This window comes from Hylaeus volcanicus, chromosome 1 (genome assembly GCF_026283585.1).
Source record: "Hylaeus volcanicus isolate JK05 chromosome 1, UHH_iyHylVolc1.0_haploid, whole genome shotgun sequence".
Taxonomy (NCBI): Eukaryota; Metazoa; Arthropoda; class Insecta; order Hymenoptera; family Colletidae; genus Hylaeus; species Hylaeus volcanicus.
The window spans coordinates 32,554,723-32,616,990 of NC_071976.1; the positions used below are offsets into that span (position 1 = coordinate 32,554,723).

Genomic DNA, 62,268 nt, shown 5'->3' on the forward strand with positions numbered 1-62,268 from the left:
GAAATCTTTTTTTCGCCGATCGACCCAAAATTCATCGAACGCGACGGTCGCCCGAAGGGAAAATAGAGCAAGCCGATTTAAGTCGCGGTCGGCGCTTGAAAAATATGACAGTATCGTTCGTTAATGGGTCGAGAAAAGACACCTCGAAATGAGTATGTAAATTAATTCGCGAGAGAAGAATGTTATGGAACCTGCGATTAAGTGATTCCTCCGTACCTGGAACTATTTCGTTGGCGACAGTTCCTGCGTTTTTTACCATTCGAGGGTGAAGAGGCGCAGGCACGAGCTGGCACCGTTTCAAGGCTCGCTCACGAAATTACGAATCCCCTTTTCCTGGCCATCATTCTTGGGAATCACTTAATACGGTAATGGACAGGATGCGACAAGCGGTTCCTTAGCGGCCCTCTATTAGAATTCCGCTGTTTCCTGCTACCATTAATCTCGCATCGTTTGTATTTACCCTGCATAGAAAACTAATGATTTTCTACGTACGCTGGAAGGTGGAATCGAACGAAAGATAAGCCGGCAGTTTCGGCAATTCCCCTCGATAAAGTTTTGTTTACTCGGTATTCGAAGCTCGTATAAATTGATTCGAAAAACAACGAGCGAGCCCTGGAAAGGTACGAAGGGTCATCTCGATGTAATCGGAGCGAGAGCAAACGGCACTTGCTCCTCGCGAACACTCTCGATGTAGGACGCGTAGGATGTTTGACGAGCGTCAGAGGAGGGACGCATTAGCCGGACGAGATGGCATAGAGTTGACGTCGAAAGTGATCAAATATAGATCTCTCTAAATGCTTTGCGTCCCTCCATCAGCCACTGCCGATAAACATTGAAGCGGTACGGGAGACCGAAGCACGTACGAAATAATTATGATGTCATGAGACCTTTGGAATCGTGTTTTTTTTTTTTCTTCGTTGATGATCGGATGATCCGTTGAACGAGAAGCTTGACATCGTTGAGTTTAATACAACTCGAAAAAGATCGATCGAAGGGGTAACCGTTTCGCCGAGCCGAGGGGTCCAAAGCAACGTATTTCTATATACGTAGTAATACTATCAGCCCTTATAGCGGAAAGTCCTAGCAGCGGTCGTGTTATCGGGTGTTAATCGGTTGGACGAAAGCACAGCGGAATAACTCCGGAATACAGGTCGCGATGTAAGGTAGCGTAAAACGCATCGTGGATCAAAGCGAGAGTATCGTCGATGAGAAATCCGTCACCGTTTACAAAGTAATAATACAACACCGCGTGATACGAAAGCGATTCTTCGCCAGAACACCCCGGGACAAGCCTCGGAAAACAAAGTCGATGGCATGCAGAGGCAAGTAGAATTTTAGAACGGATGGAAACACGATTGCACTCCGGTGCGACCGGTTAAACTTAGAGAGAGGGGAATTACCGTGGAACACGAGCGTAAACATGTCGGAGTAGCGAGTGCACGTGTTAATGTTTGAACGAGACATCAAACGCGGGCGGATCTCACTCGGAGCGTTCGCCGCTTCTATGGCTGTCCGAGGATGGTTACCCGCTCGTTGGTCTACCTCTCGTCTACTCCTCTACGTCCTCCGTCCATCCTCTCCGACCTACCAGTCTTGACCGAAACGTTTGATTTATGATCACGGTAGATCATCGGTTACCAATTTACGCGTTTCGTTTGCGCCAGGATTTGGAGAACCGCTCGCGTTACGCCTCTCTGCCAGGGGTAGATTTACCGCGAACCTAACGAAGCTCCGGAAGCCGTTACAAACGGTTCCTTCGTTGTAGATTTACTATCGCTACCATCTCAACGATTTTAACGTTTACCTTTCGTTAAATCAGGCCTCGACGAGTCCGGATCATGCTCGATTAATCGATGGAATTTGCAGAGGACGCGGAGGAAGACATGTTCGAGGGACAGAATCACGGACAAAGTCATCAGAGCAGGAAGAAGCGCAGCAGGGCAGCGTTCTCTCACGCGCAGGTCTACGAGCTGGAGAGACGATTCGCGGCCCAGAAGTACTTGTCGGGCCCGGAAAGGGCGGACCTCGCGCGCGGATTGAAGTTGACGGAGACCCAAGTGAAGATCTGGTTCCAAAACAGACGGTACAATTTTCTTGTTCTACGCGTTCTTCGAACGATCGAGCTTGTCGTTAAGCAATCTCCCAAACAATAAACAAACTCGGTTCGTTCCAGATACAAGACCAAGAGGCGGCAGCAGCAGGAACTGGGCGCCCTGGTTAATTCCGGAAACGCGAGGCGCGTGGCCGTGCGCGTTCTCGTGCATCCGGACGAGCATTTGAGGGGACTGCCACTTCGTGGTTCCGGCCAACTTCCCGGACAAATCTCGGCCCCGCAAATTCATCCCGCGAACAAAGCGCTCAGCGGTTTCCCATACTACTGTCTCCCCTATCATCCCCTGCTCTGCCCACCCCTTCACTCCGCTCATATTCAGGTGCAAAACACGATCGCGCCGGACCTCGATCCGAGCCAGCTCTCCAAAATCAACGACGAAAAATAAACCACCGAATCGCGCAACTCCGATTCAGGGCTGGGCAAAATTCTATATCCAACGGTAGACGACAAAAATACCGACGTATAGTAATTTATTTGCGACGATTATTCGCTCGAACGGTTATACTTTTATAAAAAAAAAAAAAAAAAAATTTCTATTTTCCCTTACTCTAGACGACGATGTTGCCCATGTCTGCTCCTGTCTGTAGAATGGTTCTGTGGTTTTCGGTTCGTCGTTGCCCTCTGTTCTTTTTAAAACCGACGTTATGGAAAAGTCTGCCGTTTACAATCGCGATCTCCCCTACTCTCTCACTCTCATACACTCGTACACGCATACACGCGTGCATACATACGTACGCGTACACAGCCATTTCGAAGTAACGATTAAAGAGCACGGTATCGATTATTCTGTCAACGCGACGCTCGAACAATTTTCGAGCGTCAGCGTCTACGTTAATTATAAAGTTACTTATAAATATTATAGCAATCTAGGAAGAGGATCGTGTAAATTAGCGTGTAAATAACTGTATAAAATGCAATCCGTGTCGATCGGTGTCGGTGGGCGGAGTATTTTATTTATTCCGAGTCCTGAAATCGTAACGATAGTTCGATCTTCGGACGGGAAACGTTTAAAATACTACCGTGAACACTGCTGGTGGTTCGTGTGCAATAAAATCGAAAGACACCGATACCGACTAAGCGTTATCACACTTTATTATAAGCAAACGCCGGGTTAACTTCGTTGTTTCCGCGCACCTATGTGATGATACAGATCTATTCGAATATATCAAGTGGTTCATTAAAAAAAAAAGAATTAAAATAAAAGCGAACACTGTCTTGTCCTTTTTACCCCTCTCGACGAGTCCTAAAACGTTTGCGTCACGGCTACGCGGGATCGTAAAAATCTCGACGTATTCGACCCAACGAAGTAGCACTTTTTTCAAACATGCTCGCGAGCGATTTTATGCGCGTTCCAGAGTGCAGCGTTAAAAGGTCGTCATTTTTTCACGTATACAAACTCGTAGTACACCGTGGAATCGATTAAGAACGAAGAAACACTCGTTGGACGAATCTTTTACCGTCGGTCCCTGTATTTTGATTTAACTATCGCCGGATTGAAATTACGGATATACGATTTCGGACGCGATTTGCCAGGAATAAGTCGATTCGAGGTACATACTTCCGATCGTTCGACGGCAGGTCCGAGTGCGAAAAAAAAGTCGATCGAGCCGTTCGAGCGACAAATCGACGTCGTATCGGTCGCGATGGAACCGACTTTCCCATAAGAGTTTTAATAGCTCCGTCTGGGTGGGCCCGACAGACATCAGATATGTTTATTCAGACGCGAAGACGAGCAGACTTAACCGACGGACGAGGAAAAAAGGCTAGATCTGACACTCATCTGTTATAAACAAAGGAGTTACATTATCCTCCTCCAAAGGGCCTTTACGCCTCGTTCTACCGATCTGCATAAAAAGGAGGCTGCGTTCAAAGAACCGCCGCGGCAACCCCGGTCATGCTCGTTTCGGACGGAATATTCCTTCGACGTCCTTGCCGAAACGGTACCTCTCTCGGTTACCTCAACTGGTTACTCGAGATCATACGCGGTATAAACGATCAGATTGCGCGGCTTTTTCAATTAAAAATTAACGAAGGAATAAATACGTCTACGCGATAAAATCGTGTATCGTTCGTTCTCCCCGAGATCATCAATGACAAAATTGACTCACAGGAACGAGCGTAGATCCGTCGGAAGATGGATTTTATAGTCGTTTCTGCAGTCCATTACTGCTACGTTTATATCATGTTCTAAACATTCGAAAGCCATAATGCTCTTGCGTTGAACGAGGCCTTGTGCTGACACGCTGCCGTTACTAGTTTCGGAACTAGCAGGGATTACTTGCGGTTTCCATTAAGAAATTAACACAGCCCATTGTACGGGGGGATAATCAGCCTTCGAAACGATCCGAATCGAGTGACCTATTTTTGCACTCTCGACATTCCGAAATTCGAGAGAACCCCGTCGCTTTCCGCTATTCTCTGACCAAGAAAAACAAATTCTTACCAACGGAAGTGCGAAAAATCGACGTTCCACTGTATCGTCGGCGAGAGAACGAATTCGATTCGTTCTCCCGTTGTTCGTCTACTTTTCGATCGTTCGCGTTCGCTTTTTTCTAAATCCGTCAAGTAATACTCAAACGCGTTGCATCGGAAAGTATCGTGACGCGCACGTCTTTGTTATTTTCCTGTGGAATACCGAGGAAGCGTAACAAAGTTATTCTCGGTAAGAAGAACAAATCCAAGACTTTCCGAGAAACAGAGAGAGATTCGTGGAAATTCTGAACAATTTCGACGGTAGACCCGACCGGAGTACTTAGAATTTCCTATCGGTGAAACAGCGAAAAAGAAAAAAGAAGAGGACAGTGCAATTCGAAACGAGAGTACGTCGGTCTAACGACACCAATGCCAGTGGCGGACTTCTCTCCCGAAACAAGAAAGGGACGATTTGACGCTCAATCAACCGACGAAAGCTAATTTTCATTAGCTGTTAATAGCGCTGAACGGTCTTCCTCCTGTCCAACCCTCTCGTTCGCCCATTTTCACCCCTTTCGTCGCTCTCGTTCCGCCGGCGATACCGTCGAGCAGTCCGCGAATCGTGTAGACGAATCCTCTCGAGCTGGCAAGTTAATTTGCAAAGACGCAAAACCGTGTGAAAAATATTGTCGAACCGGTTCGTTAGCCCAGCGACTCGGAGCAATTAGCAATTTCCGCGAGGCTTGCGACTTGATCGGAAGCAAGAACAATATATATATATGGGAACAACTTCCTTCTGTCGTGATTTTCTTTCCAGAGAAACGTCGCGTCGGAAGAACGAAAAACGAAACGAAATATTCGGATTCAACGGGTGGAGAATTTTTCGAAAGGCAGCGGGGAAGGGAATTTATTTGCCTAGTGGCTACGCGGCGGCTATTATCAATTTCGCACGAACCATTTCAGGCTCGAATAAAAAAATATTCTCTTTTTTCGCGACGAACACCGCCGCCTCTTACAATGGGCGCGAAAAGGGAATTTAAAAGTATAATCGACCCGAGCAATCCCTGCGAAATACTTTTCACCGTCGAGCGAATCCTTTCTCGCGAACCTTTCGGTAAAATGTCTAGCATACGAAATAACGAAACAAAATGCGTAATCGCCCGCTCACCCGACGAATCTCCAGAATCCCCGGGATCCTCCGTACTAATTTCTCGCGATGGTAAAACGATTACGGCTCGGAGGAAATCAGGATAGAGCGACAATGTCGCGTATAGTATAGTTCTGTCGGTTTGCTCGAAGGTCGGGAAACTCTGTCGTTCGAAACGTTTTCGGGCAAAAGGAATCGCAGTCCCCTTTAACCTCTTCAATAGTCCGTGTGACACTCCGGTTCCTAGGTTTCCTTGGCAACCATCCCAATTGAAACGCGTGTCAGAAGTCAGGAGGACGACGTATAAGAGAGATAAAAAAAAAAGAAAGGTGAAAGGCCGCGGCTGGAGAGACGAAAAGTGGCGGCAGAAAATCTCAAACTTCAAACCGGCAATTCGAGTCCGCCTTACGGTTACGGGTTACGAACACGCGCTGTGCCTGAATAAAACTCGGAGTTCGGTCTGTTTTCTTCCATCGGTAGACGGAGGCGCGACGCGATATACATACGTGCATATGTACTATGCAAGGAAAAGTTGATAATTGATACATTTAGAAGTTTGTTTAAATCGTGTTGCGGTTTCCCGATGATTTCTTCAACTTTCAACGATATAGAAAACTACAAAAATCGTCGTTTCGTTGTAAACGGAGCAAAGTTTACGAAAGGTCATCGCGAGGTCTAAATTTGTGGTCGAACGAGAGAGAATCGGTCGGAGGACGCACGGATCATCGGGCAAGCAATGATGCTTATCGACTACGCGAACAACTCGTCGAACCAACTACGGAGGGAACCATTTCCTCCGCTTTTCCGGCATTTCAAAGAAGCAATTTACCGATTTTTCGTGGCGAGGCGACGTCGAGGAAAATTGGCGCACGAGCGGCCAATCAGCGGCGTTTCATGCAGGTCCGCGAGTACGAGTTCAGAAAATTCTTTCGCTCGAATTTCCTTTCCTCGACGCAGCGTTACTTCCAGAAACTCTCCACTTCGTCCTTAATTCTGGCGAATTAAGTGTCGCCGATTCGTTGCTGAAAACCTTCCATGTTCGTTCGATAAAATTGTCTATCGAGACATATTATATATATATATATATGTCTCGATATATTATTATATATATATATATATATATACATATATATATATATATATATATATATATATATATATATATATATGAAAAATCAATACGGGAATATCTATCCGAGTCGTGAGTACCTTTGCAATTATTTTGTATGTATGAGTAGTAGAGGATGGTCGATGAATAATAGCAACCTCGGACCTGACACTTCGAGGGGTCTCATTTAGCGGGAAGACGAATCGAAGGTGTCGATCGGTTGACTCGTTCCAGTAGCGAAGCGGCCAAGATTGCTGCTACTTTGTAAAAACGTTCGTCGATAGGTGCCGGTTAGGTGGCCGCCTATAAATAGGTTTCAAATTACTCTCGCGAGGGCTCGCGTTAGTTAGACCGGTGGCGGTGTTTTAGCGGCCATTTTGGAAAAATAAACGACACGGCCGCGTAGGAAACAGATGACTCGGGCTGCGGATGCCAACTCGTCCCCGGAGTGACAGCCGCCGCTCACTCGATTGTTTTTCAGTTTACGTTAACGTTTCGTTTTCCTTTCGATACGGTCGTTGAACGAGCCACCGTGTTCGCCCTTTTATTGCCGAGCGCGGTTATATCGGGCACCGAAGACGCTTCGGACCGAATTATTTGATTTTATGAGAGATCTCGTTCGCCCGCTCGCTCGACCGACACACCAGAGTCCCAGGCAAAGAGCAAAAGGACCTCGCGACTCGTTTTTGCTCTTCCTTTCCTCGCGGCCACCGCGACAAACGGAGTCGCACGACGGATGCGACACGTCGCTGACGGACGACTTAATTTGCTCTCGACGAGCCATCGTTTATTGACGCAACGTTTTTTTTCACAGTTAAACAAGAGACGAAAGTACCCTAGGTCTTTCCCTGCGGGCTCCTTACGCCTTCGCGAAATGGAGCGATACCTCTTTCGATATACATATGATCGAGCAGACTTTATACTTCAACGTCTAATCACAGGAAATCAAAGTCAACGAATCGTCCAACATCACGTAGATCTTGCATCGTGAAACGCAAAGTCACGATCTCTAGACAAATCCGGTTATGTCGCGCAAACTATGTTCGACGACGATAAAATAGAAAATAGGTAAAAGAAGCTACGAAACATATTTCTCGAAGTCCTAAACTGTAAGCTAAACATAATTTCTGAACGTAAATAACCGATATTTAATATGTAATTCTTACAGCTAGCGAAGTTGTAATCTTATTCCGTTTCGAATCGATAACGTAGGACAGAACAAGGGAATGGAAAGGGTCCCTCGTATGGTAAAAGGTTTCTGAAGGGTGCTGCGAAACCAACGATAGGTAACGTAGGCATCTGTAAATTCGTAAAGTAAAACGTGAGAGGTACGGACGATAAGATAGATCCCGCTACACACTCGGCTGCTCTCGTATCTCCTTACCAGTGTTTTATCGCGACCAACGTTATCGATTCGGACTAGAACGAATTTGATAAGCGGTCATAGAGAAAGCTATACCTACTAACGGTAAGAGAAGGTTTCTTCCAGTTGTAAGGTTTATCATCTACGGATACGAGTCTATACTTACAGATCGCACTACAGGTGGCGAAATAATTCGTATCCGACGATCCGGCGGCAATTTCCACCCTTTCGACCCTTCTACTAGAACGAATCGTAATGGCCCATAAATCCCTGCTTTTTTCCTAGGCACCCGACCTTTTTTTATGCCCGAACAAGAGAGTGTGAAGAATCGAATAATTATCTCTCCAACTCGCAATTAGGCCACCACGGAAGTACTTTTTCTTGAAGACTCCGTTTCGGCACTGAAAGTTTCTCTTCGCATCGGTTTTGCTAGCCACGTAAAGAACTATACCTCCGATCGGGAGTCAGAATGACGATAAGGATTACCATCGTTTACGTTTCTTTTACTTTTTAAAATTTCGAAAAACCGTAGTCGTAGTCGTAGGCCAGCGATCTCGAGAAGGTTCTAGGAAGGGAGGTACGCGATTAAATAATGACCGGTTAGGCGAATTAGCTGGCGAAGGATTAACGAAAACGGTTCACGCCAGACGATCGATCTTGTCACCGAAAATGAGAAGGAGCTGTCCAGGGTCTACCGATAATTACGTCCTTTCGTTAAGGCCCCTGGATGTCTCGTATCCGTGTGGAATCTGCGGGCCGAACCGAGCCTTGGGAAGTTCATCGATAGCTCGAGAGGAGCCTCGCACCTATGGCCGGGCCACTTCGCGCAACCCGCTAATTTTCCTAATAGATTAAGCATCGGAAGAGGTTGTCATTTCGCTGGCACGCTAAGTGAGCCCGGGCACCGTGCGCCATTGTTTCACAAACAAAAGACGGCCGCTTTGCGAGTCATGGCGGCGCGCTTTGAACGGCCCTCGACCAATCGACGGCCGCCTTTAGCGAGCGCCAAACTACAAAAGAAACCGGCCCCTGAGATGATTGAGATTTTCTGTCTGGACTGCTCGCGACCTACGAGCGCTATACGCGTCCGTACGAACAGGAAAATACCGCGACAGATCGAGATAATAACGGAACAACTGGAACAATTGAAAACGATTGGAAAATAATAATAAATACTTACTCGTGATGTCTTTGTTCGTTACAATAAAAACGGCGATAAAAATTGCCGGAGCGGCTTGTCGGGTGGATTCAACGAATCGTGGAAAAACGACCAATGAGTCGATCACTCGAATGATCGATCCGATCGATAAGAGATAAACTTTCCTGCCGAAATGAAACACCGGTGGCACAAGAAATGCGCCACCAAGGCGAATCGCGAAAGAAATACAAACTGAGCGTATTTCAAGCGTGAACGACCTTTTTGCCAGAGGATTAATTAAATACGAAGGAAACTGGCGCGGTTCTATTTCCAGTCGCAAAAACACCAACATCGGATGTTGCGTATTACTGGGAAGCACGAGATGGGAGAAAAGGTGGACCTTGGAGATGCGTGGCAAAATTTTTTGGAAACGGAAGAAACGGCGATGCATTAGTACGATTTCCGAGTAGACGAATAATTCGTTCTTCCGAAAAAACAATTAACCCAATCTTTTCGAAAATCGGTTGACAATCTACTTCGTGGATTCAGCCGCGTCATCGGCGGTCCCTTTGCACCGGACAGGTTTTCAGCCTGAGCCAACGTCGAGTTTTAAGGGGGTCCTGAGATCGCTAATTGATTAATCATGATCCCCTGACCAGCTCTTTTCCCCGTCTTTGCTTTTTCACCCTTTTTCCCTTGATCCTCGTACCCTGCGGAATCTATCCTTGAAAGGAAGAATCGAGGACGATCGAGTAAAAAAGTAGCCTCGTGATCGGCCGCTGCGCTTCGAACAGCGAAGTTTTCCTTTTTATCTTCCGCTCCACCTCGATCTCGGAGAACGGATGACGAATTTCGTCTGCGCGGACTAGCATCCGGTCTACGAATTTTTATCGCGGAAACTTATTATCGTCTGATTCACGCGAATGCGCGCGCGCGCTTGGATTGTTGGCAACGAATGTCCATTTCCATTTAAAGTCGCTTCACGACTGTTCGGGAACCACAGCTCTGCAATTAACTCGATAAGATTTACAACTCGATGTGGCGACCGGGCACCGCTTTGTTTTGCCGCGGATCGCATCGTCCGGCGCGGGAAAGCGCGATTTATCGGGAAGAGCGGGGCACGACGAATCGTCTAAATCGAATCCACGCAGCTTGTTCCCGCGATATTGGAACCTCCCTCTTACCCCCACCGAATTCAGAGATTCCGCTCGCTGGTAAACGTCGGTTCATGGCGCGTTCCGCGCCATGATTTAATCCGTCGCGTCGGTTATTAAATACATTGTGATCCCGAGGGAGTTGACGCGATGGAAAAAGAAGACACACTTTTCGTTACGACTCGGGGAGAAGAAGTTTGACGACCGTTCTTCGGACGAGACGGGCAGTCTAAGGGGCGTTGAATTTACGGATGCATAAATCTGTTTCCGACTTTCAAATAGGCTCGAGAAGATTTCACGTTCTACTTGGGCCTCTGGCTACCGTATTCCCACATTATCGAAACTTCGTATCGGGTTTGGGTCAACACGTTCCAAGTATTCTTCGTCATCGCAGACAAGAATCGAATGGTTCGGTAAATAATTCTCTATCGTATGGATTCAAAGTCGAAATGAAACCCTGGTTCGCGCGCTACCTGTTTTACGCACTTCCACGCGTAGCTACATCACTCAGCTAATTGTAAATAATTAAATGCATTCCAAAGTGCGATGCGGGCAGACGGTTCCGAATCCTCTTCCAGAGAAATTTCTCGTTTGATGTCTCGATCGTTTCAACGGGCAATAGTCGAGGCGGTAACGGGCAAGGTAACAGCTTCAAGAGCTAATTAAATCAAAGGTTGCCGCCGCGGACCGGTAATAAAAGTAAGAACACGACTAGGGATACGCATTATAGGAGGACGTAGCAATCAAATAAAAAGCTTTCAGAATCCAGATAAACACAACAGCCTGTGGTTCGGTGTTCTCCGACTTGTCGGTCTTCCGTCATGTCGTAAAAACTGAAGATTCGTTTAATTAACGTTAAAAGGTTACTCGGAAATCGATGTTGAAAATCGGTAAGCCTTGTAGTGGCAAAAAACAGACATGAAATAATATAAACTTAGAATTAAGCGCATCGATAGTAACGTTTGCCGGAAAGATTTTTAACGGGCGGCTGTCCTGTGCGATATAAAATGCATTGAAATCTCCAGAAGTCAATTTAACGGTCGACGCGTTTGATGCTCTTGCTTTAAATGCCGCGCTTCGTTCGAAACGCGTAAACATCTTCAATTTCGTAAAGTATGTAGCAATGGGTTACCTACGTCATACCGCTGATTATGTTTCGACGCTCGGCGACGGTTCTTAATTTTTTCCGTCGGAAATCGTGTCTCTCGTAGCTACGAAGATCTCTAGCTATCCTTTCAACGTTGTCTTGGGTTCATTTTCCTGCTGCAAAATACGTGAATACAATTGCCGGAGTTCGATTAAAGTTCTATAGTTTCGTTCGCGCGAAGAAAGATTGGAAAAACGTTGCGACGAAACGAAAGAGAGATCGCGTAGGCGATGGACGAGCCGCGACAATTTGTCGAGAAGTGTGTCAGAGGCTCGGCAAAAACGGAAGAATCTACTAACGACTTTGGAAGATGGACCCTAACGACGGAAAGCTGGCGCGTTTTAAAGTTCTGGCGAGTACAAGAAACAAAATAGGACCGTGATGGACGGAATATCTTCGAATCGAAACGTTCATTCGCTGCAACGCTGGCACCGAATCTGTTACGTTGCAATTGCACGTAAACATTGTTTCGATCTTTACCATCTTTTCGATCCTACTTTTACCGAGATTCTTTCTGCCAATAGTGCAAAGAACAAGTGAAAAAAACTTCGGTAAACAGTAATAAAAATTACAATACGCAATATTGCGAAGCAGGGTGGAAAAAGGTCAAGTATAAAAGCGACTTTTTTCGAAACGTCATAAGAATGGTGGTCATCGAATGCATAGACTACAGACTCGTGAACCGTCGAGTTCCTGCGACGTAACTGAATTTTAGGCGGCGAAAACGTCGCGTCGGAGAAAAGGAGTCGGGTCAATAGACGATAATTAACCGAGCTACCGAAAGGAAGCTGATTATACAAATGGTGTTGTTTCCGAGGAAAAGGGTTCCCGCGGGCTAAGCCGACGAACCCTTTGAACAGCGAATCGCGACGCTTCGTGACGCGTATCGATGCCGTCAGACAACGTCGCGACGCGTATCCTTCGGTCTTCCCGCGCGCTCGACATGCTCGGCGATTACGGATTTGACGCGTCCACGTAAAAATATGTATATATTCGGTTTCGCTCCAAGAATTTAATTGTAAGGCAGTGATTTCTAAGGTTTTCGAAAGACGCCGTCTACACCGGAAATAAGTGGTAGCTATGTTTGAAACGATAAAAGAAACACGATGATCGATAGCCCTCGACGAGGACCATGCGTAACCAGAGGAAACGAAAGAGTTGGAAGTCAAAGGTTAACGTAGACGCGAAAAGGGGCCCAACGAGAAAGTCAAGTCCAAGGGGGACGAGGGGGAGAAGCAACGCGAATAAAGACACGCGAGGCCAAGGATAGAGACAGGGAGGAAAAAGAGGATGCCACTTGCGGACTTACGAGCCCTCGACTGGCTGCGGCTCCGGACTAATGATCGAAGAAAGGAGCCGCCTAAACGACCCGTGTCCTCGGGTGTTAAGGCTCTCCTTTGGATGGGCCTGGGATTCACCGGAGAGTCCAGGGGGTTCCCTCGTTACCGACTGCCAAAGACGGCCGCGTTTCGTAGGGATGGGATCAAGTTCAATTTCTGCTTACGAATCCGATGTTTCGACGCCCGTAAAAACTGTTTGAAATATCCTCAGCTCGCGATAACGTTTCCCACCTCTCTAAATATCGATTATACTTACAAGTCACGCTATTAACTTTTGAAATACTCGTGCAGAAATAGCCTACGAGATTAGACGGTGCCGACCATGGTCTTGATCCCATCCCTACCGGCAGGATCGTTGGAGTAAGCCATCCGTGTTTCAGGCGGGGCGCCCACAAATTCCGCTCCCGTCGCGATTAACCGACGCATAAAATAATAGACGCATAATTTTTCATTAACTCGCCTCTGACCCTGACCGCGCTTAAAATAGCGAACCTTCTCCGCGAAGTCTACGATGGCTCTAAATTTGATCCTCGAATCCCCGACAGAGATGAAAAATCAACCCTGGTATCGAGCGAGCCTCGACGAAATAGCGCTTTTCCTCGTGCTCGTCCAGGAAGCACGAGTTAACGTTCGTTACGACATCGTGGATCGAGGGAGTACGCAAACGACGGAAGCGAGCATAAAAGTGACCGCTCTCGAACGTTACAGGTGTATTTACACGCATACGTCTGACGATTAACCAAACGAGACAAGGGTCTCCCGTATCGAACGCTATCTGCCCAATATCGAAACATCGCTGAGCGATTTCATCCGCCGTGTTCGTCTCTCACCTCTGTCCGTTTCTTTTTACCTTGCGCGATATCTCCTCTCGCCATCTTCGTTTCGGCTTCAACGAGACAGCAGCGCGTCGTCCTTGTCCCACCGACGCCCCTTTCCTAAATGCGTCTTCGTTCCATCGATAGCACCGACGCATGCGTATACTGGCAACTCGTTCCCTTTCCTTGGTACCTGGCTCCCCACCGTCGACTCGCGGTTCGTTCCGTCCTCGTCCCACCCCTGTCTCGCGCATGGCGCGTGTAATTTTCACGTAGCATCTCTTCGTCGTCTCGGGTCGTCCTTGCCGCCCTTAGGTAGAACCGCATAAGTTCGTCTTTGTCCGACAGCAGCGGCAGCCAAACGAGAGAGTGGTCGCGATCGCTCGCGCTCCGTCGCAGCCGTGTCGGCGCGGATGAAGGAGAGCGGCACCCTTTGAAGTCCAGTTGGGAGCCAATTACACGAGTCACACAGGGCCGCACGCACCGCGTCTCTACCGCACCGAAAATATTATTGCGGCGCCCGCGCCTCATAGATCGATTAAAACCGAGAATTATGATTGTGGCCGCGCGGAACGAAAGCTGGAAAAAAGGAGGGTCGCTGCAACCAAGGTACCCGAGAGGAGGGGATTAAGCGCTTAAATTAATTAACGATCGAGTCCCGAGGCCGGCACGGAAGCAGATGGAAGTCGGAATCGATTCCGTGGATTATTGTTCCATGGATTTTTTTCTACTCGCTCGCGCGGCCTGGCTCGGTTGTTTTCGAATGTTTTATCGGCCCGCTGAGATCCGTGACGAAGTAACGCGGAGAGGCGTAATGTAACGACGTTTATATACGCCCGGTCTCATTAGTTAATTATATTTGACGATATTTTTATTCCAACCGAGAACACCGAACCGCTATGACGGTGGTGATTTTCCTGATTCGATTATTCGATCGGTATTTAGTACCTTCGCTTTTCGAGACGAAAGAGACCGACGTTCCACGCGCGACGAACCAACGAAAGTCGAAATCTACCTTAAAAATGCGAGAATGCAACGGCTCGTGTTTAGATAGTCACAGTCGACGATACTTCGCCCCGGAATCGAGTACCAAATGGCAATTAACGCATTTCCTTGGGGGTGTCGATTAATCTCCGCAACGAGACTTTAAAGTTGCGCAAATTTCTCTTTCTTCGTCGCGGTATCATCAGCGTCGCGTTGAATCAATTAGCGTCGTTTTTTACAATCCGTGTTCCAAGAGACTGGACGAAAGAAGAAACTGTTTTGCATTACAAATTTAATTGCGCATCGTCACGTAATTCGAATAATTAACGATCCTCGTTAATTAGCAGCTTCGATGTAACGACAATCTCGGATAGGGCGTACTTGGGTCTAAAATCTAGAACAACATCGCGGAACCGTAGATCGATCGTAACGCTCGATAACGTTTTCTCGCGTAATTGCAGCTTGTAATCGCGAACGATAAGATACTCTGTGTGCTTGTCGGAACGGTCGATTCGACGTTTTATTCAATCACGCTATCTTAATTAAACCAAGTGCTACTCGCCACATCGCCGCAGGAAATGAATCGTATTTGCATTGTGCCCGAAGCTTCTCCGTCTTGTGGACACTGCGCCACGACCGTGTGCTTCGCGTTTCATTACGTAGAGACGTATCTACGATAAGAGCGGGAGGATAACACCAAGAAAATTTATGGGTTCCCCGGTACGTCGTAAACACGAATTAATTATGCGATATTCGCAAGCGGAAATAAAATCAGAGAGTAAGAAGGGTGCACCCTCGCGAACCAGAGAATGTTCTTTCTGATTCATTTGCTCTTGTCATGCGAGTTCGTAATTCGTCCACGAGGACATTCCTTCGCCGAACGGTGTTGCATCTACGAAAAGAGCAACGCACCCCTGATCACTTTTCTACGGTGCTTTTAAAGTCGGACTAATTATTACGGTTCTTTTGCTTCTTCGGCCATTTGCATCGACACTGAAAAGAAAATTAAGAAAATTTACCTCGAATTTGAAATATCTCATCCTCTTCCCGGAGAATATCGATTCGATGAGCGAATTCCTTGATTTTTGTCTAGAGCGACAGAGCAGCGAGTGAGAGGTTCGCGCATAAAGAGACCGCGTTTTACGATCGCTGCTCGTGGAAGGCCACGTCAACGATCACAGAGAAACGGCACGCGGATCCGATGGCATGCACGCTCTAATTTTGAATTATATACGTTCGTGGAAGAAATGTTTCACGGTAAGCCGGCATTTGGCACGGGTCAAGCCGCACGGAGATACACCGACGTGCCGACGATCGTAATGAATGGGAAATATTGCGCTCGTATATCAATTAGTTTTACCGCCCCGATAATAGCCATGGCTTTACGTCGTATCCGTCCGCGGCTACTTGCTCTTTCACCTAGAAAGTGGCCAGGCGAACAACTTGAAGCCGATCACGCTAGGACAGGTAGACCGCAACACTCGCTCTTTCGACGTTTCCTCGTGTTCGTGACTCCGTCGAGCGCGATCCACCGGAAAAGGACATTCAGCCGAACCTTTGATTAAAATCATCAGCCATCCCGAAGCAATCGGAGGGGTTACGTGGGATCGCGACAGGGAGGAAATAAATCTATGGAAGTGGTGGGTGGCGCGAAGGTGACCAGTCCGATCGTACGGGCTCCATTGTATCATGGTTCATCGAGATATACGATGTAAACTCTTCTTTCCCCCTCTTTCGCTACCTTTCGCCCTGTTATTCTTCGTCTTTCACCCATCGTCCCAGGTCAGGCCAACTCTCTTCTTTCACTCGTCGGCCTCGTGGTCGCAGGAAGGACCACCCACCCAACCTATACTTAGCGAGGTGTCGGCAAATTGAGCTATAGATGCCGAGGGTAATGCAACGGAGGGTTGTCGAGGAAGTGGGGTGTGGTGCAGAACCGAGACCAGCATCGTCGATACCATCCGGCGCGAGGTTATTAGGGACCTTGAGAGCCTCGTCCGGCCATGCACTGCCGCTACTAATTTCTTACGGCACCTGGTCCGCTCTTTTACCGCAAAAGCCCGTTCCCGTGCCCGTGCCCGAGTCTCCTTTTTTCAAAGGATTTCGATTTAAGAATGGCCCCTCTTGGTCAAAGAGAATGATCCCCGTCGTTATTACGAGAAGCTTCTGCGACCGACCGAATTTCTTTCAACGGTGATCTACGATAGAAGAGGGAATGGCGGCAGATCTAACCAAAGTTGAGCAAGTACGCATGGAAGATGGGACGACCATATTCCAGCGATAGTCGGGAATAAAATACGACCGGCGTACGACGAAATTTCACCGCGCAATCGTTCCGGTCCGCGTCGTTCGGTACGAACAGTCGAAGAAAGAGATTCGCCTGCTACGATTAGCGTGGATAATGTTGCGGTCGCGCGACCGCAGCACTTTTCCGGCATCGGACCGACTCGTCGTCAATGTTTGTATGATAATGGCGAAGGTATGGAGAAACGAAGGGTACTCGGTGTGAAACCGAGAAGCAACGAGTGTCTGCGAGTAACTTAGGACGGCACGACGCTTAGTCGGGGCCGGACAGAGAGAAACGGCGCGAAAGAAGACAGCAGCGAAAGGGTGAAGAACGAAGAGAGAACGATCAAGGGATGAAGGTGCGAGGAAGAGGAACGGAACAACGCGAGCAGGCGAAACGAACGCGAACGACGAGGAGAGAAGAAGAGCGGTCCTTTTGATGCAGCCTTTGTCGGGTCTCGCGGCGCTCTGCGATTTGCAACTAAAATCGCCCCCTTCGCTTCGCAATCCTCACCCATGATTTGCTGCGAATTTATTAATGCGACGATCGGATCGTGTGTCGCTTTGCACGTGCACCGCGATACATACTAACACTTCCTTCGTGTATAACTTGGACTGTACGAGTTTCCAACCTCCTTCTGGCCTCTTCTACGGTAGACTCGCGGGCAACCGTTGTTGGTCGAAGCTTGGACCCGGATCGATCTATTCGGCAGTTTGCGGCCAAAATCTTGAGACGCCGAGATCAACGATCGATCCGTGGAAGGATTTAGCTCCGTCATCGGATCGAACGGCGCTAATAGCGCGGTCGAGGCTACCTCGCAGTGTCATTTGTCGTCGTTAGGCTGTCACGGAGCGAATAAACCGCGGCATCGATGGCAAATTGCTCGGCCAACGGTCGAGGTCTGTAATAAGCCAAAGTTGCCGTACGGCCAACGGGCGGGAATCGCGGATTTCGTAGTTCGAGCTGCAGTTATCCCGGGGTCCAGCCTACGAGTTTCCCCGACAATGTTGGCGCATCGCGGACCCTGCGGAGATTGCATGTCCCGGCGTGTGCGGGACCCCGAAGAAGACGGGAGAGAACCGCGGATCGTCGAGCCGCATACATAGTCGAGGGGAACACGAGCATGGAAATATGAATAATATTGAGGCGAAAGAGTAACGGAGATAGCCCGAACAACGAAGAGGGTTGGCGGTGGCGGAAAAAGGACGAGGGAAAAGGTGGAGGCTGGTAGGCAGAGGCGAAGCGAAGGAAGAGCGGTAAAGGAGCGCGGGTAGAGACCACCCCGTGGCTTGTCGGCTCGTTTGATCTTCTCCCACCCCGAGCGAATCCTCTCATACCCCCTCCAATTCCTGTTCCTCACCTTCCTCTACCACTCACCACCGCAGCGGTCCTCTCTCTTTTCCTCGCGTTCCAGGTTGGTCCTGCTCGTTCGGTACGATTTCTACGGCCGTCTCTATCCAACTTCTTCTTGTTTCTCTTCGCCCTGTCGTTCTCTCTTCCATACCCTCGATCGGTCTCGTGGTCTCTCACCTGCGGAGAAGAGGTGTCCGACGCGTCAGAATCACACCTTCTACGACTACCCGCTCGCTAATAATCCGAACACCCGTGTGCCGAGATGCTGTTCTCGGGATCCGTGGAATCCTCGCCGAGCGGATGTTCGGCTTTTGTCTCCGCGATCGTTGTTCCTCGGAGTCGTCGGGGGATCTTAGAATGCTCTTCGAATGATTCCCGACACGCGATCGTAGTCGCGTCTAACGTCGATCTCGTTTCTTTATTGGAACATTCCGACGCCAACGAATCCATTTGTTCGATTCGTGGAGCGGACCGTTGAATAGAAATTCTTCTGGCGAAATTTAGCATCAGGAAGCCGCGAATACGCACATGGCGGACCGTTCGAAACGCACGACTACGGAGTATCATTTTTCAGCCCTAATTGGATCGGCCGTTCAAATACGGCGCTCCGGCGAACCAAGACATCGGGAATAAGATGGAGAAGAGGAGCTCGGCAAAATCTCTCGAAGGGAAATCCGAGGCACGAATATCGGATATCGTTCCGTACTATGGTTGGGCGTTATTCGAAGGCGCTACTTAATTATCCTGTGGCCTCTAATCTGGCAGCGCCGACACACACGCCACGCTATGCACCTACCAGAGGCAGCCGAGGCCGAGGCTGCGCCTAAAATCTAAATCTCGCTTTAACTCGAAGGATCCTAGCTCGTTTGCCGCTCAAACTATCGCGAATTATGGGATTTCGTTTCGCGTCTCGTCGATCTCTCGATCAGCCGGAACCGGAACTTTTGGTCCGTCTCTCTTACGCAACTCCTCGTTTAAAGATTACGCAGTGTTCGACGCTCGCTCTTTATGTTTCTGGCAGTAACGAAAATATGTATATCTCTACGCGGAGCGGAGAACCTGATTCGACGGCATCTTAACGTGGTTGGTCCGTACAAACACGCGGCTAGCTATAGACGTTTCAAGAACGCCAGACTCGGCGTCGTTGGCGCGAATGGGACAGCTGATGAGCCGGTGTCCCCGAAGGCGATCGGCCGAGACCAATCAGCGTCCATCCGTCCGCGCCCTAATGACACCTGCAGGCTAAAAGGCCATGATATTCAACAGTCGGACGCTAACGAACTCTCGCACCGTGTGATCTGCCGTGGCAGCACGGAAATGCGCGCGGTTGATTCGAAGGTGCTCGATTGCGGCAGCTTTTCAAGGAAAATCCAGTAATTCTAGCGGCAAATTCACCGACAAGGAAGAACATGTAACGCAGCGATTCCTCCGAGATCTTTGAAGCGTAAACGAGACTGGCGTAATCGAGCTGTGGTAATCCCTCGCTTAAAGATAGAACTTTACCACGGGATCAAAGAAATTAAAAAATCCCCGCCACCGTTTGAATTTCCTTGGCGACTCGTGCGGCAGGCGGCTATGGTATTAAAGACTCGAAGCGCCATCGATTGCAACTGCAACTCGCCGTTACTCCGTCTAGTTAGGTCTCGATATCGGGTTCCATTCGTAGAATCGTTCGATTCCGCGACGGGAAGGGACAGGTGCGCGCGTTACGCGATGGAAACGCGAAACCGGGTAGCGCAAATGATAACACGGTATCGGTTGCGCGCGGTTAATAGGTCGAGAGCGGTTCGATCGGTTCGCAGATTTCGCCGGGTCACTCGTTTGACCGAGCAACCAATCGGTCGATTAATCACCGTTTGACAGTTAAATTAACGGTTCTCGCGAATTAGTTTAGATACTCGCCGGAGGTTCTGTTAGATTCTCGCCGACGCAATATGTTTGAGCTCTAAACGGTGTCGAAACCCGCGATCGCGTTTGTTTTCTAACGCGAGCCGAACGCGATTCCAGCACCGTGCAATTCTCCACGTGTCATTAATATCTGGTCGTTGAACGCGCGACGCTTGTACCAGGCTGCAAATTAAGCCGTTCGATAAACACGTTCGGGAACGGGAAACTTGACTAGCGGTCATGTCCGATATTCTAGAATCGCTAACTAGATCTGTCTAGTGTTTATCGATCTCCGGCTGACCGGTGGTATAATTATCCAGAAGATTCCGTGTGTGGCGTACCTACCGGTACAAAAAAGTCCACGGTTAGATAATAGCTAGGAAACTCGGGTAGCCTGGAATAACAAATGAAAACGTGGCGGCGAATATCTATCGTCAATTTCATTGGCATAACCGCCTTGATCCGTTCCCGGTAAGTTGTCTGTCCGTTCGAGAAGTCCGGAACGATCGCTAGTTACAGCGACATTGGACAAACGCTACTCGACTAGCTCGCTCGTCTGGCTGGGCGATACCTGTACCGGTATCACAGCAACGGATTACAGATCCGAATGAAGTAATCGTTAACGGCCGGTTGTCGAACGGCCCGTGCGAATCGTCGAACGGGAATCGGCTGCTCGGATCGAGTCCGTATAGCCCGTTTCGCGTTGGGGCGGCTTGACCGTGCGTGCGTGTAGAATGATCAGGAATCAGAATGACGTCAGGTTGACGGAACGGAACGGAACGGGACGAGACGAGATGGAAAGGAAAGGAAAGGGAAGGAAAGGAAAGGAAAGGAAAGGAAAGGAAAGGAAAGGAAAGGAAAGGGAAGGAAAGGAACGGAAAGGAACGGGTACCGGATAGGTTAATGGTAAGGAGGCCCAGGACCAAGGCAGGGTCTGCCAGCGGCTCGGCTCCTGATTACAGACCTCCGGATCCCCTACACTCTCGCTCTCACCTCGGTTATTGTACCGAGCGAGGCCGGGCCATCGCTATAGATCACCAGCCGGCCGGCAGTTTCTTCGATCAGCGCGGCCAGAAGTGTTGCAACCCGTGAGCGTGGAGGTGGTCCCGAGCATTCCAGTTTCCAGAGAAATTTATCGGTGGCGTTCCGCGGCCTCCCGACACCATACCGGGGCCAGATATTCGCCCTCCCTCCCACCCTGGGCCTGCGAATCGAGTCCAACGAACAGGTTCGGTGTCGCTTTTGCGACGCTCGATCGAGTCCCAACGGTGATGGATGAGCTTCGACCTTTGAATTCGATCGAGGAACGAGGAAGCTATCCCATGATCGCGAATACTCGAAGCCGGATCGGTTAATCTTGTAATCTCACCGAACCTGTGGTCGAGCGTGCAGGAACGTAGGGTAGCCGTCCCAGTGATCGGATACTCGGCAATGTTTCTCCGTAATGGAACGGGATGCATTCGGTTAGCTTTAGCAACACCTACGGAGAGGTCGAAAGGAGCCACCGAAATGCCCGTGAACACGACCGAGTTCGCGAGCTCTCGTTAGCGAGGCTAGCTCGACCGAAAAGAGGTCCACCTCCCGTGTAAATGAACCTCGTTGGCGAGAGAAAGATCAAAGACCCCGCAGGTAGGGCTCCGTCCAAGTAAAGAGGAATCTAAAAAACGGCGGACCGAGGAGCCCAAGAAAACGACAAGGAACGAAGGAAGGGAGCGAAGGACGAAAGTAGGCAGAGATTTCAACGCACCGAGCGGTTATCCGAGCGATTATATATCGTATTAACGAGGCCTACTGCTCTGGGCCCAGCCCAGATTCACCGATGTCTAACGTTCTGGACCGAGGGAAACTCGTTTCTCGCGTGCCGAAACGGATCGCGTCGAAATTATGGATCTGCTGCGAGGCCACAGTTGACTGACGCATGTCTGGGGTGGCTACGAGTTAAACGAGTCAACGAGTAAACGAGTAAACGAGTTCGAATTACGTGGGCGTGTCAATGCAAGGAAAATGATCTGCTGACCCGTTATTGAGGAATCCTCCCTACAAAGGATTATGCAAATTGTGCGCGTGCTCGTGTTCGTTGCCGAAGATCGGAAGGTCGACGATGCCACGGCAAATCGGTTCGTTGATCGCATCGCTCAACGTCGATCGTTCTTCGATCGCGGCGGGAAATCGTAATTACACCTGAAACATAAGAATTTATCCACTTTGTCACAACGTAATTGTCACCACGTGGATGTTCCTCCGGTTCCGTTTATTAATTTTCCGTCGATAGCCGGAAAGAGTAAAATTTCGAAAGCGTAAGTGCTTAAGACTGCAAATAAACGGGGGCGGTCGCGTGATACAATCGATTAACTTGGACGAATCGTTCCCTCCTCCTTAACGGTCGCGATAACGCGTGCATCTTGCGTACAACTCGGTAACGCAACCAATGCTGCGAACCGCAGTCGGAAGATTGTTTATTCTCATGCGATGTCATTCTCGTTTCGCGAAGAACCGGAGGACAATAAGCGAAATTACGCCGATGCACCGGCTGGATATCGGTTGAGTTATTGGTGTATCGGCTATATCGAGAAAATTGGCGGTGGTCATCATCGCCATTATAAATTCTTTATTTGGATGTTGCGGCGACTGAATTACAGGGCGGCGCGGGCTACCTTGCTTACTGCTTCATATATGGCCCGTCGATGCCAGCGACGGCTACGAACAGTCACCTTTCCGTTCAAACGACGTTCGACGATTTAGTCCGGTTTCTACCGTTGTTCGCAGTTCTGAATGGCTGATGCACGCTTATACGAACGATGGAAGTCAATGAATTGGATTTCACAAAAAGCGACAAAATCCGGGTCGAATGGTCGGTACGGTACAAAAAAAAAGTTGTTTACGGCACCTCTCGAACGCTCGAGACCCGCATGATCGAATTTAGCATTGAGAAACACGGCGCAATTTCAATCTTCGAGATATTCATTCAAAACATCGGTATGGTACAATGGCGAGTGGATCAAATCAATTTTACCTTGTTTATTTGAAAGCTTTTGGAAACTAAACGAAGACAGTTGCGCCTATCCGTTTCTCTTTTCGCGTAAAAGCGTCGCGAGAGTCCGTCTTTCCGAGAACGTCTGGAGTGGATTTGCTGTACACGAAACGGACCGTCGAACGTGTAATCAGTGTGCATGCTCGCCGCGCGTAATCGCGCCTCTAATAGACATTCTAGATTCAGCAGCGATTAATCGATCAACGCGGCGGTAACGACGCGTGTTTTATGCCGAGATAATGGTCGACAGGCTAATGACGGTCTCATTAACGAGAGTCGATATAAAATGGTTTCGTTTAACATCAGATATTCAGCTAACAGGAAGTATGTAGGTCGATAGGACGGACGAGGTATCTTCTCGTGTATCTCTCGTCACGGGATAACGGTGGCCAATGCCTGATTTGCTTTTCTATTTACGACGTCCGCGATGGTGAACGCTGCGCGCATCGCGGCGCCATTAAAAACTCGATCGTTTGTTCCCTGGATGTCGACGATCGTCCGTCACGCTCGATAACGCGGCAATTGCGATCACTTGGCGAACAGTCACGCGATATCAATCTCCAAACGAGAAAAGAAATAATTATTCCGAATGCTGGTTGTACGCCGCGTATAATTTAAAGCTCTGGAAGCGTGTATCGTTTCGCATCGTTTCGCGGATACTCTCAAATTCAAGTCTGTGGCTTAGAGATTCGGAAGGTTTCCCGTCGCAACGCCGATTATTATTATTATTTTGCGCGCTGCCAAACGTAGTTCAGGTCTATCGGTGAACGATGCACGGTTATGACGAGTGCCAGACTTCGCGCGAACGGATTCGCCCGAGAAAGGCGAAATGACTTCATCTTAATAAATTACGGCTACGAGTAAACCTCGCGAACGGCTTCAAAAAGGTTCCCAGAAGGGCCGCGTGTATCACGCTATTTTTGGAGAATAATTCCCTTTCGTCTGACGTGGGTCTTTGAAGACAACGAATCGCTTCTCGAGCCACGACACAGCGAATGACGTACGTCTGGTTCGGATATTATGTACATAACGATTAATTGAATGGCAATTGTCGCGGGAATGCGCAAAGTAAACTCTTTTGTCTTCGATTTAAATCGCGCGCATCGAGTCGAACGACTTACCTGTCACCTACATTTTTCTGGCGACGATTAGGCGTCGATTTAGGAGAGGCCAGTGATACGGGAGAATATCAATTGTTCCGCGCGTTTATCTTAAATGTCTCCATTTATTTAAACTCGCTATACACAGTACTAAGTCCGTTCACACACACACACACACACACACACTCTTGTTTTCCCTTACACACGTCTATCACCTCGTAAACCACTAAGCGCAAACGCGATACGGATTTACATCTTATACGCGGTCGTAAAGCTCACTAATTAAACTGATGATCAGGTATATTGCAGTGTCCCATCTATCGTTTTATAATTCTTCTCAATTTTATTCTAATCGTCTCCGACGACTTCATCTCTTCTTTATACGTAATATTATCGGGCGAAACGACGTATGTATATATACAGCTTATGTACAGGATCGAGCCTCGCGTCGAGAGGCTTTTTTTTTATAATTTATAATACGCTGTAATATGTACTTAATAACTTATCAACGATGATCTCATCCCGGATCATTTGGCTTTCTTCACCATCTTTCTTCGTTTTTCCGCAATAAATACAATATAATACAGGGTGTCCGCGGACGATCGCGGCGGTTCGCAGATTCGCTGAAAAAAGTGAAATTTCGCCCGGGTTTCGGTCGGAACACGCGTCTTCCTTTAAGTTACGCGAATTCTATCTATCCGTTAATGTATCTCGAGTTATCTGTTTGTTATTTTTTACGAAACGTAGACGAACCATTTTTAGCAAATCTATTGCGACAGATTCCCTTCCATTCGGACGAGTTGCTAAATCGTACGGTTATCGTAACATCGAAAATAGGATCTGTCGCGGTCGACGGTGAAGAGGATTTACCGAGGATCAGCGAGGACTGTAAATATTTGGCAGTCTTTAATTTACAAAATCTTTACAACGTTACGTTCGAAGAATAGCTACATAGTTTTCTCGGGTCTTTTCCTTCTATACTCGTTCCTCAAACTTTTGCAGACTCTCGTTCGCTGTGCGTCTTTTCGTGAAAGGGTCGTCGCGGATAAAGAGGAACCGTCGCGAGTCCCTACGAAGTAAAAATTCACCTTCGAGTTATCCAGCTTCGTACAACCCACCGTCATCTTCTACTTTTTTTTTTTTCAAAAATAAAAAAGTTAATTCCTTCCTCGACCACGTACACGAATCTCGATATCCAGAAGAAGTGTTTTCGAAACCAATGGTCGATCCACGAACCCATGTCCCCCACTGTCTATCCGAATTTCGATCTGACGTAGCAAACGGCCAGAAGCTTCTACGATTTCTCGTCCATGGAATTGGGCAGAGGTCGTTTCTTCAGGATACCGAGATCCTGCACGTTCTCCAGGAAGGTTTTGTGGTGCTGCGCGACGAGCAGAGGATTCACCGTTTGCACGTCCTTCTTCAGCTCCTCCATGTCCCTCTTCAGCTTTGCTCTTCTATTCTGAAACCACGTGATCACCTGGGCATTGCTCAGACCCAGCTGAGCCGCGATCTCGTCCCTATCCGCGGGACTCAAGTACTTCTGGTACAGGAATCTCTTCTCCAGCTCGAAGATCTGCTGATTCGTGAAGGCCGTTCTGCTCTTGCGTTTCTTCTTCGGCTGCTGACGGTTATTGAACAGGTTCAGGTGGTTCGCTTGCTCTGGAACAACGATAGGAATCGACGATTAGTAATTATTCGGCTAATAGCCAGCAATGATGTAAACATAGACATAGAAGAAAGAGACCGACAAAGGAACCGTACAAAATTCCATCAACGGTAAAATAAATAAGGTGATACGATTTTCGTTGGTACTACATAAAAAAACATAAATTTCTTAAAAGTCATCTCGCGTTTTCCTTATGAAATTTCAACGCGAACGATCCATCGGTAAAAAAAAATCGGATCGCGTCGCTATCGAGAGAGAAGAACTTTCATAAATACGTCTTAGAACTCGAGGAGCCGCTTCTAATATTGAAATTTCTTAATCTCCGAACGAGAGGATAGAAGAGAAATGCAAAACGAATCGGACATCCTCGGGCGTCTTTGAACGCCGAGCCCTAGACGGTCCCCTCTGCTTCGGTCAGCTTCGAGCCACAAATCAGATGCATTTTCGAGCTACGGAAGGGATCTCTCCATAAAAATCGTATTACCTATTCGTTACGGTGTTCAGTCCATGGAATTCCAGGACAGCTTCTTGCCCACGGGATGCTAAAAGTCCAGTTGTTTTGGATCTTTGTACCAATACCGAGCAAACCGCGCTGCTAGAGATAGTTAGGGGTTCGTGTAATCATCGGTCGATCGTGTAGAACGAATCAAACGTTCAGAATGAAGGTAACTGCGACTCTGTGTTGGACTCGATCCCGTAGTAATATTTTATTCGTGTTTTGTCGTGATTATTTTTTGTCGTAGCGATACAAATGCGTGTGTTTGAATTGGGTGACAGCGCGCCAACGACAAAATCACCCCGGAAAACAGAGGCGGAATTCGCGATGGTGTTAGCCATTAGGAAATAATCGCGTCGAATGACGAAAAAAAAAAAGCCGGCCGATGAGTCGTGGACAAGGTAGCCGAGGAGTCTCTTCAGGATCAAAGAACGCCGCCATCGGTCACACCTGCGCAACCCGACTGTACAGTCCCGGCTAAAAACTATTTCGACGATCAACGATCAGCCTTCCTTCTCCGTGTCTTCCTCGCGGACATACTTTCTATCGCTTTTTGCTGATACTTGAACGTCCGATCAAACGAGCGAGCGCGAGCAACGCGTTTACTTCTAGTTCTAGCTGCAGAATAGACTTCTTACCTAGAAAAACGTCCGTATCGTACGCGCGTCTGTCGACTCTCTGTACGCGTCGAACGTCAACACTGTTATTGTCCGTATGGAAGTTGTTCGCGAAGATTGAAACGAATGAAACGATACAGAATGAATTTGCATATGATGAATTAGTAATAAATTGGAGAAGCGACGGAGGATCACAGCTTACCCGATCTCGAACCACTCGAGTCCTTGTAAATCAGTCTTCGAATGAAATTAGGAACGATAAATCGTTCGGGTATCTTCGCGAGACAAATAGACACCTTACCGCTTGGGAAAATGTAACAGGAACAGAACGTGTAATTAAATTTGCCAGCGGACGACGAGTCTAATTGTAAGCGAACGAATTCACGAACAACGGGGTAATTTTGCTCTAATATCGAAGGAAGATTCTGTCAGATCCATAGAAACAGGAAATCCTTTAATCGCAAATTATCTTTGATAATAGCCTTGGCGTTTATTTTCGCGGTTCATCTCGCGGCCCGAATGTTCCCCAGACTTTCGTCAAGAGCATCGACACCTATCGAGCCGGATAATATCTATTACGGTCCGCGACGATATCAAATGCGCGCTTTCGTAACGATTCTTAGGATACGGAAGAGCCGATGAATTCACGCGCAATCTTGCACATGGTTCGCTTTTCTCCGATATGATCGTTTTTCGCGGGGCACACGTCCGACCACCTTTCTAAACCGCGCCGGAAACGGCTTAATCACCTGCGCCAGAGAAAATTTAATGCTCGTCGAAAGTGTTATTACGTCGTCGTACAACACGGGGATCCATCGTCGTCGGCCGTTTATATCTCCAGTGATCGTTCCATCCATCCATCAAGTTTTTGCTCTGCGCTCAAGATCCGCGGAATTATCTAATTGTACAAGTGTCAGCTCTAATTACGACTCGAATATTTGCGATCCAAGCTTCGACGGCGAGGCTGCGTCGACTTTGGTCCGTACTATTTTACGTGAAATTATATAATTTTAGCTTGGCAGCGCTTTGGACCGTTCTTATCGAACGTTTGAACGTTCGTAGCGGACACGGTGTTACGCTGGAATTCTTTCGGTGGCATCTAATTCGGTCGGGAAAAATGGGCAACAATTTTGTCGTCGGGAGTCCATATTGCCGGCGCGGCGGTCGGCGTTCGTCTCCATCCTCGGAGGAACCAGAAATACGGTGCCGAACGTGGTCGAGGAAAGAGAGACAAGCAGCGGAGAACGCGACGAAGAAACGACGAACGGAAGAACCGAGAGCTCGCCGAGATATTAGTTTCTGCGGTCGACTCTCCGCGGAGATTTAATTCGTTTGATGTTCACGAATTCACCGCTCCGTCTGTCCTTTCGCAACCATCTCCCCTCCTCTCTCCCGTGAGCAGTTTTGTCGTCGATCTCCGCCGTCTCGCGGATTTTCTCACCTTTCCTTGCGATTATACAGTGCTTCGCATTTCGCGGAGATCTACTCTTCTCGCTTCTCCTTCGCTCCCTTTCGATTCGACCAGAGAAACGACTGCTCTCCCAAAGGGGTTTGCCCTCGTTTTATAGAAAGCATCCATGCACATGCCCGTTACAAGAAGAAACATCGATAAAGCATCGACACCGTTACCCTCGCTCCATTCGACAGCTAAAAGGTATCGGAAAGCGATCGCCTACCGTAAGCGAGGAACGAACGCTTTTGACATCTACCAACGCGGACCACATGCGGCCACGAACGCTGGTTCGATTAACGCGGTGACTCTGCCGAAATCGTGGTTCGTTACCAAGCCTGTTATCCCTGTCCATCTTCGTTGTTTCTTCAAAAGAAGCCGTGGCAACGTTTCTTTCCACGGAAGATTTACAATTTTTCCGTAATCATTCGTAAGAGGAGGACCGTCGCGTTACAGCAGCCGATTCAATGTTGCAAAGCGGTCGCGCGTCATTAGCTTCCCCGAGTCCCCTCTGGTCCTCTTTGTTGCCTCCCGGACGATTACGAGCGCGAATATATTAAAAGCGGCGTCGTCGTTTCGTCGGCCCGCCATTTATAAGCTATTAACGTAAATCACCTTTTAACGCGTTAATCCGCAGACGTACGGCGTCTTATAGCCGGAAGTCACCGCGTTGGCACTCGAAGCGGCGCCGGCAGCCGAGCTTCCGCACGCCAATTGGCGTGTCGACTCGCGATTGATGCCGAGTCTAAGCGCGATCGGTGCATTTGGAATTTCGCCTCTCTCTATTTTTTCGCAAACTTTTCGTTCTCTCTCTCTCTCTCTTTCTCTCGCGAGTATTTAATCGGGCGAACGCCGTGGAACGTCGAGTTCCACGGGAAGGTGACCGATCGATCGCCGGTGGCTACTGTGTCAAGGGTCGATTCTCGAGGAACGCGCGCACTGTCATCAATTTGAAGAATTTCTACCTGACGGTACATCGATAGGCGAATCGTTGCTCTTACCAATTGCATGGCAACGACATCCCTTTATAAAAGCGCGAATGGACGGCACGAAGATGCGACGGTGCATCACGAAACAATAAAACGAGTAGTCGGGGAAATTGAATGCGATGCAAACGTAACTCGTCGACGAGACAGAGCGCGCCAGGCGAAGGGTGACGAGTCTTCGGCAGCCATTTTGGTTCCGCTCGGGCAGCAATCACTCGAGTAGAATAGCGTCGGAGTTAAGAGCCGCGACCATCACGAAGCTACGAGCCGCGGATCTAATGGATTATTTGGTAATAGTTTCTTGTTAGCTGGCTTTGATATATAGTCGAACTGCAAACATCGTTTGGAACGAGGTTCGGTGGTTCTTTTTCGCGTAGATAATCCCAGAAACTATACTCCTTTTTTTTATCTATACGTTCCTAGATAAAGCATGGCTGACTTTGCGGTAACACTAGAATGGCAACGATGAACTAAATAACTTTTAAAATAGCTATACTTACACCGCGGTCTGATACATGCTCGCGTTACAAGAATATTAGTCTCAAAATGCCTGTAATTTGTTCTGCACGGGATTTTTTTCGAAAGGAAGAACGACACCGACTTTACAAAGTACCATGACTCGTTTGCGGCGTAATCGTTCGAGGAACCAACGCGCGAGCAGTCATTAGAAGCGATCGCAAGGAAAGCAGAAGCGTGTATAACGTGGAATTATCGAGTGGCGGACAGGTACGCCAGTTTGAAGAACGTCCTGCTCAGACCATCGACGTGATTTTTGGAGCGAGACGAAAAACTAGCGGACCGGTTAGCGGCATGAATCGCGGGAATAAAAAAGAAAACGTTCTCTGGATCCAATAAAGGCGGCTCGGTCGATCGAGTCGAGTGCCTTCGCGATCTCATAAATTTATTGTATCGTGATAAGTGGAAAATTCGAAGGTATCTTAATCGGCCATTGCAGCGGATTTATTTCGCTGGCTTTCGATGTTATCGTCGTCCGTTCTTTAGATAAAGCGATACCTACGTCATACGGTGCACACAAGACAGTGCGTTAACCTTTCTATTTTATGTTTTGTTCGGATGTATGGAATAGACTGTTCGATAGTTAACGTTCCAGGATGAGATTTAGAGCAAGAATTCGCCCAATGAAACGCGTTACTTCTCACGTACCGCAAAGTCCTTTCTCTAACCGTTTTACAATATCTATTCTAATCGAAATTCATTTTCGGACAGATGGGAAAGATCGAAACGCGACGAGAGGCCACCGCCGATCGGGCTGCATTCGAGTCGTCGCCGGTATCAAAATGCTCGTTAGAAAAGCTCGGTGGCACGCGTCGCCGCTTCCACGAATATTTTGCTAATAGGTCGTTCGCTCGCGACGAGGAGGCCACGAAGAGGAAGAATATACGAAGGGACACGTAAAAAGAGGCGGGACAGCGACACCGTAGAGCAATTTGGAAGTGTCTTCCGTCGGTCGGCGGTCATTTGTCTCCCGGGGGCAACCATGCGCGCCGTTTCTCTCTTTCTCGCTTCTCTTCTCCCTTTCCAGTTCCCGTTTCTTCGTCTGTCGAGCTTCGTCCCTGTCTTTTTCCATCTTCGAGTTCGTGCTCGCGCGCACAGCTCCCGAGAACTTCCTCCCTCTGGCTAACCCGAGGGGCTTTGCCCACATGTCAACGATATATTTTCTGCCGGCCCACAAATCGTTTAGCGGGTAATTTTGAAATTGGAACACTTATTTAGTCGTTTAGGCCCAAGGGCACCCGCCGTCCTGCCACGCCAAAGATTTATCGTTTGATTTGTCGCTGGTTTATAAATGCGATTTTCTCCTGTTTCCGACGTGTCCCCTTTGCTCCCGCCTTTTTCCTCGCGACGACTACGGTGCGCGTCGACGGACTCGATGAAAGCTTTCGTCGGGTTAGGTGGAATCGGTTTCCTCGCAAATTGAAAACCCGCGCGGGGAGAAAATATTCAACGTGACGTAAATTGATACGTCAAACGGGTTATTCGCGGCAACCGGTCCCTGGATAAATTTATCGATCTCGAGCTTACCTACATCCGAATCCGTTCGTCGATATCTCTCGTTCCTTGCCGTCCGATTAACGGCAGAGGGACCGTTCAACGCGTGCAACGAAAAAATGCTAACTAAACAATAAATGAAAAACATAAAGAATACGATGTACGCGTTTAAAAAGGGAGACGTTTCCAACGATGCAAGTGTTTGCGAGTTAAAGCCGATATCGCGAACTTTACGCGAGACAAATCCAACAATCAACGTCCAAGTCGGAATCACCGAACGGATGGGGTTGAGTTAGGTCGAAGCTCCTAATAATTCTTTTAGCTGTCCATTTATTTCTATAGCATACGCGACATGTAACGCGATCGATAACTAGCTCTGTTCTAGCCTCGATCTACCTATGGCCTGAGGGCTCGCGAGTATGCGCGTGTATGTTAATGTACGGGTTCACATAATTATCCGTCCGGGATAGCGTTGTTTTCATTCTTGACGCGGGTAGACGTACTTTAATTTTCCGCCTACCTCGACGAATGGTTAACGTTCAAAGAAAACGGCTGGACAACCCACGATTTCTGTTTCTACTTTTCATTATTCACGCTACTCTCGCATTCTTTCAACCTTTGAAGAACCGAACACGCTCTTGTCAACCGTTCGTTTTGCGCTCGCGTTTGCCAGGCTCGTAACTACAACGCTATCGATCGGAAGTCGATGATTAGGTTCTCGCGTTTATCGTCGCTCGTAATTAAGAGGGTAATCGAAGAATTAATTGGATTTTTCGGGGAACGGCGTCAAATTGATTCAAAACGACTCGAGATGAACGGACAAAAGAGAGGGACGGAAAGAGAAAGGGAAGGGCGGAGCAGGAAATAAGTATGGCCGCCATTTTGGGTGAGATTTGTCTTCATTAGGACTTCCTGCGGCGCCGTTAACGTCCCACCTGGCGTTACAAGGTGTTGAACCACTCGAAGCAGTGATATTAGCGACTGATGAAACGATATTGCTCCTGATGGGTGGTCTCCCTTCACGGGGCCGTTGATGAAGACGCGAACAGTTGGCTCTCTTTCGTCTTCTTCGTTCGTGGCTGTTCGACCCGACTTGCTCGCCCCCGCCGTGACTTGGTCCACCGTTGCGAATACGCAGGTACATACCTGTACGTATTCGTTACTCGGGGTGATACAAAACGCTCGCTTCAGGGGTGGATTGAGCTCTCGAGTTCGTACAAACTCGTATGCTCGGTTCCGAGTCCCTTTCGAGTTGCAGCTATCTTCCCCAATGCCAACCCTCGATACACGATGCGCGTACTCGCCGACTACTCTCTAAACATTTGAACGTTGTCTAAAAGTATTCCGTTAATCGTTTCCGCATGTTCTCCGGATGAAAGCACCGCGCTTTGAGTATGCTCGCTATGTAATTGTCCAAGTGCAAACCTGTCGCGTGCAATGCAACGAAAAATGTAATATCCTTCCGAGACATCTCCTTTTCGTCTCTTAAAATAACAGGGACTTGAAGAGCCGTTTGACCGCGGCGCTATGATCCTATTAAGTCCGACTTCTTTCTCAGATTTCCATCTTGCTCCATCCTCGGCGAATGCCGCGACCGCGCCGCGGGTTCAACCTCTCGGCAGTTTCGCGCGTCTCCCGTTTCTATTTCCAGCGCCTGTCGCCTTTTACTCGCTTTTAGCAGCTTTGAGACCGTCGAAAGACAGTTACCCGATTCACGTGCCGCTGATTAGCGTAATTATCAGAGAAATTCCTTGTACCGACTAAATGCTCGATGCCTCGGCAAACGACGCTGGGGCGTGCAACGTGAAAATTAGCGCGGGTATTCCAGCTTTGAACCTATTCGAGCCTCCGGTGTTCCGCTGATCCAATTAAATATCTATGCACCGTGCAATTTCGATACGAGGATTTTGAAAACGCGTAGCTACTCATCGTTGTTCCGTTCCGGAAGAAGAAACGCCAGGGAACGTGTTCCAGTCGGCTCGAAGCTTATACTTTTCACCGGAGTATTTAAAATGCATGCTCGTCCGCACCTCGTAGAAGAGCGCTCGTCTCGTCGCGACTACTGACAGGACGTCGTCTCCCGGTCATTAGTTACAGCGTCGTCACATCTGCAATTAGAAGCCACTAACCATTTTTTCCCCTTCTTCGTTCGCGGTCGTGGGGAGGCGCGGTATCTCTCTTTCGTGCGTGTCTTTACGAGCTCGTTCCTGACGCGAGTCAACACGCTCGGGTTCCTAAGGGGATTCTCCGGTATCGAAATGTATCTGTATGAAACGAACGAGAACCAACTGCCAACCACTTTCACGAACCGAAGCGACCGAAAATGGACGCCATTTCCTGTCTCTGCGAATTTCGGGCCAGCTCGCTTTGACTTCGTATCCTCCAAGAATCGTTCGGTAACCCTGTTATGTCGCTCGTTCGTCGATCGAACGATGTACGTTCAACCGAACGAGTTAAACTTTAGGTCAGGTCAGCGAGCAAAGAGTGACGACAGCTTCTAGCGTCTCATACAATATTCCGTGACATCTGGCGAAAAGTTTTCGATGAAACGAGTCGACTCGACTATCGCTAAAGCTAATCGTATACCGGACAAAGTGAAAACCCTCTATCGTTGCTAGTTACGTATATAGAACAAAAGTTAATTTCAGAGAATTGCGTTCGCGTGCGTCCAACAATGACCAACTTCCAATTCAGACATTAATAACTTTTGCTACGGAAAATTGCGTTACGTGCGATCCGAGTTTATGTAAATATAGCTGTGTTTATAGATAATTTCCGGATTCTACAATGCCGAAAATCGCATTAGGACGAATGCACGTGGCGATAGGTTCGAGGCAACGTCGTTTCACGGGGATGTGTTTAACCCCGGAAGCTCGCGGCGCGATTCCCTTGGGTGCAATATTCCATCGGAGGGTTCACGGTTTACGGTATTGAGTAACACGGTCGCAGCGGTAAATCGATGCTTCTGGGAAAACAATTTCTGTCATCGCGGTGCCACATTCCAGCAGTTCCCCGAACGTGTCTTCGCGGTTGGTTTGTCAGGACTACCCTGACACTTTTGCCTGGACGAATCTGCGCTTCTCCAAACTCGGACTCTTCTCAAGAATCGGTGGTTCCCGGAGACGACCAATTTACAGCTGGCTAATGAGAAACCGGCTGACAAAAACCTTTCCGGTGAAAAGACTGTGCATCGCTCTGTTGCTCAAAGAAAAAACGTAACTAGAAGGGATCGGTGCGCCGCACTGCCATTGATTCGATTAACTTCGATTAATACATTTCGACTCCGATCGAACCGGTCGTCTCGGTTGTTCTTTATTTGGTATATACACGGTGGTTCCTACGCGTTGCAGGGTACCCGGAGGGGCGATTGGCAACTGATGATCGAGAGAAGGGCTCGAAGGGTGACAAGTAGCGTGACGCGTACCAGAGGGCGGTGGCTATCGACTAGACAAATGATAGAGCAGGGTTTTCGACCGAGTATCTGCTCGACGATGCAAGTACGAACGAAACAATTCCCTCCCCCTTTGATATATTAATTACACGCAACAGTCGGACGAGAAAATTAATACCTCGATCGTTTCCTACCCTATTCGCCTCTTCTCGATTTCTCGACACCTGCTCCAAACGATTTTTCTCATCGCGATGACTGTCACTTTTCTATTAAAACGGAAACGCTCGCGATATCTTGACCGTCTACTCGTCTACGATTGGAAATATTTCCAACAGCTTTCTAGTGGATCCGATCGCTTATATCGCTGAAAATGTCGATCGGACAACGTTATACCGATCTCTTCGCGAGAGACAAAGTTCAAGGGGAAAGTCGGAGCGCTGCGAAGCGTCGGTCGAACGGAAATATTAATTTGTCGCATCGATCGTAAACCGAACGTGCGTAGTTGAACGTTTTTTTTTGGTCGCGAGTGTGTCTTTCGAGCTGTGGTCGGCAAAGGTCACGCGAAACGAAGAAAAGAGACAGAAAAACGTGGCTGACAACCATATAATTAGCACTTACAACGCGGTCACGCGGCGAGAGGGACTCGCTGATTGTTGGAACGCGAAACCTGCGTCTTCGCTTAACCACTTGCACTGGAACAACGTTCCACGCATGTGATATAACCACACCGTGCGAAACTTGAAAACAAAGTGCCAGACCCGTCGCGTGTGACTTGACATTTTCAGTTTGCGATAAACTCGTGCGTTCTCTGCGGCATCGTCAACCAGTTTCTTCTTTTATCGACATAATGGGAATAGTTTAACGCGTCTCCCGTGAAATTTTATGGATAAATTGGTCGCGAGCGGGCGTCGATTAATCGACAGCGGGAGCGATAAAGTCTAGTTCGAGTAGGACAGTGTCGGATCTCGTCTGGACTCTCCAGTTGTAGTTTAGCAGTCGATCGAACGACGTCGAAGATGCGTTAATAGGACGAACGACTGTATTTATATGGTTCGGCGAGCAGAAACCAGGCCTATTCCGAGCATTTAGCGCGAGGAAAAACTACGGGAGAAAACGTCGTCGTTTAACACCGGTCGAGCTTGTTCGCAAACTCGTCCACGAGCGAGACGATGAGTCAAAGAACGCGTCAATTTTAATGGCTCTCCCAGGAGACCGAACATTCCTTAGAATTCTCTGCCCGATCACCGTGAAATAACCGCTCGAGTCACGTGAAAATGTTACGTGGCGACGAACATTGTCGACACAATGGTTACGAGAGTTTAAAGTTGCGTTCGAGCGGTCGCGAGGCAGAAAAACCTGATCGATTTTGCTGTTACGAATCATCGACAATCCGCTCGGTTATATCATTCGATACCTCGCGTCTTATCGATAAAATCTTTTGTTCCAAGTTTGAGACTGTAACCCTAAAACACGAGCGGCCGGGGGATACTATGCGTCGGGTATGATTATTTACGCAGGGCAACTAATCAAAGGGAGACCTTTGATCCGTGAATTGGCGCAACAAACGAATAACCACCAGTCGAAGAAAAATGATCTCAAAGGCTCCGGTTTTGTTACTCTTTGTACGAGTAATTGCGAGTTTGCTCGAATGCAAATTGATCGAATGCCAACAGATCGACGCAAAAACGAAAGCATTCGGGAGCGGCAGTGAAAGGATCAAAGCGTCCCTAAGAGGCAACACTCGCATTACTCATTCGCTAATACACGCGTACTCGATATCCGATAGCGATAGTTTGACGTAGTCTTATTAATAACATCGGCCGTCTAGGCGCCTGTCGAGCAAGGAAAACTTGTAACGGACAAATGATTCTATTAATGAATCGGTGATCGCTCTTAACACACCTGTGGAATCAAATATCTCAATAAAAAACTATCTTTCGACGGGAGAAAAACTCGCAAATGAAAATCAATCAATTACGGATCCGTACCTCTTAATAACGCGTCTTTTATCTCGTTCGTTGTGCGCGAATAAAATGTCGATAAGTACTCCGGTGATTAATCGTCGGTGTTATTGTTAATTACCATTCTAATGAGTGATTGATCGAGGGAACGACGACCGCGATTAGTTGTACACTGGACAATTAATTACCGAAGAGAAAGTTGCACCGCCAAGTTCCGACGCGTCATGCTTCGCAATTCTTTAGAGACAAAACATTTGCTCGCGAGTTCGGCTTTGGAGCTCGTTTTTTTTCCGGATCGTCTCGAAACGATACTTTTTCCCTTAGACATAGGTAAACGGTGAGAAAAGAGAAGGTAACGAGAATAAAGGAACGCGACGTCTATAGAAGAGACGTCGAAGCTTCGAGGCCGGATACAGCGTTCGACACGCTTCGTTGAGAGAAAGGGAAACGAGACAATAGAGCTCGATCTTTGATCGGGTCCTTAATTTCCCGTCCGAATCGATTGTCGTGGCTCGCTGTTCTGCCTCTTTGTGTCGGCCCCCGAACGTATCCCTTTTCCTTCGAATTAATTGGAACTGTAAAAACAGTTGCACACCCGGTCGTTCTTTATAACCGATTACGCAAAAACTGTACAGAAATGTTTCAAGGCTGCCGGGTCATTCTACGACAAATCGATCGCTTTTTGCGCTCGATGCCAGGAATTTTATAGAAATCGAAGTATAACGTTGTTCGCGTAAATTTACGGCAGTTTGTCCGATGAGAATTTAGTTTGAGTGGAACGCGGTAGCAGTTGGTTAACGTACCGCGAGGACAAATCGTAAGATAATAGCGAAGAAGAGAGAGGGAGCCGCGAAGACAGGTTCCGGTTACTCCCAAACTCCTCTCGCCTCCTCTCTTCTTCTTCTTCTTCGATCCACTATTTAGCTTTATCGCTGCACCGCAAAAGGCAGTCAACGATGCACGACAAGCAAGGTAGCCTAATTAGCAGCCGTCTAATATCGTCTGGTAGGCGTGTAAATTTATCGGGAGCCTAATCGTCGACAAGTAACGATACCGTACTCCCCGCGCTCGGCTCTATCAGCGATCAACAAAACAGCAACGACGAGCGAGATCTCGCAACACCGTTTCCGATTTACCAGCGAGACTCGTTGATCGTATCCACGTTACTGCATCACGACAGCGTGGTATTTTCAACGCTACGAAGCATGGCGTTTATGAGAATATGGCGAACCGTCCTAAAGAAACAGCTGCGCCAACAGATATATAAAACGAATTCGATCCTAATACGTTTGCCCCTTTGTTCGACGTCCGGTAAAGCTGGCGAAAGGATGATGGTCCCACAAACACGCCTAATCCCTTACGATATCAGAATTCATGTTTTCCTAACAAACAGAGGGTAATTAGTTGTTCGATCGTCTGGGTGTCGAGCTCGATGTTTCTTATTCGTTAGTCACGTTGTTATCACGACTTGCAATTAAGCGCGATTGTTTTATGAAACGATGTTAAAGAAGTTTTTGCAATTTTTGTACATGGTCGATACGTATACCGTAGATCGTAAATCTTGAATTCGAAAAGAAACGCCTCCTCGCGTTCACCGTGTTCCTCCTGACAAGCAACACTCTATTAATCATTGATTCGATTCTCAAATTGAATCTCTTCCAGTATTCGACAAAAATTGATGTTTCTCTTCGTTCGAACGGTATCAACGGGCAATCAAACATAATTGTAGGCGTCGAACCTTGGACAGCTTTTGCCGCATAGGGGTGGGATCAACATCAATACCAATCACTTCGTTCAAGGTTCGTTTCGCGCAATGTATTCGTGAAATGCTTTGTACGATTCGGTCGATACGAAAATCTATAACGCGAAACTTATTTCTTATTTACCCATAAGTTTGTTTTTATGCTCCGATGTTGTTCGGTTGCTCCCATCGCTCGCGCCGAATATACCCGAAGAGGCATTAAAATAATAACAAATACATTACGGAGGAGCGTTTCGTAGGTCGTTAATGCTATCCGTCGGATCTGCTTACGAATGCAATTTTCCCGAAACATTACCGGTCGGTCTTTTCGGGAAGCATAATCGTCGTACGTCGCCGTCGCTCTCGAGCAGCACTCGGCCCGCTTCTTCGTTTTGCAATAACCGACGAGCAGTCGCCATTAAACGTAATTGGAGGGATCCTTTCGATCAATCAATTTCGCTCGGTGCACGGCCGGATAGCCTCACGCGCGCCGCGGTCCGTTGCAAAGCCAAGTGCAGCCTCATCGGTGTTCCGTAACGTCGTTTACGTACGATATCAACGCGATGCACGGTGGTCTTCGACGGCGCCATTACGCGGGAATCAGCGAAACGAATACGTGTGGTTTGTTGGAAAGGTCAGAGTCCCGCGGAGAGTTCGCTGCTCTTGGAAAATCTTTGCGATTCGGTCGGATCGGACGATGATTAGCGCGTTGCGTAATGCTCGACGTCGAACGGTAATTGGAAGGATGGGCTCCGATCGATCGATCAGGATAATCGCGCGCTCGTTGGAGAGAGAGAGAGAGAGAGAAATAAAGAGAGCGAGAGGGGAGAGGGAAGAGGCGATCGTGCCGGTGCACCGTGTCAAACGTCACCACCTGTACTTACACGCACCGTGGCTAAACCGATTGCGTTTCCGTCGCTGCTTTCCCCGACTTTCCACTAGATTGAGTCCTGGCCGCGTAATTGGACGCTCGACGAAGCGTCGAGCTCGTGGGAATAATCCGCGACTAATCGCGGGCGCAGATGCTGCGTGGAAATCGATATCGTTGCACCGACGCGACAAGTTCGAACAGCAGGTGTTTGATTTTTAGCCAGCGACGCCGACGGTCCGCGATGGAAATCGTCGAGCGCAAAAAAAAATGCATTCGACGATACGTAGCATATCCGCCGACGCGCTCTATTTGTATTACACTTTCCCAAGGTACTTAGAATGTGCGATAAAGTTTCGATTCGCGCACAACTTCGTTTATCAAGTCGCAGAAACTTGTAGAAGTGTTGGCGTAACTCGGTTACGAGAAGAATAAAGACCGATCGAAAAAAGAGTACGATCTAAATCACTCTCTGGAACGATGTTTGACTTTATATAATGGAGTATAGAGTACGCAAATCGAGCGTGCAATTGGAAAAAGAAACTCGAAGCATTTCGATGCAACGCGAACGGTAATTTCACGATCCGACAATGTTTAACCGCGACAATGTTCAACGACACATCGCGAGATACCTTGACGGGTATAGAACTTTGTACGCTGGATTCGAAGAGGCTGATCATAACGTCGTTTGGTGTCAGCGTTTTTCGCTTACATTTCAAGAATCGATTCACTTACCAGGCAAAAGAGCTGCGACCATAAGAACCACGGTGTGCACGAAGCATACGCGAGGTAGCGAACATGCGACGTTTCACGCGTATGATAATTATTGGCACGCAACACCGTAGGCCGGAGAATTTTTCCATTACACCGACGGATTTCTCGTGAACGAAGATCAAGTTTTAAGATCACCCTCTCGTCGTGAAATTATCGAATGCGAAGATAACCGGTCTGGGACACTCCCTAACGCTTCGCGCTTCGGACCCCATCCTACTTGGCCAATGCTAAAAGTCAGCATTGTTCGAAACGGCGCGACGCGTCTATTCGGACCGTTTCCAATCGAGTTGTCTTTCGTTCTCCGCATTCGCCGATAGACGTCGATCGATCAACGCCCGCGCCGGTAGCAGTGTAATTAAATTCTATCGTTCGCAACAATAAGAAACGCAATTCGACTCGCTCGTGAATAATCGGCAAAACACGCGGACCGGTCGCGGTGTGTCGGAGCGATTTCGGTGTTGCTCGAGTGGCACACGTACTTACTTCCATTCCATTAAACCGTGTCCATCCACGCGGCCCGAAAAAATCTGTATCCAAGAGGAATCGACTAATGGACATTAGCAGGTGTTTATTTCCGACAAAACGAACTCGTCATGCAGCAGGCGCGCGTGTCCAATTTACATGGAATGTAGTCGAAAGTTTCGACGACGTCATTTACTGGCCGTCGTTCGAATTACTTTTATTGGACGTATTTCTGTTCTTTTTTGCTCGATGCCCTCGGCCTGGGAACGCGTAGCCCGGCGTTGTCCAAAGTAAGAGGTACGACCCCTAAAAGGTATGTCGTAAAGTCCCAAGTAGACGCCGAGGGAAAATTGTAACGTAGAAACATACGGCTAACTTTGTCATCCGAGTACAACCCCTCCAGTGGTGAGTTTTCGTCCTGTCGGCTGGCCGACACCTTTCAGCAAATTTCGAAACCACTGGTTTAGCTGTTTCCGATGACTCCCGTTGAAACAAAAATATTTTCTACGCCTACGAACTCGCAATCACCGCGACTTGAAATCGATTTAATCGACGGAATAGAAGAGACGAATGTTTGGCATTCGACTAAATCCGATGCGTAAGATCGCGAAACGGTACGGGTAATTAGGTAATGACTCCCTCGACATTGGAGCACCGCCAAGTCCCAGCGTCGCGGACCGATGACGCTGACGACACGGTGATAAAAGATTTTCTTGTCCCCTGCGTGAATTACGATCCAGCCGGGTTTTACTTTTCAAACATATTCCTAATTGCTGCCACGACTAATGACACTCGAGAGTACGCTTCCCGCAGTGCACTCTATTAAACTCTTTTTCCTTCTGCGCTCATCCTCGTTGTCACAGATAACGTTGTTGGAGCATGTACGTTTCGTTTATTGCGACGAGAACAGCTCTTGGCCCGATAATTAACGCGATGCTTGAAATAGTCGAATGCATACACGTGTATCGGAGAAAATAGAATGCAACGGAAACAGACTTGTGTCCGAAACTTGCGTGATCTAAACTCGATCTTGTTACAGGACTCGTTACAATACGTTACGAGATTACGAGGATGATCGTAAGTCAAAGGGTTAATAATCAACGGTAGTATCGAGCAACTCGGTTTGCCCAGTTAAAAATTCAAACTACCGGAACCAACGAGAAAACGCGAGATGAGCATGTTAGAGAAGAAACGGTACGCGGCATGCGGGAAGGAAACGTTGCAGGATCGGCACGAAGATCGATTAAGGAACCCAATGCGTTATTTGCATCATTGACGTCTAAATTGGATGCGTGAATGGAGGTTGCCTGCGGCGAACAGGCTAACGGCACCATATTCAAGCTCATGGGAGGAACAGCGGTAGACCAGAGACCAAGATAAGTCCTCAAACATGCCGCCCGCACGAGTGGCTGCTTGTGATTCGAAGCAGAAGCCTCGTTCGCCCGCGGGACACTTCTGCTTATCGTTCGACGTACAAAAATGGCTGCTCTTCGTAGCAACCCACGTTCGAACGAATCGCCGATCTGTCATCGATACTAGGGCGAATTAACAATTGCTGCAACGAGCTACTCTTCGACGAAAAGTATCCATTTTTCATCTTCGTCCGACACTGCTTCGCGTAATCCGATTCTTCTACTCGAGACTAAGCTGCGGAAGCGCTCGTTAGTGCTCCATCGAGTTTCACGTTTAATTACAAATGCTACTGGTCTCAACCGATACGCGGGATAAACGGTAAACGGTAAACCCGACGTATACCGGATCGCGAGAAAAACCATCAAACTTCTCCTTAAGAGCGGCGCTATCGAGTTCAAGGCGTGTTCGCAGCAAGTATCGGCACAGTCCAGTGTTTTCTACCGATATCCTAGGTATTATTTCAACGTCTATCCACCCTCGGTCGTTTCCCCGCTCAGCCAACAGATTGCGGGCTTAATCGGCCGTGAAAAGAGCAAATCGTTTCGCGCGATTATCCGGCACATTGTCTCTTTCTGTTCACCCCGCCTTCTCGATCTCCCTCTTCGTCGTCCTCCGGTTTCTTTCCACCTTCTACCGCTCCGTCTCTTTGTCTCTCGCTATTTGTCTGCTTCACCAGCTACCGACCCCCGTGTCTTTGCCGAGATGCTCGCGCCAGCGTGCGCTGTTCCAGCAGGGGTGTGGCGTTAATCGTCTCGCGCGGAAAGGTGTAACCGATTCGTAACGGCCGTAAGATCCACGAGAGCGGCAATAAATCCGATGAACGGGGCGCGCACCAGGACGAGGGGTGCCAACGCGTTCGCCAGGGGTGTTGTTTAATTATTTGCCCGAGAATTCAGTAATTTTCCGTTTTATCGCCCCCGTGCAATGCGTCCTCATACACGACCGAGTCCTGGTATATGAAATTTTTGGCAACGCCTTTCTTTTTTTTTTTAACTTGTGATTAACTTCCGAAGGTGACCATATTCTACGTGGTCTAAACGTTAACAAACTAAGAAGGCGCTGCAAGGAGCAAAAACACAAACTACCATTTCGATTATTTATCCAAGGAACCGACGTTCCATAAAGTTACAAATGATTTACCTTGGCGGCACACATAGCAACCGTGAATGGAAATCGAAAAGATACAATTATCTTTCGCGGTGTCTGAATTGTAACGCGGAGAAATGCTTCGTTCGCGTTGACGCCGAGTACAAACCACTGGAGACACGCTCGCGCGGCTCGCGAGGTTGAAGTTTAATTATCCTCCAGGAATTTAGTAATTTTCCATTTTACCGTGTCTCCGGCAGCCACTGTTCCTCAACTTAAAACGGTACCGCGCGCTTTGCTAAATTTTCACTCGTTCCGCTCGATGCTGCAAGCGACTTGGTACGTTTCTTCTTTGTTCCACGGTTAAAATTACCACGTAACAAACCTATCCTACGTTTCCAACTATTAAAAAAATACATATATGTATTTTTTCCGAGTATTTCAAACGCCCAAGGGCGCCACTTAATTATTCCGCAGGAATTCAGCAATTTCCCGTTTTATCGCGCGCGCGTTATCGCTCCGAACCTTCGCGAAGGGTTTCTCCCAGAAAACAGGAAACCGCCGGTAGCATTTCGCTGGAACCTATAAGAGGGGAGCGCTTATTTCTCCAGTCATCTCTCGGCTTGTATGGAAGCTCGTCGTTGCGGCCGTGCTCCGGAAAAGTGGTTTTCCGAGCGGCGAAAGAATACCAGGCTGCGTAAAATAAATGGACCGATTTATGAGCTCCGGCCATCGGTTCGCTTAATAAAATCTCAGCTATGCCGATACATTTTCCTCGGGTATTCGGCGAACGATCCTCTCGCGGAAAGGCTATCTTTCGGTGGATGTCGAAAGGTGCCGATAACAATGTTTCGACTGAATTTTATGGATCCCGAAGAAATCCGTGTACGCCGATTTCGATATTTCCTCGTTTATTATGTAGAATTAACGTTAAAGTAGGTAACTATTCTTTTCACTCGTTACGCGAACTTTGTACAAGCTCGAACGCGTTGAAAAATTGTTTCCGAGAATAATTCCGTGCACGCATACCGAGCAACAATAAAATTATCCGTCAAGCCCACGTTACATTACCTTGTGTGCAAAGAAATATACCCGCGTCATTCGAAATATTTTCCCATTCCATTCCATTCCACGAGTACAACGTGTAAGGATGTGATACGACATTTAGTGTCGCTACATAAATGCTCTGCAATTTCAGGTGACCTTTTCCCATTCTGTAGGAATTTCAGAGCGCATTACGTATTCGCGATAGCGATTCCATACGTTCACAGCTCGGATGGTCATTTTTTCTTGCTACAGTACCATTGGAAATAGAGCTCGTCGAAGCACACACTCGAAGATTGTAAAATTTCAATTGTGCCATTATTGCATCACGTTCGCGTTCCTGGTCCACGTTTATCCCCGTACCGTCTGCTGGACGTACTTCCTGAAAACGCCAGAGTACGCGGGGTACATGAAATGGGTGGTAACGCTCTTCGCGATTTAGCAAACCAAGGAAAAGTCATGTGTTTCCTGAGTAGACCCGATCGATGAAACTACGTCGACGAGGCTATTTTTGATAGTGCAGGAATGTCGTCGGCGAATTACCGTCGCTGACGCTGGGAACACGCTATCAGGCTATTAAGTTCTCGCCATAGAAATGTCACGTATCGGACAGAGTCAACTTGTTTCAGTTAAATTCACGAGTGACATACCAACCTTGTACATCAAACCATTAAACGCGAAAACGTATACGTCTGTTGTATTTTCGAGTCGAGATATGTATGATAAAAATTGATCGTGAATCTTGCGAAAATCTTGGAAATAATTTTTATTTGTATCCACCCTTGCTAAGTGTCTGGGTATGCCACTGCCACTCGCGAACTTTCTCGTCCACGTTCCCGCCCAATGACCGCGGCGTATTTGCCCGGAACATCGTCCCCTTTGCCCCGAACCCTCTTTCCTGTCCCCCGTTCCCTATCCCAAACCCGAACTCGTCTAGCGCCCGCTACCGGTACGCCACGAGCTAAGCTTCTCTCGTGGTGATCAACCATTTGTCACCAGGCCGCTGGATTTCCCATTTTCCAACCGATTTCCTCGCAACGACACCGATACCCCCTTCCACTACTACGCCGCCGCTTTGCCACCCTTCTCCAATCCTCTCCGCGCAGCTGACATCATCCCCTTGCGTCGTTCCGTGACGCCTCCGCCCACGATGTCGCAGGTTTTCGGGGTCGAGGAGACACGATAGATAGAATGAGACGGTGATGCCTATTTCGCTACCATTCCCCGTTACTAAGTGACGGTACACCGACGCCGATGATGGCGACACCACTCACGGATCCACGCTACCAAACAGAAGCTCATTTTCGCGGTACGCCTGCGATCTTCTGCAACCCCTGGAGGGAGATCGTTTGTTTTTCACGCGAACGCCATTGCCATTGTCATTGTCACCGTCGTCGAATCGATACCGGAGACGTAAGGGATCCCGACGCGACTCCTGCGACTTTTGAAAGTCCGAAGTATCGCGTGCATCTACTACTTGCCGAATAAATCCGAGAGAAACGAGTTCCTTCGACGAAGAGGAACTCGTTTATCCCTCGAGACTATTTAGCGCGTACGTCTATCGGAAGGGAATCGTTGAAATCGTTTCGTGGAACGATTTAGCGTATCGTTGTTATTAACCGATATGAAAAGATAATATATAGGCGGATAGCGCGAGGTAACAATCACGACACGGCATCTCTATAATGAGGATCGCGTGTGCTTCTCGGCTGAACCTCGGATACTCGAATGTCGGCAGCCGAAGGTAGCTACAACATTTTCCTCGTCTTCTGCAACCTTCTGCACCCTTCCACCTCCGTCGGAGTATCCTGCAATATCCGCCCTTTAAGGGTGAAACGCGATACCGCGGCGGCGGTTCGTTCGATATCTCGTTATAATGTGGCAACAGCTAACACTCGTTAACCCCCGCGGGTGAGCCTTGCTTCTAGTTCAATCATGTAACAGTATCGGGGGTCTTAATGCGCGCTCGAATTTTGCTTAAACATAAAACTGTTTCGGCGTTGCTCGACCGGAATCCCTGCTCTCTGCCGTTCCTTACAGCAATTTCACGACCCCACCCTCCGCTGTAATCCCCTAACGAGTTTGGATCGGCTTTAATATCCCACGACACTGATCGCCGATGATTTGCGACCTCGCGATTTCGTTCGCGAATCGCTGCTCCAACCGATCCAGCTTGTCGTTTCGCGCAAATTTTTAAATATTCCTGCAACCTGTTTGCCACTTTGCACGTTCGCTTCCCCTACAGCGGATAACAGAAACATCGATAACGTTAGCAACTATACAGCGAACTCGGTTACCAGAGGGTTTCACGTGTGCGCGAGTGTGTCGGCCGGTCGTTAAAAATTTCGCTGCTCTTAACGACCTGAAATTACAAGCCAGCCGTTTTAGTTTCCTTTCCTATCTTTAGCAAGTACGAGTCTAACGACTGAGACCTCGCTGTAATTGCGTTCAACCCTTTATGAAACACGGATTATTCGCTATCTAGGTTCCGCCGAGGAATAAATCATTCCGCTGATCGGCTATAAAGTCGATAGTAATTGACCTCGTCTAATTTAATAGCAATGGATGTAATTATCGTGGATACGCGATTCCCGATAGTTAACGACTGGATCATCAAGAACCCAGCTTTGCATTTTTTTCTCCTAAGCTCTCGTTGTTACACGCAACGTTACGATGCTCCTGAATTTTCGTGTTAATATATGGATCTTGGATATAATCGAAGCTGTGCGCGGATATAGTCGCACGAGACTCGTTACTTGCGAATTATTCGTTATTTATTTCAACCGCGTTCTAGCCGGGTTGTTCGATCGCTTAGCTATATACGAACGGTGGTAAGGAGACTAGTTGATAAGCGTAACGTGCGAATAACCAAGTTTCCAGCACTGCTGTTACAACCGCGAGAATACGAGCAATTATACCATTTATGTCGTAGAACGATACTTTTTCTACATTTTCATGCCAACGTGTATACGATAAGTTGTATGGCCAAAGTTAACGAAAATATTAAAAAAAAAAAAAAAGGAAAACTCCTATGTATTAAAGTCGCGGCGATCGTGTACGTATTGCCTGCGAATAAAATTGTTACGACGCACGACACGATCGTTCGCAGACAGGATTCAAATTACTCGACATATCAACGCGTTAAAACTACACCCCCGTCAGCTGCCGCGCGATCGTGTATCGCGCCAAAAGCAAAATCAATTTAAACAATCGCAGCGCGTTGCCACTTGGCTCGCGACGTTTTAAAAATTGCTCCGAGAGATGTTCAGATTAAACGCGTCGGTTCTTTTCTGCAAAGCTACGTGACTTACGGTTAGTTACCGAACTGTCTAATTAAAGAATACGAAACGCCTGCTGTTCATGTCCATGAGACATTAATCTAGAACAAACATGGCCGTTCTGGGCTCCCGTATCGAGCAACGCTATCATGCCTAATGCGCTAATGACTCGGGAATCGATTAGCCTCTACAGTGTAGATGTAGAGTCTACACTCTTCATTCTCGCCGGCACGTTTCCGTGCTCTGATCGCGTTTGTATGCGTTCGTGCACGGACACACGGACATTCGCGTTGACCGGAGCATGTGCACGATCTACCGACAGACAGTACCTACCTATGTACATACCCTTTGCGGAACAGGAAACGCACGTTTCAGACCAATGGCAGACGTATGCCACCGTAAAACTAACAGTGAGCAGCCTTGTTGTCCTTTCCTCATTTTTCGATCGGGAATGAACACGTTTACGAATATACCTCTGATACGGTCGGAACAGACTTCCTGTCACCAGACCAGAGAAAGCCGGAAAGAAAGAAAGGTACCCTCGTCGCACGTAAAGCGTTCAGAACCATTTAAAAAAAAAAGAGAGAATTTTTATCCGTAGCATCGTTAAATTTTTTTTCGAAATTTTTCTCCGGAGACGACAGTCGAAAAATTGCCATCGAATAATTCCCTTTACGGCGCGAACGCGTCTGTTTCTTCGTAACTAGAGGCCCGAACAGCATGAAACATATAACTAAAAAAGGTGCGATGCAATGTAACATCCACGGTGAAACCTCTTCGAGGTCGATTTAAAAGGGTACGGGTACTCCGAGATGCGCAATGACGCGACAACCTATCTCATTAATAAAATTTTTCGTCGGCACGTTTGTCACACCCCCTGCCATGACATCATTTAGCTTATGAATTATATTTAAAGTTAGGAACTAACCCTAAGCTAAGGTCGCGGGTTAGTCGAAGTTAGACCCAAGTGTGAAAGAACGCGTCTATAATTTATGAGAGAAAGGAACTTATACATCATACTTTGATCGCATCGGTAGTCGTGCAAGAAAATTGCAAGCTAGAAGCTTTAAGAGTTCTGTATCGATCAATTTTGTATAGGCGAGCGATCGTTATCCCGACTTATTTTCGCGGAACAGATTCTGTGAAAGACAATTAAAAAAAGCTCGTCTCTTTCGCTAATTTTTCACTTACCGCTACAGCAAACGTACCTCGACGAACAGCGTATCGCGTTACGCTCGATTCATCCAGACATCGACTATCGGAAAGCCAACAATGGACGCTAATGCGCCAGCGGATCACCGTGGTTCCCCGGATGAGATTTACACGAAATTAAACCCACCGTCGCGAGCAGGAAGTTGTTCGATCTCGGACGCGATAAAATCGTTTGCATACAGCGAAAAAAACTGCGTTTCTTTGCCGATCCGCAGCACCGTGCCCTTTGTTTCACTTAGCACCTCCACGCCGGAAGAATTAGCACAACCGTAAAGTTTCGTGGAAGGCATCGCGAACGTCCGGCGAGCGAAGATTACTCGATTTGCATGAAACAAAACGGAAAAAAAAAAAGAAGAAAGAAACAGAAAAATCCGAGAGGAGAAAAATGGGAGCACGAACGCGCACCAATTCAGCCGAGAATCTAATTGCAGAGAAATAGGCGTGTGTTCGAGCTGAAAGGAGAGTTCTCCGGAATCGACGGTGTTTGGTGGCAATTTCTCGACCGCTTCACGTCTTTATTCTGTCGCGTCTTTCTTCGACCAATAGCCGGGAGATGTAACAGGGCTCCACGAAAGGAGCAGGAGGGAAGGTTCTCGAACGGAAGTCTCGAATTCGAAACAATGAAGGGCCGCGGCGGTTTGACGCGAGCCTCCAAAAGGCTTTATGGCTCTATTCTTGCTTCTCGCCTCTTCGTTTCTCTTCTCGTTCGCGTTCTCGCGGCGCGGCGTGCAGTGTCCGCGTGCATTTCTTTTTCTACCTTTCCCTTTCCGTCCGTTCCGGCTGCTCGTTGGTTCGGTGTGTTGCGGTTAGGGTTGCCAACCATTTTTTTTTCTTTTTTTTTTTGGAAAGGACAATCCTTTTTCTCAGCTATTTCCGTCCTTGTTCGCTTTGGCATACGTTCATTTCTGATGAAACGACGACCGTGAATAAATTTAAGGTCGTCGAGTTCGTATTTATGTATTCGTATTACGTATTTTATACGGATAGAATTCTTGCATCAATCGAATCCGTTGCAAGGCTCCATTGTACAAACGGAAAGGAATCGAGAAAGTAAGGTGTACGCGATACAGGTGGTAATTTATTATGTATTTTTGTCCGATACTCGATGCAGTTGGCAACCCTAGTTGCGGTGCACGGCGGACCCCGTTCCCTTTTCGCGTGTACGCCGCGCCGTTAGCGGCCAATGCGGACGGGACCGAGCGACGCGGCAAAAAGGAGCCGCTCCTGCGGGCATCCTCTGACAATCAGCCCGGGCCCTGCCGAAAAATACGTGACACGCGAAAATCAATTTCAACGGTGGTTGCCCCGTCGTACCGGCCGTGAAAGCTATTATATCGGCTTCCAAAGATCGTCCATTCTTTCCCTCGCTCATCGCACGTTAGACCTTCCTTCTTCCTTATTTGTTTATTTGTACCAGACAAGAGAAAGAGGACTGTACAGTCCGTTGTATCGAATTCCATTTCACGTTTGACACACGTCGAGAGCCCTTAATTTCATTAAATGCCCTTAGTCTACATTCGATCTGTTCAAAGGCGCCTCGCAGGGAAGAAGCGACGAAGACGAATACGAAGACGAATACGAAGACGAAGGTCTGGATAAAACTCGTGAAAATCCGATAACCGTGTCAGTCGGCTCGAGCGTTTAGTCGCGCAGCCCATCGTAATCTGTGTGAAATTTATTTCTATTTGTCGTGGAGGGTCGGCGATGATTCCTTCCAGTCCCACCGTAGGAGATATCCCTCGATCGTGTCACACGGGAGTGATTCTCCTCGGCACGCGTCTCGCCGTTCTGTGGCTGAAACGTAAGCAGGGGTGGAATCGGCTAAGGAAAATCACGAGCTGTCGGTCCGGAGGGTGAGACGCGTCGCGTCGCGTCGCGTCGAAACGAGAGGGGTAGACGAATGGCTGGAACGATTATTGGACACGGGGATCCACGAGCAAACTGAGACGGATCGATCGCATAAATCTCCGCCGGCGCAGTCTAATATAAAGCCGAAGCCGACTCGGAGCGGACGAACGTCCGTCGACTAACATAAATACGACTTAGCGAGACTCGCGATCTCTACCGACTAATTGAGAATTATTCCCCCGCAATACTGCCCGCCTGGGGGTTTCTCGCTAATTTCGTTGAGTTATCGGAGGAAATCCTGTCGAGAGGAACGGCACCAGGATTACGCGGCGCGAATGGAATTGCTCAAACATGGCACAACAACGAATCACGTTTCGCTGGAATTGAAGACCGACGAGCTTCTTTGTATAGCCCGTCCTGCATAGGAGGGCTCTTCTAACGATTACCGATAGAAGGTGTCGATAATACAAATTGCAAAATGCAAAACTGCTCTCCAGCGAGCCGGGTATTTCACCGTTTGTTCGGGACGAAAATTACGCGTGGAAAATGAAACGAATTCTCCTCGATACGATTCGACTTTGTCATATTCGAACGCACCTTTTCTTTTCTATCCCTCCAACTTTTACCCTTGCCCAAGTAAAATGATATTATTAACATTTCTTTACGTCCAATTTAGCCGGCTGTGACGTTTTATTATAAGGTGTACCTGCTTATTTCGCTAGCACGGTTGTGTCAGGCTGTAATACAAAGTTGCACGAACCGCTGCAGCGTCATAATTTTCAGGCCAATCGAGTCCTTCTTGCGTGCATTAATAGTCGCGCGTATCCTCGACGGCTCCGGCCAGTCAGCAGGCGACCGTGCACGAAATGAATTAAATCCACCATCGGTCTAAAACTACCATATTTTACACCCGGTAATCGTCCCGGGCGACTCGAATTAAAAACGAACCTATTCGTCACTCGGTAATTTTCCTTCGACTCGTTCCTAGATTTCTTCGTCGCGTATCCTTCTCTGTCTCCGCGAAGACGCGTGAAACAAAAATCGCTCGGAATAATTGGAGAATCTCGTGCCGCGAGAATGAGTGAAATATTAGAAACGAAAGAAACACGTAGTACGCTTAATGCCCATCGTAAGATCTCGAAAATTTTCAAGATGGATGAAACCGGGCATGCGACGAGTGCAGCCGACGATTAATATTTAACGATTCGGCTTTGTGAAAACGCGTCGCTCCGTATCGCACGAAAAAAAAAGAAAAAAAACACAATTTTCGGCCTACAAACCTGGGAAGGTTTTTCTGTCCTTCTCGAGAAATTGGGAGGAACGGCGACGACGCAACATGATTCCTCTTCGGTTTCGAGCCAAGTAGAAACAAGCACGTCAAGATTGCACGAGAGGAATCGGATATCTTCGAAGTGGCCAACCATGCACACTTGTTTGAAAACAGAATGGTCACTTAACGCAGCGGGGGTGCCCGGTTGTCGAGAAAAAAAGTTCCGGCGGCATCCGGGCTCTCGTAGTGGGGAGTGGCAACCTGGTGTTTTGTTTGTTCGGCAAACTGTCACAACAACTCGAAACGAACGGCCCACCCTCCTTTACCTTCTCATTTTTTTTTCCCTCCTTATCCTCGAGTAACCGAGGAAATACGAGTGGCCCTTGAACGTGACTAATACTCGCGTCTCCGTGCAGGAAAAGGACGCGAGGAGAAACGATATAGCACGTGGCTGTGAGACGGAAACGAACAGAGAACGGGATGGTTGGATCCTCGAACTGATTTCAAACACGAAAAGACCGTCGTCGATTCGTGCGAATCGCGTTGCGCAATCGTATCGGTGAAACGCTAATGAGACGTTGAACGAACGAGCTCGATTCGCCGCGACGACCGCGACGTACGCCCGCGCAGCTTAATTATAGAATCATCCGAGGCAACGTAAATATTTTCATCGCAACTAGCCGAGGTACGCGAACGTTAAGGCTCGTTATTATGACTGATAATTTCAGCCGCTACCGGCCGGCTCTCTGTGTGTGTTGCCAGCGATGTCGTACTTACGTTAATTACCAGCCTGATCGTTTGTCGCTGTAACGAGCGTTTGCGGACACGTACCGACGCGCGCCAATCGAGAAACATGATTGCCAGCAGTTCGAGCATGAAAAATAACAAGCGTAATTAATATCTACGAAAAGATAGGTCTGTTAACCTCCCGACTGGTAGCCTGAGATGTTACGTTGCGTAACCGGTACAGAGAATCTCTACCAACGAATCACTGTAACGAATTTTTTACATCGGTCGATTTTGCTCCAAATTTGATCGAATCTCGACGCGATCATTGACGTACGTTTACTTATATTAATTGTAGGAAAATAATGAATGTAAACAGGGATGAGCGCGTAAACGAAAAGCGATCGGAAGACCTCTCGAGAAGGACTGGTACGAGCCGCGCGAATCGAAGATCGTTGAACCAAGTATCCGGTCGTGATCGATTCCTCGTTTGCGAGTTAAACCAGGCGAATCGGCGTCGGTTTAACGCTATTTATTAACCGTTGCGAACGCCGGTCGTTCCTTTCGGTGTTTGTCGCGTTGCCGCGCGACAGTTCTGGAATTTCCAGAAGCCGTTTCGATCCGAGAAATTTCTCGGATATCTCGTCGATATTTAAACGGTAGTTATAGTAATACACATAATCGAATCGGCATCGTTGAATGGAATATAGCTTCGTCCGGGTGTGAATTTCGCGACGAGATCGCACCATACCGGAACGACACGTTTTATTCGGAACGCGTAAACCTGCGGGAACGGGTGCCTCCTAAAGCTCCTCTTCGAGGTAGACAGTCGAAGTGGGCACATATCGTCGAGAATCTAACGATTGGGTTCCGCCGTAAATCGATACCTGCCTCGATTCTCGTACAGGGCATCGTCGCGTCGATGCAGCTACGAGAACGAAAGAGAACGCGTATCTGCGTCGAGAGAAGAAGAAGACGCAGGAGCGAAGGAACACGAAGAAAACGAAGAAGAGATAAGAATGCCGCGTAAGTATAGAGAGCATAATAATCAGAAGTAAATTGCGGATACGTGAGGCTACCGTGTTGTAGAGGGCCTCGGGCTTCGTTGGCCGCGTCTGTCTGCCTGTTCCGTCGGTTCTTCTGTTATTCTGTAAATGTATATGGACGTACACACGCATGGACCTCTATGTATACACGTATACGATGTATATGTATATATATATATATATATGTATATGGTTGTAAATATATATGTATGTATAAATATTGGTGAGAGCAAAACATGCCCGTACGTACAGGAACGTAGCAGGACACGGAGGTACGTATGATCAGAAATACCTAACCTATCGGTAATCTAATTTGAATCCCAGAGACCCTGGCTCACCGGTAATGGAACACGTATCGAATAATATTACGAGCGATTCGATTCGATATCATTCGTAATTCCGGCCCCGAGACCGCAACCCTCGGTTCGAAGGAGGTAGCCGTCTTGTCGGGCCGATCGGTCGTGTGAACAACGCATTTTATGCGTATTCCGGGTGGCTCGGGATAAGGGAACGAATTATACCGTCGCGATCATCCCGCAAAAACCGATCTACGAACGCTGCCCCGATCGCGCACACGAGCGCACGATACACCACCCCCAGCAGACTCGCAAGGTCTCGGGATAATGGAAACGATGAATTTATATCTCGGAAGCGATACGCGAGACGAACCGTCATCGCCCGGCTCGAAATGTCGTGAATTCGTTGAAACTCGTTGCTCTCGACGCGAAGTGATTTCATTCGCAGCTAGCTACAACTATCGCGCGTCAATGTTGTCGCGCCGATGTCCAACAAATTTGACAAACTTTCGTTGGATATCCAAAGACACGAAGCAGGTATCGTTAATTTCGGGGAGTTTCCAATACGCGTGCGGCCAATCACGGTACCGTATAATACACCTTTGAGCCGCTGCCTCTTTGCCTAATATTAGCCCCTTCGAAGAACGTATCGTAAATTGCGTAAAGCGAACGTGCACCGGATTTTATGCCACGCAGCCCCGGGGCACCGCGTTCCCTTCTGGTGTCTCGCCTGCTCTACGTTCTTTCGTACTTCGAACAGAGAGCAACCTGATGGCTCTTGTCATTTTAGAGATTTCAAAAAACTGTACGTTTCTTTACGACCATGTCTTTCATGGCTCACCTTTAGCTTTTAAAAGGTCGGTAGTCGAACTTTTGCAGATGCGCAATCAAGGTTGAACACGTTACATCGTAGCGATACCGTATTCGTCTCCATTTTTGTTTTTTCTTGCGGTCATCTTATCACATTGTACTTGATATCAAGGGCGGGTAGCCCGTAAATAAAGTATTATTATTATTATCTCTCTAAAAAAAAATGTGTTTACAAGCGCAGACCGAGAATTTGCGGCGAGGACTCGGATTTTTCCTGGTGCGGGAGAACGGAGTGCTCCTCGTCTGATCGACTCGATCGCGTCGGATCCGGCGCGGTGTGCCGGAGAGGATGACCCTTTGTCGATGCGTTTCGGATATTGGTTACCGTCGCCGCCGTCGAAAGTCCTTGCACGCGTTTTCTGTATCACGCTATATGCAAATGAGACATATGCTCACGCCGCGCCACATACTAAATTACTCGCGTAGAAATCGGTCGCGTATTGGTAGGCCTAAAATTACTGTACTGGTCCTGTCACGAACACGCGGGCGCGACCACGTACGCGGCCAATGGACGAGCGACGTGCAAGGACGGGTGCTCTCGTGGGCTCCTTTTGCGGGATACGACGACCCCCTCCGCCGCTGAACGTAATGCGAAACTGTCCTTTTGTCGAGGAGCACGTTTTAAAGAAGTCGACTCATCGCCCCGCGTGCCCCTGTTCCTGAACTATTTTTCTCTGCTTCCTTTCCTCTGTACCCCTGTCCGCGCGGGTAATTGGACGCGAACGGAAATTGCGGTACGAAAATAACGAATACATCCCGATGTTCGAACAATCCGCGCGCACCTAAGGTCGCGTCCTCCTTCTGTCTCATTATCGTGCCACCGACGCCGATACGGCAAAGAGAATATCGAAATCCTGCGCTTCCAAGAACAAACGCTCGACCCCTGCGGCGACCTTGTTACGCGACAGTCCACGTGTCACCGTGACAGATCGATTCGCGTGTCGCTACAATGCTACATAGACGCCCGAGATCGATGAACGGGCCTTATCGATGCTCCGACCGATCCGAGCATTGCCGTAGTTTTCAAGTTAGCAAAACCCGACTTGGCTAGGCAATTTACCGAATCGGGAGTCTTCCTCCGCCAGCTCGTGTAAACAAGGGCGAACCCTAGACCACCCCTGATATGGTAAAGCTTACAGACGAACGCGACACTGGATAAAAATATTTTCTTCTTAATTTGTGAAAGAATCCCATGCGTATCCTCGACTCGAAAACGACCAACGACGTACGACTAAAAGATGTAAAGCCCGAAAGATTCGATCTTCGACGCTATCCGATCTACAGGTTGACCACGTCTCGCTATATCGACGTTTTGCTACCGTTACAAAGACTATTTTAGTCTAAGCGTTCGATAATACGTAAGTATACTTATCAACACCTCGTTTCGCTGTTTAACCGTTTGAATCGTTACGGTCACTCCGTGTATAGAAGGAATCGTAGTATGGACGATAACGTTCCAACAGTGCCAGGAAATCCGCTTTGCGCCACTCCCGAAGAAATTTGGTGTTTGCACTGGTAGGCATGGGGGGAGAAGCAGGGGCTTGAGGAATCGTTTCCCTTTTTCTCGAACAAACACAATAGCGGATGGGGTTGTAAAACAATTTGCCGAACCCGTAGTAAACAATGAACGATCACGAGGATGGTCCTTGGAAAGAACCCTCGAGCGCTAGGATCCTCTCCCCGTACCCCTCGGCTATTCTCGTTTCATAAACCCTTAATTTTACGATGATTATTGCTCGGGACCTCTGTGCGTTTCTTTTTCGGCGATTTTAATCCCGCCAACGACGCCAAACTCAATTTTGTGGCCTAACCCCCGGCGCGGACCCGAGTTACGGAAAACTGGGTTTTACGATTCTTCGAGAGACGAGGAACGAGGAGGCTCGGGAAAAGGACTCGCGCGTTTGTGTGGTCCGTAGCGCGTCTACCGTTCCCACTCGGGGTTTTACTGCTCGAGTAATTGGATTAAAGAACCAGAAGAGAGATTGCCGACGCGGACGGGCCGCACTGTTTGTGCGTCAATTTTAAACGAATACCATCGGTAAATCCAATTTTTTAGAGTTACCCCGGGGGGGGGGGGGGACAACTTTTTTTTCTCAAAGATCCCGTGCGCTACCTCGCCGGTCGGAGATTGGTTTATTTTTAAAATGATAATTCTATTAGGGGTATGGGGCATCGCGACGAAGGATATCGCGAGCAATGAACCGCAGACGGAACTTTTACAACCAGCAATTTCAGGGGAACTGAAAGCTGCATCGGTAAAATAGAGCAGCGCGCGATTGGTACGTACCTGAGCGACGAACTGTTATTTCCCTTGTGTAAATCGTTACAAATTTTAACGCAGAAAAATGGACAGCGGATACCGCCGTTGAAGGGAACTCTCTCTCTCTGTCTGAACAATTCCAAAGAATAAACGAATAAGATTTAGCCGCAAACGTGTTGGTACCAACAATCTACTACGATACATAAGTCGTCCGGAGCGTTTCCATTGACTGGGAAACGAAATAAACATCGATCGCGACGTCTTTCTGAATGGCGCGGGGGCGAGAACACGTTTGTCGTTCGTCGGTGTGTATTCCATTAAGCTTGAAGCGTAATCGCGTACTTGTCCCTCGTGTGCCATCAATCGTCCCCGCAATCTCGCTGCAACCGCTGCGAGAGATTGATACTTCCGTGTCTAGGATCGACACGTAGAACAAACTCGACGGGGAAGAGTCGGGAGAGTGGTGGCTAAGAATCGCTGAAATAAGCGCCACAGACGACCGCGAGGGAGGAAAGGAAGAAAAGATGTCGTCGTCGTTCAATTACGGTGCACCTCGTAACAACCACCGTGGACAGCTACTAATATTAGTAGCGTTCGTAGAACCGTGCTTCCGAGGAGTAGCACTCGAAACGTGCTCGGCGATTCCGATGCACGAGTTTCTTGCCTCTAAAGATCTCGTTTACGACGTCAATCCCTATCGAGGATTCATTCGATAGGAAAAGGAACCGACAACGTTGTCGCAGAACTTTCTCGGCACAAGTTTATAATATCTGAAATTTTCTCTCGACATACAAAAGTACGTACACGCATCTGGCAGTACACGAACTACATTCGTATCGATATCAACGCTTCCATTCGTTCCGATATATTTCATAATAGCCTTACAGAGTTCATTTTTCACTTCGGGACGAGTTAAGTACGAATTTATTAGATACCCTCGCGTGCTGTTCCACGCCGGATGTCACAGATGGTTGACGAACAGATGAAGAGATCACGTCATGCTACCGCGGTACAATCAACGCGAACCGAAGCGACTTTTGGAGCGGTTGGAAGGAATATTGGTCGACAGACTTGAAACAGTATTTGTTCGTGTGCCTTTGAGAGGGCAATGAGAATGCTGTTATTAGCATTGAGAATTTGGATCACCAGAGTTGCATGGCGCATCGTTGCACGTGTTATTTTTCCGATGTCGTGACGTTATTCGATGACTGGCGCACGATACCCGTAATCAGTTTCTACCACAATCACATTTTCATGCTAATTTCCATGTTTTCAGCACGTAACGCCGATCCAATCCAAGAGTTGTTCGTTTCGTGCAAACATTGGATGTATTTTACGTATTTTCGATCAGCCGATAGATTTATCGGGAATTTGGTCTTTCTTTCGGTTTTACGTACTCACCTTGGCTGTGCTCGCCAGCGTCGAACGTTTTGCTCGTCATTTGGAAGAGAGCGTCGAGGGGGCTTCCCTGACCCGTCGTCCTCTTTCCGTGATGACCGCTCTGAGAGCCGTGTTGCTGGGAGGTTTTCCTCTTGAACTGTTGCTGTTGCTGCTGTTGTTGGAGCGCGGGATGATGCAACGCGGGATGGTGCAAACCGTGGTGCAAACTGTGATGATGGGCCAGGGGATCCGGACTTCCGGAATCGGAAACGGAGCTTCGTCCGGACGAGGAGGAGCTACTGAGAGGAGGTTCGCTTATGGAGCCGGACATAGAGGCCAACGACATTCCCATCAGAGAAAGGTCTCTCGCCGCGGTGGAATGGTTGTGGTGATGATGATGTAGGTGGTGCTGATGATGCGACTGCTGTTGCTGATGGATATGATGCCGGTGATGGTGGCCGAGACTGGATTCGACGGTGTCCCAGGGACGTACGATTTTCGCTTTTGGTCTGTGCGACAGGATGTCTAGTATACTGAAAGACTTTACTCCTCGTTCGTTCGCGTCCCGGTCCCTGTCGTCCTCCTCGTCCGAATGCTGCACCTGCACCATCTTGAGACGTTTCAACGGTTTGAAGTAATCGTCCGTGGCACCGGCCGCCGAGGCACCGTTACTGCTAGCTCTGCTGTCCATCTCCTCATCGTCCTCTTCGTCCTCCTCGTCCTCTCTCAAGGTTGTAACGGATTCGCCGCCGCTGCTCTCGCGAGTCCGCAAACCTCTTCCATTTGACATCCTGTAATCGCCACTTCTCGAGTAGCTATCCTCGTCGTCGATCACGGACTCTCTCGGGTAACTTCTTCGCGGGCTTAGTCTCTCCGCGAACTCTTCTCTGGATCGGGAGAGTCTCTCGTCCTCTTCGGTACTCGGCGTGACCACCACGAGAGGCAGAGGACTCGGGCAACCGACGGATATTTCGTCCTCGTCGTCCTGAGCGTCAGCCCGACCGGGAGACCCTCTGCAAGGCGTCCGTCGGAGAACCGGCGAGCCTAGGCAGCCTGGCGTGGTGCCACTGGAAGACACCGTCGTCGACGGCGACATCGTGTACGATTCCGTCATTTCCGTGGTACACATTCCGGAAGGATAATAGCCGGGACTCTGTTTCCGGAGCCTCCTCGACTCTTTCGATTCGCGAAAGGAACTTGCTACCGCGATCAACGACGCGTCGAGCAGCGCATAGGCTCTTTCGATCTCCGTCCCGCTCCGTTTGCGACGGATTAGAATATTTCCTCGCCGCAGGTTCTATTGGCGCGTGGCTGTTCGCGCGCACCCCCGTAACGTTCACCGATCTCTTTCGAAGTCATCGAAAACCGACGGTACTCTCGATCGAATCGTCACCAATGCTTCGCAAGCGGAGCTACTTCCCACGGACCGATCGAGTCATCCCGTTTCACCAACGATCCAACACGTTACCGCCGCTCGAGTATTTCACGCAGTTAGTTTACGTTTTCAACGGTGCACTGTCATTGTACTTGCCGTCGATCGTCCTCAGTCATCGTCTCGACGGTTTTCGTTACATCACAATCTCTCGAGCCTCCCACCGTTGCGCGTCCGTCATTCCTGAAATTCTCGATGCGAATCGCGAAACGGAGCAGACGAACGGTAAGACGATACGTGAACCACTGGGAGCACCGAGTCGAGTCACCGAGTCTTCTCGAACAGTTCGCTACACTTTTCTGTCTTCCAGTGGCAAAAAGTCAGGCTCCGTTTCCGCAGCGGACGAGAAACTGATTCACTCGCGTCTAAGATTTCGCCGTCTCGTCGCGACACCGAAGCACAGCTATGACGCACAATGTCCGAAGAGTCCGATCGTCCCGAGGCCAGTCAAGATTGACGCGAGCATGCGAAACGAGCGGTCGGTTCGCGGCCGAGAAACGTCAATACGTCGATGTTGAAACGAGCTACGAGCTACGAGCTACGAGAGTTCGAGGCTCGCTATCAGGCCAGTTCAAGCCAGTGACTCGAAATGGTACGGGGACGGGAATCTCGGGCCGGTGTTCCTTCATGGGCAGGCGCTTCTCTCTCGACCGCCTCGATCCGATGCGGAGGTGGGAGCGCGATCGTTCGAATCCCCTACCACGGTTAGCTCGAGGTTGCAACAACTCCCCTCGATGGGACGAGCCTAACCGTGCCGGGTTAGGTGCATGGGCGGGCTCCAGGTTAGCCCTGCCTATCCGAACCCCCTAACCGTGGTCCCTGCGACACGGCAAAATGACGCTGCCTCGATGGAATTTTTACGAGACGTACTTAACGTCCTGTGGCGCTGCCGGAGCGGCCTCAACAGTGCCCGTCCTTCGTCCTTCCTTTCTCCGCCGCCTCCGCGGTCAGTTTCTCCTCGTCGCTCTTCGTCGAGCCTCGGCGAACCTCTTCCCGTGCTCCGGGGACCCGGCTCCGAACGTGAGATCTGACCCTCCACGACGAAAACCTCGTCTAACGAGGCCCACCGTGATTTCATCCCACCCGGGCCGCCGATTTCTAGGTTCCGCTCCACCGGGAGTTATCGGCCGCCGCGCCGTGCCGGTGGCAAAAACCGGGCACAAGACTTGGACCCGACGATCCTGACTTTCTGGAAGCTCTTTCCACGGCTACCGTGTTTTCCGAAGTTTCCGCGTTGATCGTACAGCTTCATCGGTTGTTTCCGATACTTTCGCGCGACGTTGATACACCGAAACATTTTCTATTCCACCTTGTATAACGTGTAGGCATCGATAGATTATTGCGAATCCCTTGACACGCGTTTGCTTAATGGTATCGCAACTACGATACTTGTTTAATCGATAACGTTTGCTAGCAAGGAGACGCCCATCGATAAGGTGTTACTCCGTTTCAGTCGGACGCGTGTTACCCAAACTGTTAAGCCGCAGCTGAATCTTGGAGATCCAAAGTGTAGCTTTCAACTCCGATTTCGGCTAACGGATAAAAGATCCGGTAGCGAGTTTAAATGGGGAACGGTTACGAGTAGTACAACGACGTATAACCATGCGCAACTCTGGTAAATTATCAACGAGCGTTATCCGATTCCACGAAACCCAATTCCAAAAGGGATCCGAACGTAGCGATTTAAGTCGTATCTGTAAAAAAGAAACGGAAAGCCAAGAAACTTGTTACTTGTCTCTATAAAATTATTTCACCCTGAACGCAAAGTTTCCGTTCGTTTTGCTTTCGGTTGCGCGGTGTCGTGGTCTTTTTGGTCTCGCCGAGCGCTTCGATCGCACCTCAGCGATCGATCGATCGCGACAAGCGGAAGTCACCCGCAGATATCGCGGCGAACATGTTTCCGGAATGGCTGGAAACGTCGTTCGTGTAGGACAATCGAGGAAAAATGAGGACCGAATGACGTCGTTTCGAGCGGCGCTCGTCCAGAACGGGTCTAGAAAGGTATCGCGACTATTACATACAGATTATTATCCCCCATCGGTCCTGAGAATCGATTTAGCCATGTAATTGTAGCAATCTTGTCGACAACTAGCAGTCGATGTCTCGACGCGACAAGAAAAATATCCTTCAAGTTCGAGTCGTTAGAAATTGCACACCGCCTCTTCTTGCTTCGCGAAGATCGAATTCTGCTCCTTTATTCTTTCACAGTTCACTAGCACCGAGAGACCGTGTATTTTTTGTACATTTTATTTCTCTCTCTCTCTCTCTCTCTCTCTCTCTCTCTCTCTCTCTCTCTCTCTCTC

The 62,268-nt window shown here is 48.4% G+C and overlaps 2 protein-coding genes across 3 annotated transcripts in view; one reads left to right on the top strand and one right to left on the bottom strand.

Moving 5' to 3' along the window:
• LOC128884514 (homeobox protein bagpipe-like) overlaps positions 1-3,567 on the top strand; it is a 5,288-nt gene extending 1,721 nt beyond the window's left edge. Inside the window, exons 2-3 of the mRNA XM_054137939.1 lie at positions 1,867-2,083; positions 2,174-3,567. Coding sequence (XP_053993914.1) covers positions 1,867-2,083; positions 2,174-2,498 — 542 coding nt within the window. The 3' untranslated portion in view covers positions 2,499-3,567. The remainder of the gene's footprint in view (positions 1-1,866; positions 2,084-2,173) is intronic.
• A 20,928-nt stretch (positions 3,568-24,495) lies between these two features.
• On the bottom strand, positions 24,496-60,574 carry LOC128877653 (ubiquitin carboxyl-terminal hydrolase 34-like). Of its 2 annotated transcripts, XM_054125166.1 has the most exons (3): positions 58,555-60,574; positions 25,785-26,041; positions 24,496-25,448 (listed from the first exon to the last, which is right to left on the bottom strand). In XM_054125166.1, exons 1-3 carry the CDS (start codon positions 59,660-59,662, stop codon positions 25,368-25,370), a joined length of 1,446 nt encoding a protein of 481 aa, XP_053981141.1. In that variant the 5' UTR covers positions 59,663-60,574; the 3' UTR covers positions 24,496-25,367. The 2 variants fall into 2 exon arrangements, with proteins under 2 accessions (XP_053981141.1, XP_053981132.1); XM_054125157.1 differs by having other exon boundaries at positions 24,496-26,041; positions 58,555-60,573.
• Positions 60,575-62,268: the final 1,694 nt, after the last annotated feature.

Bases quoted from the DNA above. Each gene is read 5' to 3' on its own strand.
- LOC128877653 (XM_054125157.1), bottom strand. From the start codon at position 59,662: ATGTGTACCACGGAAATGACGGAATCGTACACGATGTCGCCGTCGACG. The intron at 26,042-58,554 runs GTGAGTACGTAA...TCGTTGTTCCAG, and splicing joins CGCTGGCGAGCACAGCCAAG to AGCAAGCGAACCACCTGAAC.